The following is a 56,268-nucleotide window of genomic DNA, read 5'->3' on the forward strand; positions in this document are numbered from 1 at the left end:
TTCTTGTCGAGCGTGCCCCTGACAATGCTAGCATGACGGGCCTGATGTGCATTTAGCCATTTACCCATGGAGACTGTTCCGTTGGAGCGTGCCCCTGACAATGCTAGCATGACGGGCCTGATGTGCGTTTACACATGGAAACTGTTCTGGTCGAGCGTGCCCCTGACAGTGCTAGCATGACGGGCCTGAGGTGCATTTAGCCATTTACCCATGGAGACTGTTCCGTTGGAGCGTGCCCCTGACAATGCTAGCATGACGGGCCTGATGTGCGTTTACACATGGAAACTGTTCCGTTAGAGCGTGTCCCTGACAATGGTAGCATGACGGGCCTGATGTGCGTTTACACATGGAAACTGTTCTGGTCGAGCGTGTCCCTGACAATGTAAGCAGGACGGGCCTGATGTGCGTTTACACATGGAAACTGTTCCGTTGGAGCGTGTCCCTGACAATGGTAGCAAGACGGGCCTGATGTGCGTTTACACATGGAAACCTTTCCGTAAGAGCGTGCCACTGACAATGTAAGCAGGACGGGCCTGATGTGCGTTTACACATGGAAACTGTTCCGTTAGAGCGTGTCCCTGACAATGGTAGCAAGACGGGCCTGATGTGCGTTTACACATGGAAACTGTTCCGTTGGAGCGTGTCCCTGACAATGCTAGCATGACGGGCCTGATGTGCGTTTACACATAGTAACTTTTCCGTAAGAGCGTGCCACTGACAATGTAAGCAGGACGGGCCTGATGTGCGTTTACACATGGAGACTTTTCCGTTGGAGCATTCCCCTGACAATGCTAGCATGACGTGCCTGATGTGCGTTTACACACGGAGACTTTTCCGTTGGAGCGTGCCACTGATAATATGTAAGCAAGACGGGCCTGATATGCGTTTACACATGGAAACTGTTCCGTTGGAGCATTCCCCTGACAATGCTAGCATGACGTGCCTGATGTGCGTTTACACACGGAGACTTTTCCGTTGGAGCGTGCCACTGATAATATGTAAGCAAGACGGGCCTGATATGCGTTTACACATGGAAACTGTTCCGTTGGAGCGTGCCCCTGACAATACTAGCATGACGGACCTGATGTGCGTTTACACATGGAAACTTTTCCGTTAGAGCGTGTCCCTGACAATGGTAGCATGACGGGCCTGATGTGCGTTTACACATGGAAACTTTTCCGTTAGAGCGTGTCCCTGACAATGTAAGCAGGACGGGCCTGATGTGCGTTTACACATGGAAACTTTTCCGTTAGAGCGTGTCCCTGACAATGTAAGCAGGACGGGCCTGATGTGCGTTTACACATGGAAACTGTTCCGTTGGAGCATTCCTCTGACAATGTAAGCAGGACGGGCCTGGTGTGCGTTTACACACGGAAACTGTTCCGTTGGAGCATTCCTCTGACAATGTAAGCAGGACGGGCCTGGTGTGCGTTTACACACGGAGACTTTTCCGTTGGAGCATACCTCTGACAATGTAAGCAGGACGGGCCTGGTGTGATTTACACATGGAAACAGTTCCGTTGGAGCATACCTCTGACAATGTAAGCAGGACGGGCCTGGTGTGATTTACACATGGAAACTGTTCCGTTGGAGCATACCTCTGACAATGTAAGCAGGACGGGCCTGATGTGCGTTTACACATGGCAACTGTTATAATATGCCACTGACCATGTAGGCAGGACGGGCCTGATGTGCGGTTTACACATGAAAACTGTTCCGTTGAAGCGTGCCACTGACCATGTTAGCAGGACGGACCTGATGTCCGTTTACACATGGAAACTGTTCCGTTTACACACGGAAACTGTTCCGTTGAAGCGTGCCACTGACCATGTTAGCAGCTAGGACGGGCCTGATGTGCGTTTACACACGGAAGATGTTCCGTTGTAGCGTGCCACTGACCATCTTAGCAGGACGGACATGGTGGGCAATTACACATCGAAATTGTTCCGGATAATTTTGCAAATAAATAAAAGCACAATCATGGTTGAATTAGCGAATGTACTACCTGACAAGGTCGTTACAAGTTGCGATATAAAGTGCTTCAAATGGCGACTCAGGTCAATTGACTGGCAAAATCTTGGTTTCTTTTCAAGATAATCGTTTTATAAGATTTTAGCTAAAAGCAATCTTCTTAATATCGAGATACTCAGCAGACAGCTCAAGAGGTAGCTAGCTCTCGTGACTACGGGCGCAGAGAATTGTCCAAAACTCACCAAAAAACAAGTGTTGTCGATTCGATTTACGTACCAAGATCACTAAACTAACGTTTTGACAGTTAATTACCACACTGTATTTGTGAAGTGTTACAGAATGAATACTGGGGGCACCGACGATGGTGTTTTTGAAGAAAAAAAACAAGTGTTTGAAAAGATTCAAAATAGCTGATTCAAACTCCATCAGCACCACTGAGTGAACGCTAACACTCGTCAAAGAAGGAGCATAATTTGGCAATTATTTAAACCAGATAAGTTTGGGCATTGCTATATACGTTTGTGTAGTGTCATTGGAGACGTATGTGCCAAGCTTAATATGAATACATTGTAAAGGTTTAGAGTTACAGCCAATGTTAGGTTTATGCACGATGACGACGTCGCTGCCGCTGCCGACAAAGACCCCATGGTTATTACATTTACGCGTTTTTGCCCTACGAAACATACGAGCTAAAAATGGGTAAGCCTTAAGAAAGAGCGTCAACACTTTGGGGACCATCTTGTAAAATTATGAATCACCACATTTGTGGCATTATCTTGATGTAATTGAGTTAAAATATTTTCCTCACTTTCATCAAAGAAAAGTCCGTCTTCGCCACAGTAGTTTAATGTGAATTAATTCCTGCTTTGGTGTCATATGACCTGTAATTCTTAGTGACATTAAACCTAAAATATTTATTTTTTCTTCAGATTTTAAATGAGTCACTCCTACCAACGATCTAGCATATATATATATATACTGACTATAAATTACTGCAGTTGAACAATGTCTGAAAATCTCAAAATTCCTATATCTGTTAATAATATCAGAATTATTTTTTTACGTTAAATGTCGCCTTTTCAGGTCATTTGACACCAAAGCAGGAGCTCATTCCCATATTCGCAACCGTTATAGCTGTTTTTAAACCCAATGAATCTATCGATTGCATTCATTGCGTACAATATATTCAAATGAATCTTAGTACATTTGTTGTGTTGCCAGAGACAATTCGCACATGCACAGCAATGGCAATTACATAGGTTTTGATATAAATGGTAAGTTACGTACGTTACCTTTTCAACTGAAAAACAACAGACGAACGTTGGCGTTTGCCCTGAGAAGCTTTTGTTTAATCTTAGTCCTATTGACCATACTGTTACATTTAGATGCCCGCAGACTATATAACAATGTTAGTTAGTTGCTGATTAAGAATATATTAAAACAAGAGTATTGCAAGCGGATGCCAACGTACATATACGTCTACTGTTGTTTTCAGTCGAAAAGGGGAATAATCTGACAATTACTTCAGCCAGAATTATGGGCAACATGTGGGCCATGTTTCATGTGCATAGATTTTTGGAGAATAGCCGATTGGTTAAACGGTTTTGGCATGAAGACGCATGAAGACGTCGCCGACGCATCGGTGTAAAAGCTATCACAATACCTCGATTTTTGTATGGGCCCGAAGGGCGGTTAATAGTAAACGGGCCGTTGACCATCCGTCACTTTCCATCACTCCGTCCTTCCCCATGGTATGTGATTGCTAGGGTCCAAGAACCTCAAACTTGGCGTGCAGGTTGGTCATAACCAGCAGATGAACCTTAAATAATTAGAGGTCAGTGAGTCAAAGGTCAAGACCGTGATGACCTTGAGCTGGAAATCCGTTTACGATCAATAATTGAAGAACAATCGGTACAAAGGACCTTAAAATGGTAGACAGATTGGTCATTTCCAGTAAATGATCCCTATTTATATTGAGGTCGGTCGGTAAAGGTCAATGTGACATTCAGCTGAAAATCCGTTTCCGATCAATTTCTAAAGAACAATCGGTCCCAAGGACCTTAAACATGGCAGGCATGTTGGTCATGACCAGTAAATGCACCCTATTGATTTTGAACGTGGTGACATTGAGCTGAAAATCCATTTCCGATCAATAACCTTTAAAACGCTTAAGCCTAGAGCCTCAACCGCGGAAGGCAAGTCGGTCATTATCAGCAAATAGATCCTAATGATTTATAGGTCAGTCGGCCAAGGATGCGGTGACCTTGAGCTCAGAATCCGTGTCCGATCAAAGTCTTAAAATGCTTGGGCCCAGTGACCTCAAACTTGGTAGGCAGGTTGTTCATGGCCAACATTATGAACCCTAACTATTTTGAGGTCAGTAGGTCAAATGAAATGGTCAATAACTGTGATGAAAACTTGGGCAATCTCATTTTCGTAGGAAGTTTGAATACTACCAGCGGATGGCTATTGGTAATGGAACCAGGATAATTCCATTTACCAACACCATTTGCTTAAAAGTTGTCTAGTTCCAGTTATTTTGTTTCTTCAATCGTTTAACATAAAAGTTGATTTTTAATACCATTCGTTTTCTATTCTATTTTTCTTAAAAAAGTGAAGACTGGCAAACATTTCTCTATCATTGTTTATAGTGTTCGCATGCATACATGTTCAATAATGCCTAGCATTATTATTTAAAAGTGCAACAGACACGAGATGACGTCCACTTCATCTTGCAATGACTTATCTTTGTGTTCATACTTCGCTCTTTAAAGATGTTAGCGACTGCATGGGAAGGGCATCATAAAATTGAGAAATATATTTAAGCCCAAATACTAAAAGCGATCTGTCCAAATGTTTAATCTGTATTGAGGCTGGCTAGTAGGTCAAGGTCAAGGTCCATGTGACCTTGAGATGAAAATCCATTTCCGATAAATAACCTAATATAAGAACGCTTGGGCCTTGGGACTTCAAACGTTGTATGCAGGTTGGTCATGACCAGCAGATGAGCTCTAACGTTCCTAAGGTCAGTCTACCAAGGTTGTGGTGACTTCTGCTAAAAATTTGTGTTGGGTCCATAACTTAAGAACGCTTTGGCATAGGAACCTCAGACTTGATTGGCAGGTTGGCCATGACCAGGAAATGAACCCTAACAATTTTGAGGCCAGTAGGTCAAATGATATGGCCAATAACCGTGATGAAAACTAAGGCCAAGGAACCTAATATTTTGTAAGAAGTTTGTGAACACTACCAGGATTTTATTACTGTAAACATGATATACATATACCTACACCATTTGCTTAAAAGTTGTCTAGTTGTAGTCCTAATGTTTTTTTTTCCTTTAAAAATTAAATCCTGGCAAAACATCTCTCTAACATTATTTGTAAAGGTTTCACATTCATACATGTTCAATAATGACCAACATTTTCATGTATAAGTACAACAGACATGAGTTGCATGTATAAGTAAGAGAGACATGAGTTGACGTCCACTCCATCTTGCAATGACTTACCATCTCTTTGTGTTCATACTTTGCTCTTTAAAAATGCAAGCCACTTATGGGAAGGGCGTCATGAAATATACTTAAGGCATTCTATCCATAAGGGCCCAAACACTAATGACTATCTGTCCAATGAGGCCTTTCATGGGCAGTTGCAATATTCATTTGACAGTTCTTGTTCTCTTCAAAAACAAAAACATACAAACTATTAATGGCAAAAATACCCAACTTCTATCAGATTTTGTTATCATATTTATATTGAGTGATCTTTCAGGGACAAAATGTTGTAATAGTAGTTTGGAAAAAATATATATATATAGATTGTTTTTATACACTTGTAGTGGTTTCAGATGATAGCATTATTATAATGTTACTATAGGCATGTGCATAGGGGTTCCTTAGGTCTGAATACATAGATGTTTATTTCATTGGTTCACCCAACGATCTATTCACGTTGTGAAGATATGTGTTATCAAATATGTGTTTTAATGAGACTCTCAGGTTTTCCTCAGAACCCTTTATATAATGATAATTTTTTAAGGGAGTTCATCCCAAACATTCAAGTAGATTTGAAAATGAACTACTGGGTTATGGATGGGAAACCTTAATTAGCCATGCACATCACCATGGTCCTCTATGCTTGATGGTTTGATCCTCGCTCACAGCTTCATTAATGATTATTGATGATTATAAGTACTGGTTACTGAAGAATGGTTCTTAATCACATATATCTTGTACAAAGCAAATTGAAAAACAAAATATGTCTATTGTTGTAAAAACTGTCCCCGATGGGTCTGCGAATTTGTTGTATAATCACCTAAAACTACCTAAGCTCACTGGTCCTGCGAATAGTCTAGTGACTATAATATGTACAGCTCTCTAAAGTTGTTTTATTTTTTAAATATGTGTTTGATTCGTATATTCCGTTACTTTATGACAAATGTTAGATACATCATAAGACTCTTTTCTGTCATTTTCTATTTATTTTTTACTGATTCTTAGTATTTTCATTCTATTGCTAATTGCTTTAAAAATGTACTGTAGGCTTTAAACCTGTTATGGTGATTTGGGGACTTCCCCCAAGAACACTCTGGCTAATTAAAACATTGTAACATTGTATTCTGGTTTAGTATATATGCTTGTTTTCTACCATATTGACATCAAAAGTTACCACCGAAGATTTAAGGGGGGGAGGCCCAATATACACAACCCCACTCCCCCTCATATTTCAGCTACATGTAAAAATATATCTCAAGAACAATAACCTCCTGATTGATCACTTCGCAACATTTGTTCAGGAAGTTTCCATTGACCTACATGTATATCAGGATAGAACTTACAGTAGAGGGAAGTCATATAGTCTAATTGTTGTACGGTAATTTGTAATGAATGTGAAAACTAATCAGTGTGCTGTTGTATTGTAAATACAATTTTTATTTTCAAAGAACAGGTGCTCACAAAGCATTTGTCAGTCAACATAGAAAAATGATATTTACAAGCATCAACCTGTATGATACTGGTAGCTTTGTTGAAGTTTGTTCCAATGAGCTAAAATTAATTCATTGATATGGAACATACTTATTATGGTATACACATACATACGTACATTGATAATCATAGTAGAAAAACAAAACAGAACACATGATGTGACTGAGCTGTAAGCAACCATGGATGAGTTTAACAATAATAATAATAGCCAAAAACAAAATCTTAACCTGTACAGTAAAATACTTAAGGACTTCATTCTATTACATCTTTTGAATCTGTGTAGATATTTGTAAGCAATTTAACAACCATATCATCTACATGTTATGTTGGTGTACCAAATAAAGATATATCATAACCTTATCATCTACATGTTATGTTGATGTAACAAATAAAGATATATCATAACTAAATGTGGCTTCAATGCATAGGTTCTTCTTCTTTAAAGAAATGTCAGTAAAACACTTAAAAATCATTTAAACTTCAATGCTTAAAGCACTGACAGTTTAATGGCACGTTTTAAACAAATAACTTATTTTGAAACTGTGAGGACTTAAGGTTCCTTTTACATCAACAATATGCCAGGGAACAGCAAGAATGTTCCTTTAACTTTCACACCTGTAGCTGGAATTCTTCAGTCTTTCTTTCCTTCACTGTCAACTTTATCAAGTAATGCAGATCTGATGCCCACTTTCTGAAGTTCTTCAATTAAGTCTCCATTCTTGTGCATTTCCAGCATGACATCACAGCCACCAACAAATTCCCCACCTATAAACACTTGGGGTATGGTTGGCCAACTTGTGTAGTCTTTTATACCTGCAATAATGAAAAGAAAACAAGTTTTAACCTTATTTTCTTCTGAAACTATGATAAGATTTGGGAATAAAACAATTATACAAATGTATTAAATTAACTAAATGTAAATCAGGAATAAAAGGTAAAAAAAAAGTATTTTAAATCTTCTTTCACTAATGCTGAACTTGCTCAAGCAATTCCTATGAACTTGCTTTTACATGTGTAGTCTAACTCTGCGTTACATGTCATTCACTTACATCCATTGCAGCTACACAGGGGCAGGGATTTGACTTATGGTTTAATTAACTCTTGCTGCACACAGCTGCATGATGTTTAATTATCAAAATAATTTCAAAATTAAAATCTTGTGATTTAGAACTACTTACAGGTCTGCCATGATTGATAATAAAGCTAAGTAAGTTTTGGCTTTAATATCCCCAACTGAAAGGCAATGGGGATATATAGTAATGTAAGGCGTGTGTGAGTGTGTAAAATCTTCACAGTATTGACTTTAAACTTCATGTACAGATAAATCTATTTAAGTAGAGATACAGTGCACAAGAACCATAACTCTGTGTGCAATATTTTTTTAGTATTGCCCTTTGTTCATTTTTATACTTATTTTTGTCCAGAGAATAACTTGAAAAACCTTTGAGGTATTAACTTCAAACTTAATATACAGATAGATCTTGTTAAGGAGAAGTGCAGTAAACAGAAACCATAACTCTGGGTGCAGTATGTTTTTAGTAATTGCCCTTTTTATTTTCTATATTTATTTCTTGTCCAGAGAATAACTTGAATTGTCTTTTAAGTATTGACTTCAAACTTCATATACTGATAGATCTCTTTAATGAAAATGGATTGCTTAGTAACCATAACTCTTGGTGCAGAATTTTAAGTTACTGCCCTTTGTTAATTTTCGTACTTATTTTTTGTCCGAAGCATAACTCACTGTCTTAGGGATATTAACCTCAAACAGAAAGATCCCATTAAGGAGAAGTGCAGTACACAACGACCATAACTCTCAGTCTGGGAACAGTTTTTTTAGTTTTTTTAGTTAATGCCCTTTGTTTATTTTCATACTTATCTTTTGTACTGTATTTCAGACTTATGATGCAGCATGCTCTGAGGGATTGCCCTTTGTATGTTTTCAATGTTACCCTTTGTTGTAAGGTAAAGTTGATGCTGTTTTTATTTCTGCAGGGGATTTAACAGTCTATGACTGCTCTTGGAGAAATTGGTAATGGGGAATGACATAACACATCTTGCTATAGGCATGTGTATGGGGGTTCCTTAGGTCTGAATACATAGATGTTGATATTCATTGTTTCACACGAGGATCCATTCACATTCTGAAGATAATGTGTATTCAAACATGTATGCAGCAAGAGTTAAGCTTTGTCAAATCCCCAGTTCAGTGTTGTACAGCCAAAGCCTAAATAATATATGTACATCATCATTAAAAGAAGAAGCCTGGACTGTATATTAAAATGACTAGTAAGTGATGTAGGCTTTAAAAAGATAAATATATTAGGCTTTACGTCAGAAAGTTATTTTCTTCATAGGGTGACTGCATGATCAAGAACTAACCTTGGCGTAACTTTTCATCTTCCAGCACATCATGGTTATCGAAGGTGTTCACTCCATGAAAGTTGAGTATTTGAACAACTGCATTGCTAAATCCACACTTGGGCTGATCAGCAGTGCCCTTCATGAACACAACAACATTTTTGTCCTTGACAAGTCCGTCAATGAACTCTTTACTGCCAGTGTCAGTTGAATATCGGGCAAGAAAAGAGTGTAAAACCTTTCTGTTGTTTAAAAGAAACAATGTTCTGGTCGTAAGGCGACTCATATTGAATAATTATCGAAAAAAGCAGAACAGTTATGAAAGAAATTTCAGCACATGCTGTACTTCCGGTTTCTGTCAGCTTCGTAATAATATTTGTTGTAAATTTTGCAAAAATGCAGAAATGAACTTCCGTAAACAATTTTGATAGAAGTTTTGATAGTTTTATTCTATACACTTGTTTAATTACATTAAGTATTGTCTTGTTTTCTGATTTCCCAAAACATGACAGAACAATTGGAAGTAGCTGTAAAGGCTGGGAGGATCGACGTCGTGAATGGATTTCTTTCCACGTTGGCAGAAAACAAAAGTTAGATTGATAGAGTATTTTTCCCATTATCTGAAGATCTACAACGATGAGTGGTGAATACGTGTACACAAATTTCAAACTGACGAAAAAAAAAAATTGTCGCAGTTATTTTACACTGAATTTGTTTTTTAAATACCTGTAAAACTTGTAGTGTAGTGTGTGAAAGAACCAGCCACCTTGTCTGCACAGTACATGTATATGGTTTGAGCTAGACCCAGCAAGAATAGTGTTCTGGCATCATAGTTTTGAGCCCAATAGCCCACCCAATAATGCAACTTGTCTCTCAGGTTTAATATATTTACTGGTGTCAGAAGTAAAAGGCAAGAGTGTTTTGATCGGCCAGAAAGGTTACAAGGTTGTAATTGGGGGAGGGTCAATTAGTGTATTGTGTGAGGATAAGAACCAGCTGTCCAGTTAGCTCATTTAGTTAGGGTGGAGTGCATGTGTTTCATCCGTTGTGGGTTGAGCCTCAAACTTGGTCCCAGGTTTTCCTAAGTACATATGCCTCCCAGTCCCAGAGGTGTAGACCCTCCCCCTTGCCTTTTGAATGCTTCTTTATTTTCTACGTGAATCATGCAAAAAAATACTTTTCAATCATTTGACAGACACCTTTAGAATTATGTGTAAAAATAATAAATTCTGACATACCACTAATTACCTTGTTAATTCCCAAGTTTCCCTATAAATCCCCTGATTACCATATCAGAAAAGGTAATTTCAACCTCATGCTTCTGGGATAAGACTATGACTTGTCCAATTCATATTTTTTCTAAATATACTTGACTGTCCCTTTTAGCAATACATTATCCAGAAATAGCGGGAACATCGGCCATGTTAGAAATTTTAAGTTGCTATAATAAGGGTTATCTGGTTACAGTTCAGACATCATTGCCAAGAAAAAGTTAGGATGACTGGCAAGTGGCAAAAACAGTATTATCCAATTTACTTGTTTGTATGTTACAAACTTGAGCCAAATCATGTGTCTTGTGTATGAAAGAAGCCATTTTATTGCAAAATGTCTCTATCAAACTTTCAGGTGAAGAAAATGCTGCTTTACTGAAGTCAATTCTGACAACAGCCTGCTATGATGGGTCATCTTTATTGCATATTGCATCTAAGGTTTGTAGCTGAAAAATTGGACAATTGAACTGTTCTTTATTTTTTAAATGAAATGGTCCTTCTCAGGTATCATTTTTGCACTCAGTTAGATGTGCAGTGTAAGTTGCCCACAGACTGTTGGTCAAATCACTTAAACTGCTATCTAAAATGAATTAAGTTGGGGGAAAGGTTCTCAAAAAGCCCCCGTTTACCGTACCTGCATGTGTGTAGCTGTAAGGGATATTATGATACATCAAGGAAGTTAAAACACAGGTTACAGTGCATACAGGTTACTTAAAAAATTGTCATAATTTGTGCTGCAACACTAACAGTCATAACAGATACTTAAAGCCGTACTGCTAACAATTTAATATTATATTTTTTCTCAATTGCAGGAGGATCAGTTTGATATTGTTAGAGCTCTTCTATCGACTGGTGCAGACCCTACAGTGAAGGATTTAGATGGACATTTCCCATATCAGGTTTCAGTCAGTGAAAAAACACGCCATGTTTACCGAGAACTTCTACTTCAGGCTGCCTCACAATCCAAGTGTGTAAACAAATGTTGTTGCGGTTATTGGTTATTTTTGAAAGTCATTTAAAAATGTCAAATAAATAATAAAACATGGCTGCTATTGGTAGTGATTTGCATTTATTGATTCTTGAAAATTTATCCCAAAGAGCAGCTTTTGCACATTTTTTTTACAATTTCTGTTACATTTTCTTTTCTTTCAAAACAGATACTTTCCCACAAAGTTCACACCAAACATAATACTCACTCTTAGGTACTTAAATTTGTAAATAATATATAATAATTCTAGGCTTTGATAAATAAAAATAACATAACAAGTCAGAATGTGCGCAAGAAATACATGTATGTATCTTTATATTACGATAATGAATATAATATGCAAATTACAAGTGTTTGGTTTTTGTGTCACCTGAAAAGGCGACATATAGGTGTTACTTCTGTCTGTGGTGGCGGCGGCGGTGGCCTGTTTTCACTTGTCTGGGGCATATCTTGTAAACTATAAGTGGTACCAACTTGAAATTTCATATGTAGATAGATCTCATTGAGGGCAAGTGCAGAGCACAAGAACTGTTACTCTTGCTTCCATATTTTAGAGTAATTGCCCTTTGTTAATTTTCAAGCTTAAAGTTTTGTCTTGGGCATATCTTAAAGAATTTAAGAGTTATCAACTTGAAACTTCATAGCTAGGTAGATCTCATTGAAGGCAAGTGCAGTGCACAAGAACCGTCACTATTGCTTCCATATTTTTTTAGTTATTGCCCTTTGTTGGCATCAGCGTTCCGTTTTCACTTGTCCGGGGCATATCTCTTAAACTATTAGTGGTATCAACCTGAATTTCATATGTAGATAGATCTCACAGAGGGCAAGTGCAGTGCACAAGAACTGTAACTCTTGCTTTCATATTTTTAGAGTTATTGCCCTTTGTTAATTTTCATGCTTGAAGTTTTTTCCGGGGCTTATCTTGTAGAACTGGAAAAGGCGATTGATTAATGATGTCATGTTTTAATTCTTAGCATGTTTGTTTTTCAAAGAAAAAAAAGTCAACACACGTGTATTGTCAGAGCTTTCTCAGAGTCTTTAACACTTAATTGTTGTACTGAGTCTTTGGCAACGCAATTGATGCAATTTATATTGACATGAAATTAGGTACACATGTTAATAACAGCTATGCAAATAGCCTTTAACCTGTAGTCCAAACACTTTTCTTTATTTTATCTCTCTTGATCAACTAATTTCTGATGTGAATCTTCAAATTAATGTCGTGTTAAGTACTTTGGACAACAGGTTATTGAGTTAAGTGGATAGTTGGGATCTGCTTGTGGTGTTATTGATGTCAAATTTCATTTTCTGGAAAAATGAATGGTTTAAAAGTAGATCTATCACAACTATTAACTTTTTTTTAGAATACCTCAGTTGAAGCAGCTGATTGAGAGTGGGGTTGGCGTTAACTTCTCAGATGCTAAGGAGAGTGCCAACACCCCTCTACATTGGGCGGCAAGCTTTGCTGACATCAACACTGTCCGCTGTCTATGTGGTAATTAAACTATTTAAATACTTTTAACATGCTACATATTATGTTAACCCTAACATTCCACCATTTTAACATGTAAGAGTGTTCATACATTATCTCAAAAGCATCCTTTTTAGTGAAATTTAATTATTTTGGATTACAGGTTTGGAAAATCGCCAGTATATAAATTGTAACATTAATATTAATATTCCATCTAAGCTTATCATGAATATTCTTAAATATCTCTGTCATTTTCATGAATTTTATACATTTCTTAAATCCTTTATTTCGGTATTGCAGAGCATGGCGCTGATGTTCATGCTGTAAACATGGCTGGCTGTTCCCCGCTGCATGATGGAGTGGAAAGGGGAAACAGCGAGATTGTTCACTGCCTTCTTCAGTATGGGGCAGACCCTGCTCTACAGATCACTCAAGGGTATAGATAGTTTAACAGGGCCTAAAAAAAAAAAATTGTTTGGTTAGGGTTACATCCTTTTCAAAAATAGGTAGGGTAGGTAGGCTTTTTATTTTTTATTTTTTTTTATTTTTTATTAGGCTTTATATAAGAATGTTATTTTCATCATTGGAGAATGGTGTTAAAGTTATCTTCTGTATAAGCATTTAAGGTTTTAAACTACATATTGAAAAGCAATTAAAAATTATTATTATTTTTTTTTTTTTAGTTTTTCATTTTTTTTTCAAACTGACTATAAAAACGGTAGGGTCGGCGCCTATTCCGTAGGTAGGGTCGGGTAACCCGAACCAAATGTATTTTTTTTTAGGCCCTGAGGCTTTGTTATCAGTAATCCCAGAGTCTTCCACTTTTACCTGGCTTAATAAATTGCAATAAGCTGTTTTGTAAAATTCAGATTTTGAGCAATCATGGCTACATATACAAGTGCCTGGCTATGGGCTTGTACTAATTTCACTCACTGGTGGTGGATTGAATTAAAAATGCTTTCTTTCATGAAAGTTATGACCTTCTTGTCATTGCTCTTAGTTAACATAGTGGCTTAGTTTAAAGAAAAAAGGTATGGTCTGTACAGAAGGGGGTGTCTTGAAAACTACAGCATGGCAGTAGCGTATTTGCACTATTTTGACTTGTCTGTTTTTCTTTAAGAATATGAGGAATTGTAAAAGCTGTGGTGTGGGCATTATCATGCAAAAAAACTTAACCCTCGGCTTTAGCTTAAAAAAATAATTATTATTATTGACTTATGCCCCTTTGTCAACACACTTTTGCATCTGACTATGGTGATCTTGTATATTTCGTGTTTCAAGAAGGTGACCATTTACAATTCTGATGCATTTGTTTATTGAATAAAGATACAAAAAGTGCAGATTTGATCCCAACGAAGATGGCACATCCTTGCTTAAATAAATGTGTAAATGCATTTGAGGAATATACAAAATATTTTCAGGAAGTGTGCTGGTATGACATGCTATGAGTTGGGAGAGGGTAAACCTGAGGTGTTGGATGTGTTAAACAACCCGCCGCCCATACTAGATGTTGGCATTGAGGGTGTGAATAGGGAGAAAATGACACCATTGCCAGGTAATGCCTCGCTTTTTGGAAATAATAGTTGTCGAGTATCTTTGGGTTAAGCTTGTGTTTTTATTTGAGGACTTACAGAGTTATAATCTCCAAAGCTATTGTTTTGTTGGTGGCTGGGTTTTAATGGTCTGTAGCATCCTGTAAATGGTCTGAAGCATCCTGTAAACCACAAACTGTTGTATGCTTATTAACAAAGACAATTTTCAACACGTAGCAACTCCTTAAGTTTCATTTAAGATGTTATTCCAGTTATTATACCCTTTGAAAATTGATGTTAGGATGAAGTGCTCCCATTATGTCCAGAATGTATGTGTTTATGTGTCACAAAATTTCAAAGGTGTAAAGGTCTATTTTTAAGCAAGTCCTAGAGGTGTACAAACTGTAAATATTTTGTGTACCTAAAACCAGTGTACAATATGGTGATGTTTTAATGTGTTAAACACTCATTTTAAAAGATCATACTCTGTTATGGCAGTGCACTGAGAGAAAAAAGTTTTTCAATGGGATAAAAAAAATCTCAATAATAAAAACATAATAGTAAATAACTGTTAAAAGACACAGATTATTTCCATTATTTCAGAAGTAAGGCCACATCTTACACTTCCTAATGGGAGCATACCAAAGAATGGCAGTATACCGCTGCGTGACACTGCCAGTCCTGTCCCCACCCCACAACTCATGTCACCGGTCTTCAAGGTAACATTTTCATTTAAGGATTGAATGTTGTAGTACTACTGTTTGTTGTGTATAAAAACTGTTGACTAGTGCATGGTCTGTCAAGGCTTTCCTTGGGTTTGTGAAGGCAGAATGACGTCATGAATATCTGTGAATTGACCAATGTTTTCATTCACAGATGAAGTGCAATATTGAAAGTCTTCTTTATTCAATATTTATTTTTGCAAAATTTGTAAGTTGTTATCATTATACAATGTTGAAAACTAGGGTTAGGGTAAGGGTTAACACAGTTAAGCATCATACATATGTGCTGTTTCAACTGCGGTTGCATCAATGACATCAGTGACATCAGCAACATCACTCAATCGTTATACTGATGTCACATTTTTTTTACAGCAATTAAACATTATTTGACCAACCACCACGGCAGTTTTGTTATATCACAGGAATTCCTTTGCAATAATTCTGCCTGTCATCAAGTCAAATCCACTCCATATGTGGTGAAGTACTTGAAGGATTCCTGGTGCAGTTATTCTAACATGGAAATGACCTGTTTAACAATCTTAAAAGCAACAGGCTTTCATGGGAACAAGGAATATTATGCTTTCGCTTTCAGAGAAGTAAGGCTGTGGAGATGTCACTATCCGGGCCCCTGGAGGTTGTAACAGAAGAAAAACTGAGCCGCCTGTGGCCCCAGCCCCAGAGTATAGAGCAGCAGGAGGGGCCTCCCCTTGTCATAACTGGCCCCGCCTTTCCTGTAATGATCTCCATGGCTACAGGTTCTGGTGAGTGAATTGTATTTCTTTTGTTCATGGCAGTTTGCAAGCGAATTAACCATGCAATAGATTAAAAAGATATTCACATCAAACTTGGTGCACAGTATGCTAGGGATGATATGCACATATGGCAAGACTCATTACTCAGGCTTTAACAACAGTGAAGATATGCTATCGTTAAACCGAAAGAAAGTGAACAACCAGATGAGAATTATTTGGTGTTCCCTCTGAAGAGCACTTGTTTATACATGATTGTAATTCTTAAATCCTTCCATAACTTTATGAATTGCTGCCTTACCGTTTGCTTTGACTGGAGTTCTATTAACACTGTGCATTATAGTTGACATTCATGTGAAGTACGGCGTACATTATGCTTGTTGCAGCTCTCCGGGAAATCAAGAAGAAATGGCTGCTCTACAAGGACAAGTTTGCCATGTTGAATCTTGCACTACTGATAGAACCATTCACACCTCTCAGTGACCTGGATGAAACGCATGTTGTGTGCCATGTCAGCCAGAGGCTTTGTCCAGAAAAAGGAGGATACAAACTAACTGTTATGAAAAAACAGGTACACATGGGAAACACTGTCAATTTTTCTTGATTAAACATTTGATTTGTATTAAATTTGATTTCACTACTTAAACACAACATATCAAACAAGTTTGGTGCTGTTTATCAGTAAAATAAATGTCTTAAAAGTTTCCTTTTGTTCCTATTTCCTTAGTTATTGGGCAGACTAAGAATAGTATTGCAAATTTTCTCCCATTTCATTGAAGAACATTATAGGTAAACAGCACTTTAATGCAGCATCATTATCCCATTAATCTTCTTTATTTAGTTTTTATGTAATATTAAGAAATGGATTAAAGTCAATCAAAATAGAAGAATTATTTAAAATAGACCATTTAAATTTTGTATTTGCAGGTGAAAATATTATCCCATGACATCAACAGCCTGCATCATGCAATAGCCACTCTACTTCAGCTGCTAAGAATGTACCGTGACAACGAGAAAAAGAGAATATCTATACCTCAATTAAGGGTAATGCTTACATGGTAGTCATCAAATGTGATTATGATTCAAACACTTTCATCAATGCATACATTGCATTATTTTCATGATTTTTTAACTCTCTCATTTATGTATATAAAACAACAACTGCATTGTGAAATTAATATTTTATATCATTCTCATGAAATAGAACTTGTGTTTTTTTGCGTACCTCTAATTAGTACATACTCCATAACCTTTTTAAGATCTCCTCATTTGTTATTTTGTCCCTGCAAAGCATAGCAGACTCATAGTCTTAGAGATTACTTTGTCTGGCCACAGCAATGTTACACTTTCGTTTCCAATCAATTACTTCAACGACAAGTTTTAGAATGTTCAAACTTTGTATGCATTTTGGTCATGGTCAGTAGATGATTCCTTTTGTTTTTGGGTCAAAAGTCAAAGTGTATCCTGCATGTAAACGTGTGTTTATTAGCAAGTTTGTCTAAAATACCACAACAAGCGATTGTATTGCTTTAATGTTGATACTGGCATGAAAAATGTTTTGTTTGGCTATAACTAAAAAAACATTCTACAATATTCAGTAACAATATGATAATGTGCAGTTTTTCTCTCTTGGTACCTAGTCTTTTCATAACATACAGCCCCATTTAATACCCTAGGCAGTAATTTCGTACTCCTGAAACATATTTACCGGAATATATGTCATTTGATGTATGTCTGAAATTATAGAATAATTATGGATTTAATATGCATTTTTAAAAATGTTTGTTGTATTGTTACTAGTACTCTGTGTAATAATCATGTATATTCACTCCAGATTGATGATTGGCCAGATGTCCCATACAGAGGAGCTCTCCTGGATATTTCACAGGGCCGGGTTCCTAATGTGGTATGTTTGCTTTGTGAGAAATTTTGTGAGAATATTCAGGAGTCTTTGCCCCGTTATGAAGTTTTTAATTATCTTTCGCCTACATCAAAAGTTGCCTTTGTTTTCAATACTAGTTCACTAGAATTAGAATAAATTTTCCACCATTACTTGAAAACATCAAACAATGAAATATGTTATAATTATATTAAATTTATACATGACTCTGTATTCTGTGCCATTATATTTCTACCAAAAGGTTGTCTAAAATGAGTTTGATTTCTGTTCACAGGAGACATTTAAAGAAACAGTCAAACTACTGGCATCACTGAAAATAAATCAGGTATTGGTTTTTAAGATGTTGCCTGATAATGTTCATTGTTTTAAACTGTCACAGTCTAATAAACTACCTTTAATATATACTTCAAAATAACTTAATGTAGTAGTCATTTATATGCTGTAATTTTATTTTATTTTTACCTTTTTCACTTTTGGAAATATAGTAATGGTCATAGCCTTGCAGCCATTGTCGGCATTGTCAATGTGCAAAACCTTATACCTTGGGTATAACTAAAAAATGTTAAAGATTTTCATATGAAACTAATGATATACAATTTAAACATGGTCGTTAACTCTTGCAATAATAAATGTCTAGTTATGCCATTTGTTTGATTGAAAAACAACAACAGATGTCTGAAAATAGCTCATTGAGCTAATGTTTCTTGTTTACACATACCAGTACCTGACTTTAAATAAAGATTCTTGTATCTTGTAACAGATAAGCGATGACCTTGCTCCTGTGTTCTTGCTATGCTGTTGGTCTTTGATAGTTTTTTTTATTTTTATAGAGGAAAAACTACTTGTACGTATATATCATAAAATAATAATATATTTTATAATATAATTTTTCCTGTATAAAAATTGTGTAATTATCCCTCATTTGTGTTTCCAGATATATCTGTACATAAGATTTCGTCATTTAGAACAAGTGGTCTGGCAGATTTGCTATGGAGTAGAGTGAGTTGGATCTCTTGTTTGCTTGATTTTTTTTGGAGTAAGAATTATAGTGTCAAAGCTATAATCTTGGCCATATCTCAAGAGCTACTTAAGATATTCCAATGCTACTTGTAATACTGACTAAATTATTTGGTATTTTATAACTTTAAGTTGACAGACAAATTCTGATCTTTTTTTAAATCATTCTGTTTCTGAGCTGAACCCATTTTCATGTTTTCCTACTCTCTTCAAGTGAAACAACAAAAGCGGATGACTTTTAACGCAGCAAAACATTGTGATGTGTCCTGTGTTGGAAGTCGCCCCTAAAAATACAGTATAAATATGCTGAAGATATTTTCCTGTTATCCTGCTTTCAGTAAACTTACAGATCTGGATGGCTATGGAATTGAGTTGTGTTCGGTGCTGGAGGTAGCCCCTAGCCCTTACTGTGCAGTGTAATCTAGTTGTCCTTTTTTACTACTTTCAGTGAACTGACAGATCTGGATGACTTTTGTCATGAGTATGGGATTGAGCTGTGCCCAGTGCTCGAGGTAGCCCCCACCGTCCAGTATGAACACCTGAACTCCCTCTATCCGCTTTTTCAAGATTTCCTCACATGCTTTGGATATAACCAGTAAGACCTGACTAAACTAATGTAATATTCAAAAGCTTTTATAACATCTCTTTTCAAATGTGTTGTTGAATTGTTAAATTTAGAAATACATTGAAGTTCCATGATGTACTTTTATCAGTTATTTTCAAGAAGATCATATTATTTGAACAAAAATGTCATCCTGTTGTTCAGTAAACTTTACCTCCATTATAAAAGTACTGTTACAAATACTATTAGACTTTTCTAAATGCTTTTAATGAGTCCTTAATTTGTAAAATTAAGCTGTTAAATTCAAAAGACAAAACTAAGCCACATTATTTCCCCAGGTTTGTAAGTGTAGGACCAAGACTGAGCAGTTTTCTCCTTGACGTGGATGCAGAGGAGGAGCTAAGTCTGTCTGACTGTAGTACCTTGTTACCTGTGCGGTCAGACCAGACCCTGCAGCTTTGTGGTTATCCGCTACACGACCTGGACAAGCACCTCTTCGCACAAATTCCCCCGCACATTGTGTTTAATGAGTATGGTGTGCAGGTATGTGTTTGTAAGTGACATTGAAGGAGCCAGAAAGTGACTTAGATTTAGGACATAAAGGAGACAAAAATCATATATATCTTACCTGTCTCATGGCATTTTACTGTCTACTTATATACAAGTAGCTCACTGCTTTCAACAAGCCCTTTATTTTGGTTGTTAGCCTACATGACTTAGTATGGTAGATTCTCTTTTTGGCTATGAAATCATACATACATTAGAATCTATTTAACCAGAGTTTACACGATAAACTATAAGTCAGTATTACTTCTTGTACTCACATACCCCTTTGGAATACATTCATTTCATTTGAAATGGATTTCATCATCTGTAACATAAAATACTGGATGTTTACGGATACTTGGGATTTCCTACATGGATATAGTTCTCAATGTAGACAGTGTCGAAATTTTGGTATATTGTTAGTAAAACTTCTTATGTATTTGGTGTATAGTAATTGTTATTTATCCCCTTTCATTTCAGGCTACACACAACTACACAGAAGTTTGTAAACCCTTATCAACTAATGGGTACGTCTTCAAAATGACAGATTAAATTTAAAGTTGACAAATTTGACATCATTTTCTCAATAGGTCAGGCTGTTATACTTGAAAGTCTTTACTGTACATGCTTAAAGATGACCTTATTGTACAATAAAATACTGGCTCACAAAAATAGCATCAAATTAAAAAGACAAGTAGTAGGAATTATATTTATAAGACTTTAATAGTATCACATTATAGTGTACAGCATAAACCAGAACTATGTTAACTTTTTAAAGGGAAGTTAACATTTAAAATTACATGCATGTACATATTTTCAGGTTGAGTTTCATAGTTTGCCCGGGAACTGCAGCCTGGACCAGCCTGGCCGGATGCCCAGAGGCTGCAATCACGAATGTGTACAATGCCGTAAAGTGTGCGACTGCAGAGGGTGCTATTGGAGTCATTGTTTGTAACTGGTCCGGCAAAGGGCACTTAACCCACCTGCCATTCAGCTGGCCGGGATTTTTGATGGGGGCAGGACTTAGCTGGAATTCAGACTGTCACTATGTAGGTCAAAATAGTTTTTTTTTCTGTTTTTCTTCCCTTTTGTGGCATCATTTAACTTGAATTAGTTTTGTAAGCCTAGTATGTCTTGTTGAAAACTGCCAAAATTTAGGGCAATTCAATCTTCTGATTCTTCTTCTTTTTTTTATTTTGAAGTGGAGTTATTGTCTAATTCCAATGATTGGTTTTATTGAAGGAATATTGCCTTGGCAACCTGGAAGACCTGTTAAATGAGCATGTGTTTGAAGCAGAGGGTGGGGTGGTTGGTCACGCCATTGTGGAGCTGGGACGGGCAGAGACATATTTGCTCAGGTGTGCCAGATGCCAGACAGGTGAATATACAACATATAAAACAACATGGATTTTTTTCTTGATTCTTAATATGATTTTAGGTAAATAGATTAAAAAACTGCAGAAATTATTAGTTTTTATCAATCCAAATATGAAATAGTGATGAAAGTTGAAAAAAATATTGTTGTTATGTAATTCATGTATGTTACCAAATTAAAAAAAAAATACCATGGCATTACAGGAGAGGAGTGTTCAGACCTGCCTGCTGACAATGGTTCCTTGTTGTATCAATTCTTACTCCACCCTGACAGCTCGCTCATAGAAAACCTTAACCCAGATATGCTTCAGGTATGACTTTGTAGTGTATCAATTCTTACTTCACCCTGATAGCTCGCTCATAGAAAACCTTAACCCAGATATGCTTCAGGTAGGACTTTGTAGTGTATTAACTCGAGTTTCACCCAGATAGTTTGCTCATAGAAAACCTTAACCCATTTAAGCTTCAGGTATAACATTGTTGTGCATCATTTGTTTTTTCATCCCGACAGCTTGCTCATAGTAAACTATTCAGATATGCTTCAGACATGACGTTGTAGTCTATCAGTTCTAATTGGACTCAAGACAGCTCTCTCATAGAAAACTTCAACCCAGTTATGCTTCAGATACCACTTTGTAGTATATCAGTTTTTACTTCACCCCACACAGCTCCCAAATAAAAGCTGCAATTCAGATAAATGCTTCAGCTTTGAGTTTGTTTAATCATGCAAAGACTAACCCATATATGCACCATGAGTAGGGTACTGTTGATAAGGTACTGTAGATAGGGTACTGTAGATAGGTAATGTAGATAGGGTACTGTAGATAAGGTACTGTAGATAGGGTACTGTAGATAGGATTCTGTAGATAGGGTACTGTAGATGGGTACTGTAGATAGGGTACTGTAGATAGGGTACTGTAGATAGGGTTCTGTAGATAGGGTTCTGTACATAGGGTACTGTAGATAGGGCACTGTAGATAGGGCACTGTAGATAGGGTTCTGTTGATAGGGTACTGTAGATAGGGTACTGTAGATAGGGTTCTGTTGATAGGGTACTGTAGATAGGGTTCTGTAGATAGGGTACTGTAGATAGGGTTCTGTAGATAGGGTACTTTAGATAGGGAACTGTAGATAGGGTTCTGTATATAGGGTACTTTAGATAGGGTTTTGTATATAGGGTACTGTAGATAGGGTACTGTAGATAGGGTACTGTAGATAGGGTTCTGTATATAGGGTACTGTAGATAGGGTTCTGTAGATAGGGTTCTGTAGATAGGGTACTGTACATAGGGTTCTGTAGATAAGGTACTGTAGATAGGGTTCTGTAGATAGGGTACTGTAGATAGGGTTCTGTATATAGGGTACTGTAGATAGGGTACTGTAGATAGGGTTCTGTATATAGGGTACTGTAGATAGGGTTCTGTAGATAGGGTTCTGTAGATAGGGTACTGTAGATAGGGTTCTGTAGATAGGGTTCTGTAGATAGGGTACTGTAGATAGGGTTCTGTAGATAGGGTTCTGTAGATAGGGTTCTGTAGATAGGGTACTGTAGATAGGGTTCTGTAGATAGGGTTCTGTAGATAGGGTTCTGTAGATAGGGTACTGTAGATAGGGTACTGTAGATAGGGTACTGTAGATAGGGTTCTGTTGATAGGGTACTGTAGATAGGGTACTGTAGATAGGGTTCTGTACATAGGGTACTGTAGATAGGGTACTGTAGATAGGGTTCTGTTGATAGGGTTCTGTTGATAGGGTACTGTAGATAGGGTACTGTAGATAGGGTTCTGTAGATAGGGTACTGTACATAGGGTTCTGTACATAGGGTTCTGTAGATAGGGTACTGAAGATAGGGTACTGTAGATAGGGTACTGTAGATAGGGTTCTGTTGATAGGGTTCTGTTGATAGGGTTCTGTTGATAGGGTACTGTAGATAGGGTTCTGTAGATAGGGTTCTGTAGATAGGGTTCTGTAGATAGGGTACTGTAGATAGGGTACTGTAGATAGGGTGATAGGGTTCTATAGAGAGGGTAATGTAGATAGGGTAATGTAGATAGGGTACTATAAACTTAAAGTGCAAACTACTCTTGGATAAGAGATATTCCATAACCAACATCGCATTTATGTAGGAGATACTTGTAAATTTGTCATCTGAGTTTAATGTTATAATAAATTATTTCTCCTTAAAATATTAATTCTGTATTAAGAGTTTAGCACCAAATATTAAACAATGGTATCAATGTAGTCTTACTTATTGAACTTTTGTCTAGAAAAAATTCATTTACGATCCTCGGAATCATCAATAGGATGCTATGTTGTGCCTTTAAATAAGAAAAAGACCTTCAGTGACAGAAGTTTTAGAACTATTGGCCCTAAGCTTTGGAATGAACTGCCTCTGAGCCTTAGACAATGTGATTCAGTAAACATATTCAAGAAACATTTGAAAACTCATCTTTTCAGAGACTATTATGCATTGTTTTAAAATGTATACCCATGAAATATATTGATGAGCTGTTGTCTGTTTACACGATGGTGAACACCCATCATGTTGTAAATAATTTATATAATATTCATTGAACTATGTATGTTGTGTACTGTGTGCTAATATTCGTGATTTTTTTTTTATTGATTACTGGTTATTTAATTCTTGTGTCTGTATTGCTGTATTGCTTTTATTATCTTATAATTCATTATTGTACAACGCCATTGAATATGTTTTTATATGTAGAAATAGGGGTTTAAGCAAATAAATAAGTTTCAAGTTTCAATGTAGTCAGGAACAATTGAATCTTCACTTGGTATTTCAGAAAGTGACAAGGCATGTACGGAAATGTCAGACAGAGCTGAAGACAGCGGAGCTACATTGTGCCCAGGGTGCCAGTGTCCTCACAGAGCTTCAACATACCTGTGACCTAATGCTCCTGGCCTGCAAGTATGTTAACATTGTCCTGGCATGCAATTATGTTAACAGTTTGACCTCATGACTCTTCCAGGCAAATAATTTTCCATTGAAATTTCCTGTTTTTTTCCATGTAAGTATGTTAATATTGTAACTTCATGCTCCTTGCATTTAAGTATCTTAACATTATGGATTCATGCTCCATGCATTGAAGTGTGTTAATATTGTCACTTTATGGTCCTTCCATGCAAGTGTGTAAACATTTTCGTCATGGTTTTGGCACACAAGTATATTAACATTGTGACCACATCCTTCTTGCATGAAAGTATGTTAACATTGTGACTTTATGCTCCTGGCATGCAAGTATGTTAACATTGACCTCGTATTTCTGACATGTGTCATGCAAGTATCTTTAAAGTATTAGCATTAATATGGCTCCTTGCATGCACACATGTTAACATAATGACGTCATACTCCTTGCATGCGGTGTGTTAACACTGTGACTTTATTCTCCTTGCATGCAAGTACGTAAACATTCAGCTCATATTTCTGACATGCAAGTATGTTGACATTGTAGCCTTATGCTCCTTGCATGCAAGTTTATAAACTCTGTGACTTAATGCTCCTTGTGTGCAAGTTTATAAACTCTGTGACTTAATGCTCCTTGTGTGCAAGTTTATAAACTCTGTGACTTAATGCTCCTTGTGTGCAAGTTTATAAACTCTGTGACTTAATGCTCCTTGCATGCAAGTTTATAAACTCTGTGACTTAATGCTCCTTGTGTGCAAGTTTATTAAGTCTGTGACTTAATGCTCCTTGCAAGCACGTTTATAAACTCTGTAGATTAATGGTCCTTGCATGCAAGTTTATTAACTCTGTGACTTAATGCTCCTTGCATGCAAATTTATAAACTCTGTGACTTAATGGTCCTTGCATGCAAATTTATGAACTCTGTGACTTAATGCTCCTTGCATGCAAATTTATGAACTCTGTGACTTAATGGTACTTGCATGCAAATTTATGAACTCTGACTTAATGGTACTTGCATGCAAGTTTATGAACTCTGTGACTTAATGGTACTTGCATGCAAGTTTATTAACTCTGTGACTTAATGGTCCTTTGCACATGAGAATATTAACACTGTTATCTCATTCTGCTTGCATGAAAGTATGTTTACATTGAACAAACATTGTGCCCTTATTTTCTCATTTACCTTATTGTTCTTTTGCCTATTACATTGTTGGCTGCTCCGTTTCAAAAAATGAAGTTTAATAAACATTCACAAATTGTACTAAGTTAAACATTTGAGGGTTTTATGTAACGAGTATGTACATGTATACTGTTCATGCATATTTTGTACTTTCAGGATAGGTCGAGCGCTGGTTGTGTCTGGCAAGAATCCTGGGGGTCAGGCAGGTTGTGATGTGGTCAACTTTGGTGTGGCCAACCTCTCTCCAACTGTTAAGACTGACTTGGCTAACAGGTAACACGTTTTAGATATTTGTTCTCTTATTTACACAAGAATCTCCTTTGACAAACCAGTCAGTGGGCCGATTATTCAGAAATATATCTTTAAGATTATCATCTTCACTATATAGTTTTAAGTTGTTTGATTTGTTGTTGATTAGGCGACAAGAGTAATAACAACCCTTCCCTAGTCATAAATTTAGTGACAACTAACAAAAAAGCAATAGCAAATGTATGTGCTATGTTTTATAGTATTCATCAAATGTACATGGCCACTTAATATAAAATTAAAATGCAGAATATAGTACCAGTAGTAACATTTTCAGTTAAAACTTTGCCTTATGTATTGTTTAACAGGATTTGATCCAAATATTTAAAGAATACGTTTTTGAGACATATCTCATCATATTTCAGGCTGTTAGAACTGCTAGATGTGTATGAAACTCTCTGGAAGGGCCGATACTTGGAACCAGGCCTCAAGTTCTATCTTACAGGCTTCCAGTCTGTCCTCAAACAGTTTATACCGGAGGGAGATCCCAGGGCAGGGGGAGATAAATCATAGTATTAGTGTGGTAATACTTTGTGTTAATAGTGTTGTGTGACCAAAAAAGGTGTGCTATGTCAGTATGTTGACTCTTAGACTTGCAGGATTTTGAAACAGACTGGATATTTTCTAAAAAGAATATTTGAAAATGTTTTGATTGATTTAAATTCTTTAATTTAAGTGGGTTATATACCAAAGCATATCGTATGTGTATTTTAATGTAAAAAATCATGAGGGATATTTTATTTTGTTTATGGCTTAGTTTTACATAGTTTTAGAAACTCTGTATAAAATCATTTATTTATTTTTGGGTATTCTTTTATTGGTGTTTATTCTTTAAATGTCAATTGTTAAAGACAGGTTATATTGAGAACAAGTTTAACATGTGGACATTCTGCAAGAAAAAACAAATTACTGGACGAAGAATCTCATTTGGAAACGAATAAAAATAAATCGTTGAAAAAAAAACTGGTAAAAAATCTTAATCTATGGTTTACCGGTAAATATAATCACAATAATTTCTGCTTAAGTAGCGATTTTATTTCCATGGCATTTGGCAAAGTGCAATATGATCAAATATTTTTGTTAATAATTATGAGCTCTAAATTATGTGTCGACATGACAGTATGGGAATTACCTGGGTGTCTGGTAGTCAGTTTGACCTGGGTCGTCAAGACAGTCTGGGAATTACCTGGGTGTCTGGTAGTCAGTTTGACCTGGGTCGTCATGACAGTCTGGGAATTACCTGGGTGTCTGGTAGTCAGTTTGACCTGGGTCGTCATGACAGTCTGGGAATTACCTGGGTGTCTGGTAGTCAGTTTGACCTGGGTCGTCATGACAGTCTGAGAATTACCTGGGTGTCTGGTAGTCAGTTTGACCTGGGTCGTCATGACAGTCTGGGAATTACCTGGGTGTCTGGTAGTCAGTTTGACCTGGGTCGTCATGACAGTCTGGGAATTACCTGGGTGTCTGGTAGTCAGTTTGACCTGGGTAGTCATGACTGTCTGGGAATTACCTGGGTGTCTGGTAGTCAGTTTGACCTGGGTCGTCATGACAGTCTGGGAATTACCTGGGTGTCTGGTAGTCAGTTTGACCTGGGTCGTCATGACAGTCTGAGAATTACCTGGGTGTCTGGTAGTCAGTTTGACCTGGGTCGTCATGACTGTCTGGGAATTACCTGGGTGTCTGGTAGTCAGTTTGACCTGGGTCCTTCAGAATCATAGTTATTCTTTGTAAAATGCATTATAGACTAACAGATTCGGTGTGTTTTATGCAATGGAATAGAATTGTAAACTATTTTGTATTTCTTTATGGATATACCTTTTACATACAAGTTTGGCAGTATGAATGATCTGAAAAATTCCCAACAGACTACCATAATGCTACAAGAAAGTTACTTTGGTTGTAACTAATATGGGTGTATGTTCTGTAGGATGTCTTATTATTATTGCTAAAAAGTGTTGTAGAAAGTTTGTTGATTCGACTCTTATATTGCAACAATCTCTGATTTGTTAAATTGTCATGCTAGCCTTCATTAAGATATAGATCAACATGTAAACCGTTGGTGCAGTCCACAACTATTTGAAATTCTCAACAGGCTTTTTGTCCAAGTTTTAAAGAAATAACTATTTTTTTTGTATTTTTTCTTACAATGTTACTTGCTGAATGGATTGGTATATGCAAATTATGAATTTAGATATTGGCCATCATGTCACTATGTTTTCAATGTTGATGGCCAAAGGCAATATGCTGATTTGCTATGCAATTTTCATTGGTATAAGACTAGAAATGGCTTTTACAACCTTCAACATGTTATGTGGTGTTAAATTAATGAATTTTCTTGTATACAAAAATATTATATACAATGATTAGCGCATATCCCGTAAAGCATAATATTTTTACTTTTAAAGCATAATTGATATGTGTAAAAGCGATGGTGTAAAATTTGCAATATTGCAACATGTAAATGCATGCAAAATTTTAGTGTTACACTGCCACACAGCACTTACTTAAAGTACATCTTTATGTCTATTACAACATAATGTGGTATCTATGAGAAGGTGATTTGCTGGAATATGTATGTTTAGGTGAAATAACTTTAGCATGGTGCTAATGCTTTTTTTATATTGAACAATATTGTACATTGAGGGTTACTTACTTTTTACTTTTTTTGTATGCAATGGTAGTTAACTAGTTATGTATATATATATATATATTTTATATGTTAGGGATGCGATAAAATTGCAGAATGTATATTTTGTGTTGTGTTCATATCTAAGACAGTGTAACATTATGAGATGATTGGTCTCATTAACGATAAATAACGATAAACCTAAAACTACTTACTGAATAATGCATTTATGGAAAATATTAATTACCGGTTACAAAATTGTAACCATGTATTTAATAGCAGAAAGCGCAAAAATATGAAATGATTGGTGAATGCTAAAAGATTTAAGATGGTTCACTATAGTCTCATAAGGTAGAAATACCGTATGTTATGTGTATTTCTTCCAAATTCAACTCGGAATCCTTCATAAGAACCATTGTTTTCGACATTCATTCATCCTTTTTTGAATATTAAAACTAAGTTATTAATAGTGGTAAATCCTATTTGGGAGTAAAAGTGTATCTTTAAAATGAAACCTGTTGCCGGAAACAATACAAACATTGTCGTAGGAAGGCCCAGAACTCTGGACTAGAAACATTTGAAAATCTGAATTGTAAAAATCATGCACTAGTTTCAGTGGATATGTTTTAATCGTTTAAAAATTGACAAGTTCATGACAACAAAACTGAAAGTAAAAACTATCTTGCAGATGCTATCAATGTTTACACATCACAAGAATAATGCCCTCAGTTTCTCCCAATTTCACCGGAAACCGATTTGTTAATGTAAAATTTAAACCACCACTGGGAACTTCTGAACATTCATCAGTCTTCTGTGTGATTTTGCTGTTGTCATTTCCTGAACTATTGTTTCCGGATGTATTTGAGGTCAAATTATGAAAGCACTGTCTACTGCACATATCTGTTGTGCTTAGAATACTTTGCTGTTCTAAAGTTTGATCTGACTTGGTTTCCTCCTCTTTATCATCCTGCTTAATAACTTTATGTCCATGTGTACTAGCATTATCTCCAACATTATCCTCTATGGCATCATTTACATGCAAGTCTTTACACACTGATGAACACTGATCAGGTAGTTTTGTATCACAGGGAGAGTCTAATGACAAAATGTCAGTTTTACATTTGTATTCAGGAATGATAAAAACTGAGTCCAATCTCTCAGATGTATTCTCAAATGAACAGTGTGTGGCAACAAGCACTGTGGGATCAGGAGAAAAGCCCTGTATAGGATGTGTTTCAGGGCAGGTTTGTTGAGAGGCGCAAAGCTCAGCCACAGTGTCCATCAAAGCTTCACTTGTCAGAAGAACCATCCTTCCACCTGGCTTCAATACTCTGTAACAGATATAAACATTTAACTAATTATAAAGGCTATCATAATCACACAGAAAATATGTTCAACTTGCTCTCAACAGGATGTATGCTCTAAACCCTGGCATCAATATCACTGTGTCTGTTGAAACAAGAGCCCAAAGATCAAATGCCACTGCATGTTTGTTGTTGATTCATTTGAACAAGGGACATAACTGGCCTTAATATATACATCAGTTCTTCCTGTTGCAAAACCTGTTTTAATTCAAACACAAACCTGCACATTTCTTTAAGCATGCAACAATAGAAGAGCTGAATATCTCCATCCACTGCATGGTTCTGCCCGAATGGAGCATCAGTCACCACGGCGTCCACTGTCCCAGCCCCTAGGCCCGTTCTGGTGGCCTCTCCCTGGATCAAGTGGACAAACCCGCCAAGTCCAGCATATTGGACATTCTCACTGGCAAGCTGTAGTTGTGGTGCGCTTTTGTCCATGCCAAAGAATAAGGCATCCTAAAAATGTTATGTCCTGTACATTAAATGAGGAAAACAGTTAAGTCTGTCTATTCCAATGGACAGAGGTTTTGAAAGAAGAAATGAATGAAGATTTAAAGTGGAGGGAAATTGAAAATGACACTGGAATGTGTACAATAATATTATTTGTAAATAACACCGAAATAAACACCAGAAATATGCCATTAAATTTTACAATTAATCATACAGATAATTCAGATAATTTGCATTTTTTTAAATGACCTCAGATAGTTCAGATGGTTTTACTATATACATGTACATTGGTGTCTGTGAAAAGCTGAATGGAAAACCAGGAGTAGGTAAGTCCAACAGAATGGACCTTCAAGTATAATAGTCACCACAATGGACCCCCCCCCCCCCCACTAATTTTACATGCACTGCAAAGTGAAAAACTACGAGAAAAAAAATGTATGTTGTATTATTTGAACTCTGTAATGTTCTTCTGCATGAGCATGTTAATTACCTTCTGGCACATGGCTCCCTCCACAAGAATTGTAGCAGCCCCACACATTGGATCCATAACTACCTCCCCGCCAGCCAGTCCACACAGACGAACCATGATCCAGGCAACAGTGCACCTAAAAGTATAAGATACACAGATATGTGAAAACAAACTGCAAGAACTTTTATCTATAATTTAGTTTGGGCCATTTATTTCACATATATATCAATAATCAGTAATCAATACTGTATTAAACAAGAGCACCGTCTCTGGGTGCTGAACGCTCATCTGATTTTATCCTTTTATGGTTGATTTCTTTCATATTGTGCATTTGATAGTGAACAGTTATTCCAAAGTTTGAAAGTGATAGCTTTGATAGTTTTCATGTAAGTGACCTAAATGCAAAACTTAACCAACGCCTCTAACAACGACAATCAAGTGATGACAATAGCTCTTCTTTTTTTTTAAAAATCAGACGAGCTAAAAATCAACTATCAATACCCATTCAAATAATACAAAAAAAAAATGGGGGTTACCTATGGCCATGATTATGAACCGTGTCAAGCCTGAGATCAGACTCAAGTGGCAAAACTGAAAATCTTCATTTCATTGTATCTTTCTTTCAAGTTGAGTTTTGATGATGAAATTGCTAAATTTTATTACTATTTGATTATACAGTTATTCACATTAGATTCAAGATGATTCTTTGTATTTAAATTTCATAAGAGTGCTTTTCTGAGTTTGAGTCTACACTCAGACTTAAAACTGTCCGTAACATGGGCCCTGGCATCAACAATTCACATTATGAACAATTGCATAATAAAATGACTATAGCTTAGTTATAACTGTTGTAGGTCACCTTAAACCACAATGACGTATGTAGACCCTCTGGGACAATGGCTTATCAGTCAGTGGGATTCCTACTGTGAGGTACTGGTCATTCATGTGGATGTTCACTTCATACTTGGGATTGTGAAGATTTGTCTTCCAGCCCACTGTTTTGCTGATAAGCACAGCCATTTGCATGGATGTTCTCTGAAATTAAACAAAATTACTTGTTGATAAAAGTTTAAACTTTACCTTTACAGAAAAGTTTCAACTTTACAGAATAGTTTGCCACCTTTCTAAGAAAGAAGGCAAGTTGAACTAATCAGAACTATCTGTACATTATTTATTGTAAATGTTAGAAAGTTGCAAATTTAATAGAGTTTACTAATCATTAGATTATGAATTACATCAATGCTTTAAAAAGGATGAACAAGGCCTTAACTTTATTTTTTTTTCATACAAATAGCAGTACTAATTTAAGGCACTGGTATTTCACCTGCAAGTCCAGTTTACACTTTGGTTTCCCTGCAAGTTTACAGGACACTCTGAATGTTGTTCCATCACTTTCAACTTTTCTCCTCTTTTTCTGAGGACAACTATCAAGGGCATCCTGCTTCACATCAGGCCTGACTTGTTCAAGTTTTGCCAATGTATCCAGGGCTTGCCTCCAGTCGTCTCTGTTTCCTAGATGGCTGTGTAACAGTGTTAAAAGCCCTCTTTTGTCTGAAAAATACATCACTGATCGTAATATTCTGTGAATAGAACTGAAACAACAGATATGATTTTTTTTTCATTTTGTTTAAGTACCACCCACTTCCCCTGCAATAATGACTTGGAAATAATCTTTGCAATAATTTACCATAATTACCTTCGTAACATTTTTTAAAATTCTTATATGACTTTCAGTCTTAACTTTTCAACACAATTTGTGAATGAATAATTTTTAGATCAATATATATATATATAGAACATAATTATGATCTTTATCCGAATACACAAATAAGCTTGTTATTGGGACATTATCTTGCAACATTGTGATAGTCTTAATTTGCCTAGTCACCACATGGCTTGTATAATCTTGGTAACAGTCAAAAGGGTATCTTTCTTGCTGATGACATGAAATAACTTATTTTACAACCGTTCAAAGCAAAACCAACCTGTTAGTTATAAGAACAAAAATTACATATTCCTTCATAAGTACATAAATTCTTTTCAAATGATAAACATGAATATAAATATAAATGTATTATGGCATTACCAGGAATTCAAATTCATGTAATTGTTTATCAGATACCTATCTAAAATCCAATCGCAAGACAAGTTCACCTTTCTTGTCCACAGGTACATGGGTGACTTCCACAAACACTCTTTCTGCAGTTTTCAATGTCAGAAGAGTTTTCTGTATCTTCTTCAGTTGGTCAACTGGGTCATTTATGGTGAAAAAAGTTTTTCCCTCTGTAACAGTTGGCTGCAACTGAAATTAAATCAGCATTGTGTAATAACGAGTTCTACACAAAAAATAATACTTAGAGTGTCTAGTCAAAGCTTATTAGTCCCTCTTTGCAAATAATTCCCATGGTTTCTCATCTTCAGACAAATTAATGTTATCAAAAGTTGTATCTGAAAAAAACAAACTGATTTTCAAATAAATTTGAAATTGTAACTTAAAAATATATATTGCACTGTCTGATACTTAAACTAGTTAGCTTTGAACTTTTTAAAACCCTATTTATAGCAAACATATTGAAACATTAAAATTTAAAACATTTAAACAAAGTTTTCAAATTTTTACATTGTATTTACATTCTATAAGGGCTGGTAATGAGTTCTCAAGGGCCAGTTACTCCGAATTCTCTGAAGACAAAAAGCCACAACTAGTTTTATGAACAACAAGTGCAAGGAAACCTTTTTATAGGTCCAGCAAAGATCACCAATATATTTATAGATAAACAGTTAAACTAGAATTGTGCCCAAAAGACATGGATGTTTCATGTATTTGTCTTATGAATGTTGGTATGAAAGTAAATTATGATATAGTAAGTGCAATGGAAATTACTAATGAACACCCAAAACATATTTGGTTTTAACTTTCCTTAAATCATCAGTAGAGCAAAAAAGGTGGCTACAATTCTTGTCAAAATGTATGCAGCACAACCCACTTCCTTTGATTAAGATCAGCTGCAAAATATGTCTGAACACCAAGTTTGAAGCAAAACCTTAAAAAAAGGTGTATGAAGAGTTCATCACACAATATTTTTCCACTATACACACTATTTTAAAATGATCATTTTCACATGATCATCTGTAAAATCCTCCTTATGCCAAAATGGTGTAGGAGATTGACATACCAAGATTTTATCATGACACTATTATGACAAAAAATCAAACAGGCCCTAATTCTGGTGAATGACATTGGGCCATAATTCTGGTGGATGACAAAGGGCCATAATTCTGGTGTGGGTCATAATTCTGGTGGATGACAAAAAGCCATAATTCTGGTGGACAAAAAGGGGCATACATATAAATCGTTTCAATGACAAAATGTTTGCAGGAAAAATGTTTGCTTAAATGAATATTTGTTTTTTTTGGTGTTAAGTGCTTGTATATTTAAAAAAATACTTGATTAAAAATTTCGAATATTTAAGCTGCCTTAAATACTAATACTAAAGTTGCTAAGTTTACAACTTACAAAATCTTTATTCTTATTTGTTTTTATTGAACACAGTAATAAAATAATAACCCAAAACAATTTGGTAACAGTTTTATGCTTGTTAATTATCAATTTGCTTTTAAAAGAGTCAGGGAAATAGGCAACTGCCCAGTATACTATGCATACACTGATACAACTTTATATACTACACACAAACATGTGCGTACATTACTTTGACTTAGACTCTTACACGCCAGCGGCAGATATAATTATGGCGAAAGTAGCTGCTCAGGCAGTTCAATACCGTACCTTTAAGTTTTCTAAAAACAATTCTTTTAGCTCTTCAGTGAAGAATTTCTCTGTACCTCTGCCAATCGTGCTATAAAATTTCATTGTTTGAAAATGGACTAATTGTAAAGAAGGGAAGTAACTGTGTAAGAATATTTCATAAAGTAATGTAAGGCCTTATACTACCTACTCACAGGGTTAGATAATGTCACCTATTATCTGGCTATTTTAACACCGGGCTGCGTCATCTTAAATTTTCACCTTATACTGGTACACAAAGTTGAGTAAATGAATAATAATAATAATAATAATAATAATAATAATAATAATAATAATAATAATAATAATAATAATAATAATAATATATAAATCATATTAATCATATGAATCAGCAGGACACTCAGATCTGAGATCAGATGGACAGCAAAGGCCAATAAAGATAAATATCAATACACATACCAGTACATTATTTTTTTCGTTTAATTAATTAACGAGAATAATAAAATATATTTATAAACTGTAATGAAAATGAATGATGAGATCATAACAAAGATTAAAATGGCTAGTAAATGTAGAACAGAAAAGTCAAAAGCATGCGGTTAAACACTAATGAACTATTTTAAATTGCACATATACGTTCAGACAAAGTACCACTAAACACATTTATAGGTAAACAATACGATATTATCACTTCGATCAAATCGTATAGGGTACAAAACAGTACTGTAGTATAAGTAAGAAAAGGGCACCAATTACGTAAATATGACTAAGTACTTTCTAAATTGTATTATTTATAGCCATGTGGCAAAACCCCATACATGCATCTAACCAAGCTCTATTCTAAACATTAAAGAAGGCAACAACAAACATCAAATTATGAACTAGAGGAACAAAGCACCCCTTTCCGTCAGTGGAGTTTACTTTGAAAATACTGACAGTTACTTTCATCTCTTAAATGTGGGTGAATGAAGTTTTGGGGCAGTGGTAAGGAATGAGTCGCTGCCGTAACTATCTGCTGTTAACTTTGCTACGTTAGCAATATTCTTCTATCTAGAATTTAAAGGATGTTGTTTTATACTTACTATATCATGTAAATAAGTAGACCCATGATTATTTATTATTTTGTGTGCCTGTAATGCTATCCTTCTGAACCTTCTTAGTTATAGAGTGGGTAGCTTTGATCTTTGGAGAATAGTGTCATCTAAGGAATAGTCATCATACATAAAGCGGAGCGCTCTTTGTTGTATTTTTCAACACAGAAATACCAGTGAGAGGACAAAAGTTTTTTAAACATGACACGATAATAGAAATTAATTTTATCAAGTTTGCACATATGATTTCCAATCCTTTTAAGCACATTCAATTGTCTTGAGGAATTCTTGCAGATATTATCTAAGTGACTGGAATTAGAGTTGAAAGTCGAATGAAGCCCGAAGCGCTTTAACCTTATCTTCACATATAATTGGACCACCGTTCACTCAAAAAGAAAGATTGTTCCGTTTTGTCCTTATGCAAATAGCTATAACTTGGATTCTATCAGTATTGACTTTCATCTGATACTCAGAGAATCACTGGATCAAAGACTTGCTGTCACATTTATATCATTGTGGCAGCTTAATGGGATATTGACATCGGTATAATTATAAAGGTCAGTATATAGTGGACAAATTGAAAACAGTATTAATAAAAATGTTAAAAGAATCGATCCAAGAATAAATTCTTGAGGAATGCTTTGAATAACTTCTTTGAAAGCACTCACTTTATCACCAAGTTTCACATTTTGTATACTGTTGATTAAGTAATTGCTAGCCAGATTAAAAGCCTGACCGGAGACGCCGTATGTACTAAGTAAATAAATAGTTGACCAAGCTTGTAAGCGGATTGACAACATTTGGCTTGGAAATTCTGCTTATTTAGCAGATATGCAATTCTGACCATTTTCTTTCTGGCGCGTTATTTCACAGGTTAAAATGACCGAATGTTAACTATAGTTCACCTAACCAGGCTTTATAAAACAAAAGGGACGTAAATGACCTTGTCTTTGAAGCTTTTTGTATAGCAGTAACCTTTGAAACATTTTTATACTATAAACATTTGAATGGGAATACTGTTATGCAGTTTTTTTGAAGTGATGTCTTACCCGATATTGCTATGGTATGTCTTAATATTTTTTTCTAACTTCTCTGTTGATATTAATGTTATGATATAGATAGAATATTGGGGTATTACTTTAATTTTGTAATAAAAAGTATCATAACTTTGAGACCAACCTGCTTCCCTTGATTAAACAAGAGGCCCAAGATGGCCATATATCGCTCATCTAATTGGAATAAGGATTCTTAAGTTATTGATCGTACACTATTCTAAACGCCGCTCGTACAAACGCTCCAAACGCCGGCGAAACTTTTTTAATCGAGCGTAAACAAACTTATGCATATGTTGAACAAAAGTACAACGGGCCATTACTATTACTTTAATGAAGTTGGAGTTACATGAATATAACAAAGGAGCACATTGTTACGGTGAATTAGTTAATGAACTTTGAAATTGATATCTTCAATGATTGTAAAGCAAAAAAATAATTTTAAAAACATTTCAGTGAATGAATAAAATAAATCAATAAATATTTTGATAAAATGGACATATAAGGGTAACATTTTGAATTTGGGTCAGTGGTTTCTGAAGGGAAGATTTTCAAAGTTTTACGACGTATAGTGGCAACTAGCTCCAAGCATGGTAAACAATACCTGACGACAATTTCTGTGAAATTATTCTGAAATCGGGCAAATAGTCTCTGAATAAAGGTTTTCCATGTATACATATAGTGAAAAGAACCACTCTGTCGGTCATGTGCTATGTGCTTTTTGGGGAGGAGGAATTTGATAGATGGTCGCCTAAGGAACATTTCTGTGAAATGATATTGATTCTGTGGAGAAAGTTTTACCTTTCGGTTGCATAAACAACCAGAGTTCTTCTTGGAACCAGTTTTATTGAAGTTAACTGGAAGAGGACCAGCAAAGGAACATTCCTTTTGAAGCAAGATTGAAATTGTCCAGTGGTTTAGGAGGAGAAGTTGTTTGGAGGAAAATGTTGACGACGTACGACGGACAACTAACAACTACGGGCGACGGATAATAATCACCCTATAACAATAGATCATGCTGACCACATAAGCAATAAACAGCAATACGTGTGCTTATTTCATGCACAACTCTGTGCACAGTAAAACACACAACTATCTTTTTCCCCCAAATTACTTCCTTACTTACTTAACAAACAAATATGCTTTATAAAAACATTCAAGAAAGTGAGCGACGAGCTGAATTTAATTGATGGCAATATATATTTACCCTTTTTTGTAACCATAACTCCAGAAAATTATCTTCTTTTTCAAATTCTGCTTTCCCTGATATTAATTTCTTCGCAAAAATTAAACAATGGTTTTAGTAAAGCATCTTATGCGGAAGTATGCGGAATCAAGGCACAGGCCTACCACATAACGCGTGCGGGAGCTCTATGCAGGACATACACTGTATATACTTCACCGTTAACTATATGCTTTATAGCATTTACACACAAAACACGCATATTTTTATATAAACGTGGCTACCCCCCCCCCCCCCCCACCCCGCAGCTGTAATCTTTCTAAACACTTGACTTTGTCTTCCATACCCGATACCTTGTATGATACATGTCGATATAGACATTATTGTATGATCAAATACTCTCAACTTGTTTTATACAGTTTGTACCGTGTTCTTTTTTAAAAAGCAGAATGTACGACCACCTTCACAGTTAAATGATTGTTCTAAACCTTGTCTTTATGAAATGTTTTTTTACTCGCGATGAACAACTTATTTTAAACCTAATTTGACTTGTAATTTTAACATTGGTTATGTATATTTATTATAGTATTCAGCATTATCTTTGTAACGTGCTGCTTATATAAAACCAAAAAATGCAGTGCGTTCAGAATGTAGTTTGATTCAAATATAAACTGCGTTTTATGAAACGATTTTAGACTTTAGATAAAACAGCCGCGTTATCGAACTAGGAGGTTCAAGTTCTATCATTCTTATTGATATAATGCCCTTATCTATCTTCAGATTACTTAAATATATGGTCTCGTATAGCTGCTTACCCAATAAAGTTTTGTAAATATTCACTTCCTTATAAAGATTGTGGCTCTTTTGTTTATAAAAAGTTGATAAGTTATTTTTCAATCAATGCTTAAAGAAGATACGAATCTTATTTTGAGCTCATTTAGATAAATTAACGTTGGTGTAAACATGTTTTGAATTGCAGGACTAGTTCATATTGACCACCTTTAGTCTCACCAGGGAAATGGATGTGAAAGTTTTAGTATTTATACTGTTATCGTTTTCATTCTTCAAATACTGTCACCCTAACAAAGATGATTCCTACTGCTCAAAAATGAGCACGTGCGCTGAGTGTACATCCAAGGGTTCGTGGCTTTTGGGCATGAAATGCCGCTGGTGTCCCCTGGAAAAGACCTGTCATGCTGTTGGATCAAGAATTAATCAATGCACCATAGAACAAAATATCAAGGATCCTTCAATGTGTTACCATGTTGTGCCAAAATCAGATTACAGTCACGATAAAGCAGTGATGTATGCGAACTTGTCCGCAGCAGCATATTCGAATGACCCTCAAATGTGTATAGAAGCAATGATTCCAAACAGAGATATCGTCGTGTGGGACGTGATTGGCGCAAAGTGTGATGGACCGCTTGCCAACTATGACGACTGCTCAGCATTGATCGCCATTGACAAGAGTACACACCAAATCTTTGTTGTGTTTTCTGGTAGCCATGCAAGTACAAAACAAGTTGTCGATATTATCTCACAGACCCTTTTACCAAGCAGGTTCAAGAATATTGGCAAAGTGCACCGCTACTTCAAAAACACGTTTGATAAACTATATCCATGTATAAAAGACAGTGTAGACGAACTCTTAAAAGGTGGAGATTTCGAGAATGCTGAACTCGTATTGACAGGTCACTCGTTAGGCGGAGCGCTGGCTTCATTGACATCAGTTGCATTTGCCATGGAAACGTCCCAAATATCGAAGAGTAGTATTTCGTTATACACATTCGGTCAACCTAGAGTTGGAAACAAAATATATTCTTATAATTTTGACCAAAAGGTTACCGACAGTTGGCGAGTGGTCAGTAAACTTGATGTATTTTCAGTTCTTCCGCCACAATTGCAGTTTAAAAGATATTTAGACATGTTGTCCCGCAAAAAAACTGCTCATTAATTTGATGAAGGAAGTACGGAATTTCCCTAACATACCTTACCATCATCATACTCAAGTGTACTACCCAAATGGAAATATGGACAAAGATTCGTATGTAAAGTGCAAGGGGAACGAATTTGATGAACAATGTCGTATGCCAATAACAGATTATCTCATCGATTTCGAAAACCTAATTGAGAATCACAGATACTATTTTGGAATTAACGTACCAGCTCACTGCAATGAAAACATCCTCTCCAAAACCAAACGTTCAGTTAAATGGAAATTTCCTGACTATAGATGCAAAAGGATTCCGGTGAATAGACCCAGCAACCAAGTAGCCGGGACAGGTTTGAAGTGTTAATTTTAACCGTTTTTTGGGATAATTAGTTTGTTTCTTGTATTTATAACCTTATTTTTACAAATGTAAAATAACAACCAACCATTTGCAACATATCATTTGATATATATTATCGAATAGTAATAGTAAGCATAAACACGCTTTTGCAATTCATCATTGCTTCGTTCTCCTTTGCAGATATTATACGCGTGAATGAATCAATCTGTACCTTTGAGAAAGATTTTTGTGGCTGGACCCGAGGAACTGAAGGTAATTTGATCAACTGGCTGAGATGGAAAGGGCATACAGATGACAAAAGGAGAACTGGGCCAACCGCAGATCGCAATAATGACAAATCTGGTTAGTACCTAAATATAACGATTCGATTGTATGGTGGCTTTTACCTTGGTAAACAAAGTTCGATGTGTTATATTGTAGTCACCGTACTGTTCGGTCGAACCAATTTAGCCAAGCTTAAATCTTACAAAGATAATGTGCATAAACGAAACGACTTGCAAATCAAGATGTTCTATGATGGCGTCCAAGATGGCCATTACCATATCAAATATATCAAATATATATATACTTTCATAATTATTCCATCAAGAGAACTATATTCTAGTTTTCTTTATAGCTTAAGGGGTTGAGTAAACTAGTTACTTATTTGTAGAGGTAATGTTCCGAAATTTTATACACACTGCAACCAATTGCGTTGCTATTAGTTCAAAGTCGAGGATCTCAAATACGATATTTGGTAATATATAGGCATTTGATCGCATTGCCGGCATGCAACATGCAAGCTTTTAATGAAGATTTGCAATACTGACATTGGGCCAGATAAACGTTTTTATACCCCCCAAAACAAAGTTTGGGGGGGGGGTATACTGGAATCGGGTTGTCCGTCTGTCCGTCTGTCTGTCTGTCTGTCTGTCCGTCTGTCCGTCTGTCCGTCCGTTTTTTTTTTGTCCGGGATTCATCTTTGTCGTTATTGAACAAATCATTTTCAAACTTTCAGATATTAATGGCCATGATGTAAACTTGCGCCTCTGTGAAATTGGTACGGGTCACATGACCCTGACCAGAGTTATCTCCCCTTGATGTGTTAAAGTAGGCAAAATAAGCCCTGTCCGGGATTCATCTTTGTTATTATTCAACAAATCTTTATCAAACTTTCAGAAATTAATGGCCATGTTGTAAACTTTCGCCTCTGTGAATTTGGTACAGGTCACATGACCCTGACTGGAGTTATCTCCCCTTGATGTGTTAAAGTAGGCAAAATAAGCCCTGTCCGGGATTCATCTTTGTTATTATTCAACAAATCTTTATCAAACTTTCAGAAATTAATGGCCATGTTGTAAACTTTCGCCTCTGTGAATTTGGTACAGGTCACATGACCCTGACTGGAGTTATCTCCCCTTGTAGGCAAAATTAGCTTTGTCCGGCCTAACTCCAGGGCAAACAACCTAGACATGGAGGGGTGGGGGGTATTCGTTAGCCTATGGCTTACAGTTCTAGTTTTTTTTCCAATGGTCGCCTTTTGCCAATATATTGGAGAGTCTCTTTAACTACAGGAACGAAATTGAAAGCGAATTGTAGGCTGCTTACGGAGTGACGCTTAAAAGGCGCACACTATAGGATGATAAATGTTTGTAATTTTATTGCAAGTTCATGTTTAAATCATTTGACCTTAAAATGATCAAACAAAAAAAAAACTATGATTTATTTGCGTACAGAAGAAAAAACACATATTCGCGATATTTTGGCGCATTTTAACCGGTGAATTTGAGGCCAAGTAACTATTAAAGATAAAGAGTTTTTGCATCCTTCTAAATTTTGCGCCTTAAAAACTTTTTGAAACCAATTTATTTCTAATTTAGGTTATTTCATTTACGTCGACGCCACAAGAAACACTGGAAGGAAGGCGATATTAAGATCCCCGAACTTTCCCATCAGAACGTACTGCTTTGAAATGTTTTATCATATGTACGGGGTCTCATCGGTTCTCCGCTCCCCTCAACACACTGGGACGCTGCATGTACGGGCGCATTTAGGAAACTCGAAGAAGGGAAAGGATATTTTCACACGATCGGGGAATCAAGGAAAAGAGTGGCTACGCATGGCGTGCACCATTAAGGCTGAACTTATGAACAGCACGTTTTATGTAAGTACATGACTGTCTTACTATAGTTATATGTTCAAACTGGATGTTTTGAGGATCAGTTACTTGATCATTGTACGTGGAATAGTATTTGAATGATTCTTTTTGTCGTGTATGTCAGAATAAAATATTGATTTATCAAATGCGCAACGCAAAGAAAACAACCTTCATTTCCTTGATCAATTAAAATCATGTTTGTTATATTAATCTTATTTTTATCTTATTTTTACTTATTAAGCTGACGTTGATGGCTGAAGTGGGTGAAAGTTATCTCAGCGATGTTGCAGTTGACGACGTGAGCGTGACGCCTGGACGTTGATGGCTGAAGTGGGTGAAAGTTATCTCAGCGATGTTGCCGTTGACGACGTGAGCGTGACGCCTGGACGTTGATGGCTGAAGTGGGTGAAAGTTATCTCAGCGATGTTGCCGTTGACGACGTGAGCGTGACGCCTGGACGTTGATGGCTGAGTTGGGTGAAAGTTATATCAGCGATGTTGCCGTTGACGACGTGAGCGTGACGCCTGGACGTTGATGGCTGAAGTGGGTGAAAGTTATCTCAGCGATATTGCCGTTGATGACGTGAGCGTGACGCCTGGACGTTGTCTAGCAGAGGAGTGTCACCCTTAAAACGGCCCCTAGCTATATCCATTGAAGGGAATATACCCTGAAGCAGTTGGTTTAAACATATGTGTGTCATGAACATATACAAATGACAACATATATTTCATATAAAATATTTAACTGTTGAAGTAAAACTTGATTTAGCTCATGTCTAAGGTAGATAATACGATTGGGCACCAGCAGAACCAAAATTGTAAAGAACTATTGCTTTGTTTCATTATATTTGGAAATAATACCAAAGGCGACCAATCGGATCATTCCTTTTTCCATATTGACGGTTTTAAATACTTTAAGTACAAAATAATCTCTATTTAAACCATCCGCATATATTCAAAATAAATAATATATCGTATACCCTCCCTTAGATTATTTGATTTCAAGGGCAACACCCTTCGACCATAAATAAATTATTTTTTGAGTATTGAATATGTGTGTATATACTGATCTTCCAACATGTTTGATTTGCATGAACTTTTTATTAACATTATTATTTTGTAGCGCGAGTATCACATGGTTCTGAGTAGCCATTTTTATCAAGTGATATTCATACTATCCAGAGTTATTCACTTCGGGAAATAGAACACAGGGGGACGCATACTGAATAGCCAAAAAACCTTGCTTGACTTTGTTACAGTGGCCATACTAAAATAAGTGATAACGAACTTTTTAAAAGCATTTCGCGCTTCCTTTTCGTATTGAGGAGCCTTATGCAAATGGAATGTATGGAATGGTATTGAAACAAAACTGAATTCCATTTTGCTTTTTGGCTTGTTCATCTGGCATTCTGACTTGTACATCTTGCTTTATTGCATCTTTTGTTATTTGAGCAGCTGCCGAGTTATCTTCTTAAGAGTTATACTGTATTGGTCATGTTGTGTGATGCTATCTTAATTCAGGTAAATTTCAAAGTTATAGCCATTTTTGTATTTTAATTCGCATATTTTGGTTTGATTGACTGGCAATCTATCTAAAATCCAATCGCAAGACAAAGTTCACCTTTCTTGTCCACAGGTACATGGGTGACTTCCACAAACACTAGTTTTCAATGTCAGAAGTTTCAGTTTCAATGAGTTTTATAAAAAAAACACTATTAGCTGTAAATTGGAAAAAATGCAACTTAAAACTCATTCGACTGACTGATACTGAAAGTCATGTTTTAACTGTTTATGTTTAAAACTCTCTTTATAGCAAACATAATAAGTATTGAAACTCCAAAATTTAGTAGATTTTTAAACAAAGTATTTAATTTTTTACGTAGTGAGTTCTCAAAGGCCAGTTATTTAAAATTCTGTGACGTCAAAAAGCCACAACAATTTTTATGAACAAGAAGTGCCAGGAAACCTTTTTAGGTCCAGTAAAGACCACTTATAAAGATAAATAATTGGATGGCCCACAATCATGTATTTGTCACATGAATGTTGTTTTGAAAGTTAGTTATGCTATAGTAAGTCCAATGGAAATTATAAATGAACACGCAAAATATAAATGTTTTACTATCTTTAATATCATGAGAAGTGAAAAACAGGGAGCTACAATTATCAGGTCAAAATGTATGCAGCAAAACCCATAAGGATGATTAAGATCATCTTCAAAATATATCTGAACACCAAGTTTAAAGCAAACCTTCCAAACCGTGTATGTTTAATAAACACACAATATCTTTTCTCTATAATCACTATTTTATAAAAAAAACTTCAGAAAGGATTTAATTTTGGTCAAAATGAACACAGCATACAATCATTCTTTAATGACCATTCTCACATGATCATCTGTAAAAATTGTATCAAATCCTCCTAACGCCATACTGTTGTAGGAGCTTGACTTACCAATATTTTTTCATGACACTCTATTTAGTCTATTATAACGATAATAAATACACAAGGGCCCTAGTTCTGGTAAATGACAAAGGGCCCTAATTCTTGTGGATGGCGTTTGAATTTCATCAAATACATTTGACATAATGAATAATTCATTATATTTCATTACACCATGTTTTAATTGTTGAAATGAATTACATTTAAACAGCCCTTTTTCCGAACACCGTTTATCCGAAATTATCACTATTTCGAGTCTATTTTTTTCGGTCCCAATTTATTTCTTCTTTCTTTAATTAAATTTTAAATCAATAATCCGAAATAGCTATTTCGTAGAAAAGTTACGGTTCCGATTTGATATTTCACACCTATTTATCAATTCTTATTTCGAACTACATCATCTATTTTTTTTAACCATAGGGAATACTGTGATATGAGCATACATGTGCTGTCATTTTGTTATATATTGACTAAAGATAGATTTGCACGAAATCAGTCTAAGGCAAACTAATATGGATGATATGGATGAAGAGAAAAACAAAGACATGGATTGAATGAAAAAAGGGCATTTATTCAAAATGCCATTAAAGTGTTCAAAAATATGATATACATGTAGTACATGTGCTGTTATTTTGTTTTAAATGTATAATATTGTTTTAATAAAACAAGTATAAAAAAAGTATATTAACAAACTATTTGTCATATTTTAAACAATAATTCAACAAACATGTATACTGAACGATCATCATGACCAAATGTAACATGTTGGTAACGCATAATCTTCACGACTTGATATTTACGTCACCAATAATTCGGGAAAGCTATCATTTCCCTTAAAATTGTTTATCCAATATATCGTTATTCCGAAAGTTTTGTCTGGGTCCTAACAACTTCGGATGAACGGTGTTTAAATGTATTATTAAATGATATGATGACAGTGTAATCATACGGTACTATGCATACAGTACACGAACAGTACGTCATTGAAATATAGAAACTGACTTTAACTCTAAGTGAAAAAGAAACGAACTCTCCAGCGGCAGACATAATAATGACGAAAGTAGCTACTTAGACGGTTCTATACAGCACCTTTACGTTATCTGAAAACAACTCTTTTAGCTCTTCAGTGAAGAATTTCTCTGTACCTCTGCCAATCGTGCTGTAAAAATTCATTGTTCACAAATGGTGTAATTGTAAATAAGGGTAGTAACTGTGTTGGAAAGTTTGAAAGTTTTATAAGTCAAGGCATTCGGAACTCCTCGGCTATTTTTATCGAAAACAAACTCGGATGTATTTGGACGATTTACATACTCAAAAATTGTAAAAAATTGCAGCCCTCAACAAAATGTGTAAGTCCGCTGCACGTAGATCGCCTAGTAATTCAATTTTGCAGTTAACCTTAATGACTTAACTCATGGTAATCTTAAGTATGTTTGCAATAATACACTTTAATCTCAATCATTTAAACGTAGATCAACAAATATAAGCTAAACAACTCCATTAAATTAATGATAGGATTCAAACTTTTACGAACTACCTTTACAGGTGTACTGGCATACATCCGAGATTATTTTCGATAAAAATGGCAGAGGAGTTCCGATTGTAGTCAAGGCTCATTTTAAGCATCTGACAAAAATGCAACAAGCAATATGAACATTAAAACATGTTTAAAATAAAGTAAATATGGTAATGATAATGGGTTAGGTGGACTATACAAGAAAAATGTTCAAAGATGGAGAATGAGACATATTACTGTGATTAATTTGTGTGTAAAATTATATCATGTGAACAAGGAACAGGGCATAACAATTAATCAAAACAAAGAAATTATGTTTTTAAACAGAATACAGATAATCTTAACAAAGTTAAATTTATTTGTACTATTCATAAGCTGTTCAAATTTTAAAATTTAGGATTATTGTAATAATAAGCGTCAATACATTTTTTTCTATCTGAATTGAAAAATAAACATTGAAAGATATAGTGAAATTAATCACCTATTACATCGTGGTAAACATTGCATGAATTGCATGTTTTACTAATTCTTTCTATAGTAAAAAATCTTCCTTTTTTCAGTAGGCAGTTTATGATTAACAGTTCGAAATTAACACAATATATTAGCAAGGTTAGGGGATAATACATGAAAATAATTTTCAATGGAAAAATCCTTTTTAAAGATGCAATAATTTAGACATTTACTTGATTGATCTATTGTGCTTAACCAGTTTTGGATAAACTGGTCACGGAGGCGATGTTTAACAAGGTTTTTGAAAGCAACTGGAGAACTAACATGTTAATCTTACCAAAAGCTTGACAACCCAAGGCTATTTAAAGTAGTATGTACAAAATGAATCCTGCTGAAATTTGAAACATCGTCAGCATATATATTAATCAAAGTTTTATACAAAATATTTGAGATTTTCGAATATTTAGAAATAACAGCATTACACCAATTAGTAAGAATTTGACATTTAATACGTACAGAAAGTTGGTAAAATTCCAAATTCCCTATAAACCAAACTAAAAGTAGACTGCTTTAGGTCGAGGATAAGTTTACAAAACTTTAACTGGAAGCGATAAAATTCTAGGTTTTCAATTCCCCACACATCTGATCCATAAAAATAATAGGGGCTATCATTGAGTCAAAAAGATAGTCAGTAATAATTTACGAGCTTTGATAACAGCTGAAACATAGCCTTTCTAGCTTCATTGCTAAGATATTTTTGTGCCATTAAAATTTTCATTATTAGAGGATTTAACTCCAAGATATGAGAAATTATCAACAAATTCAACATTATTACCATCAAAATGAAAATGTGGCATATTTCTTAGTCCTCCTTTGTTCTTCCAAAATATAATATCTTTGTTTTAGCCCTTTTTATTTGATAACCCCATCTCTGGCAGTATTTAGACATAGCGTTCAAAGCGGATTGCAATTCATCCGCATTTTCAACCAGAATAGCTGTTTCGTCTGCATATAATATTAAAAATACCTTTAAAAATACAGACACATAATCGACACTAAGGTATTTTTCAACATCACCACAGGCTGTTTGTAAACCATTATACTAAGTCGCCATAAATTCACTTAAATCATTCAAAACTAACGAGAACAGCACAGGAAACAAGTTTTCAACTTGACGGACACCGGACTGACTGGTAAAAATTCATACAATTTTTTATTTGTTTTAACACAAGATCTAGCTGTATCATATATATATTGTAAATAATTATTAAAGCATTTGTCATCAATATTATAGCTCAACAACTTTTGTTGAAGAGCAACTCTACTGACAGAGTCAAACAATTTGCGGTAGTTAATAAAAGAACAATACAATTTCTTGCTTTTAGCTAAATACATACCAATAAGCATTTTTAAAGAGAATATATGATCATCAGTGCTATAGTTTTTCCGAAATCCTGCTTGTTCCTCACATAAAATGTTATAATTTTCAAGAAATGCATTCAGACGTGCATTCAATAATGATGTAAAAAATACCGAAATAACTCAAAATTGTAATACCTCTATAATTATCAGGGTCCTTAATATCACCTTTATTTTTGAACAAGGGCAATATAATGCCATTACTTCATATATCAGGAAAAATACCAAGAATGTCAAGAATTACATTAAAAAGCTTGCAAAACAATGGCAACATAAATTCATGAACATTTTTTAAAATATTTATTGAGTATATCATCAAATAATGAAGATGATTAATTATTTTTTAACAATGCAATAACTTTTTTATCTCATCTACTGACACAGTAGCGTTGAGTTCACTATTTGTATTTGAAATATTTTGCAAATCTAGTTGAATAAAATCATCATTTACATTTACGACCTTTTCATTTAATTTAATAAAATGTTCAAAAACAGCTCACTAGATATTTTGTTAAAATTTTTGATTTCTCAGAATAATATTTATTTAACAGATTCCATTGAGCTTTAGGGTCTGATTTCTTTAACCGTTTAAGTTTCATAACATACTCACCTGTGAACGAATTTAATTTATTATTTATTTCCTTTTTGTACTTCCTACAACTAGATTACATTTCTTCTTGATAATATCTGGATCTGTTCCTTCTAAAATTGTTTTTGCTTGACAATTTTTACTTCTTAAATTGCTACAATTTTCATCAAACCATGGTTTATTACTACCTATTAACATTCTTTGTTTATTAGTAGTGCAGATTTATTCTCTTTGATGAGATCACACTCATTTGCAGCCCTCAACAAAAGATTGCTGACTTTATTGGTAACTTTATTTATTACATCATCATTATAATTTTTACTGTCATACAAATGATGAATTTCAATAGAGAGATCATTAATAATGGTTTGATCAAAACTGTCTTTAAAGCTGTCTGCCAAATTATTATCCCATGTAGGCTTGTTCAAAACAATACATTCATCAACAACAGACTCTTTCTCAAAATCATTGTGTACAATGTTTTCTCTTAGCATGATGCATGCTTCAATGACACAGTGAACATCTGATAAAGGTGGATCAAAATCTAAAACATCAAAATGTCTTAGTTTAGGAATATTAATTCCAGACAATACAGTATAATCTATAACATTGCCACTAGTACAGGTGGGTGTACCAATGTATGCATCAGAAACACATCTACCAATTACAAAATGCAAATCAACAAAGTTGCATAGCTCAACAATTCTGTAACCATAATTATTCAAAATCTTATCCTCAGATGAATGCTCTAATGGAAAACCAAGTTCAAGAAGATTATCTTTACAAATAGCTTGTTTTGTAACATGATCAAAGTTCTAATTGGCAATGTAATTATAAAAGTAAACAAACTATGGTAAACATCCACACCTAGCTTTAAAATCCCCACAAATACCAATAATAATAACTTACAATCATCAAATTGTTCATTAAAGCCTTAAAGGTTTCTTTCCAAATCATCAAAAATATCAATGGAACTATATGATGAACACTCCGGGGAAATGTATACTATACCAAAAATGCAATTATCATATATTAATTTAATCCACATAACATTTTCAGTTGGTTTTAATAAGTACTCCGACACCAACAGATTTACGGATTTTTTTCTCTATTTATGCTTTTAAAAGTATAGTTCTCAAAAATAACTGTATCATATACATCAAATTATGTTTCAGCTAGACAGCACACGTCATATCTCTTTACAAAATCGATTAAGTATGGATCATAAACCTTTGGTATTAAGCCACATACATTGACAAAGGAAAGTTTAACAGTACAAGAATTATTACAAAGTAAACAATACACATGGTCATGATTTAGATGCGTATTTCGACAATGAATGCCATGACTAGAAACTGTGTCGGATTCACTGGCGTCATCACCACCCGAGTCTCCCTAGATCAGGTCCTGCAACCAAAGTTGGTTAAGGTCGACGTCCAATCCGATATGGACAAGATATGGTAAGTGATAACGACATGCTCATCATTGTAGGTACAGTTGAAGTTGCCATCATTTGTAAAGACCTTTGATGTGTCGGGATTTGTTTTTACCAGCTCACGCAACTTCATCCTCAATGGTGTGAGATCACCGGTAATAAAAACCTCACTCAGAAAAGAGCTATTTTACGTTGTATCTTTGTGCTCAAAATTGTTCATGTGCCCTTAACTATACACATGAAAGTCATAAATGAAATTTTATAGAAATAACAAAGAATAAAAAGGATAACGTAATTAAAAACAGTTCAGCTCGGCAGCCGGGCTCAGTCATGCGTTCAGTCGCTCACGCAAGCGAACTAGCCTTTTTTGGGTTCTTTTATTTTACGACGCCATCAGAAAATGCATCCATCGGCGTCTGACCCAGGAAGAGTCTAGTTAGAAGTTGGCCATAGTTCACACACCGGACACAACATTCGTTAGAACAACTCTTCTTCTTTAGCGTGATCCAGTGTTTAGCACTGTCATATGCGACTCCTGTTTAATACCCCTCTAGAAAGACGGTAGCTTTTTTTTTATAAATACTGAGGTGGGGGATCAATCCTGCGACACCTGCAATGATGATCAAGGTAATTACCACTTAACCACAGATTGGTGTTATATCCTGTTATATTGTCAACCGAATAGCACACGTAAGCTATAGTTAAATATACCTTAATATACCTAATTAAGGACAACTGACACATAAACTAACCAAAGCAGAGAATATAGCTTTAAATATCTTGTGATGATGTTTTGCATGAAAGCTATTGAGTTCGAAGGCTATAGACTTAGCACACATAGACTTAGCACACACAGTTGGTTACAATAACAAATTGTTACTATACATTAACGCTATCGTTTGTATTCTGATAAAGTTCAGTAAGACATCACAGCAGTCAAATTTCACATTCACATTCGTATAATACAGCCTCTACTTTAGGTTCTTCAAGACAGCCCAAGAAAGGCCGAAAGTTGAAATAATGTCAATTCTCACTGAATATGTATCTATATCATAAAGGTTTTAGGGACGTTAGAAATATTTTAATTTCAGTTCGCTAAAAAGGACTTTTTTTTAAAGAATAAGGATAAATTAACAAAATACATTTATCAGTGTTCATTACTTGACAAAACTTAACAGAGATGTGGTTACCACAATAGTAAGTGAAACTGCGGTAACCATATATCTTCCCTGTAAGGAAAAGAATGAATGGAACGACACGCGAAGATAAGATTGCCATAGATATGTTTATGATGTCGAGGAGCAGAACACCAACTTTTGTAAACCGTGTTACTACGTGAGAAGGGTTACTCAATTCAATTCGAAGCTTTTTGATTCTGAATGTTAAATGCCTCGGAAGGTATGTCTTTTGTATGATTCATAGTCATATGTTTACGTTAAAACATGTTAAAAAAGTGTTTCAAGTATTTTTAGTTCCACTTTTACAAGTTTAGCACAACAGTGCCGACGCCAAATTTATGACAATACATAAGAGTCCTAACATAGCGAACGTCGTGCAGCTTTTACCAGGTGAAACATTATTTTTCCATCTTTTTGACTTTCAGTCCTTTTTTGAAAAACAACCCCTCATTTTGGTTAAAAAAAGGTTTATTTAGGTTTTTTCATGTATAACGCAATACTTACGCACAACAACGTACGGTTTAAGTGTTTTCCTTGTCTTTTCAAACTTAGAGTTCTTCGAGTTCAAGCCCTTGTCACAGACAGCCTTACGATATCTTTTGTTGTATGATTTCCGCAGGGCTACAACAGAGTGGACTGACATACGTTTTGGAGAGATTGACTTGAAAGTTGCATAGTTTTGTTTACATATACAATAAATGTTTTACAACTGCCGTGATAAAACAGATAAAGGATGTAGAAGTCAAAGTAGTAGGATAAACCTACAGCAGTCATAGAAAGGACCAAATATGAGAAGTGACATTCACAGGACTATCGTGGATTTAACGTAAGACAATTGTAGGATTATCGTTGGATATTCTTATAAGAATTGTTGCCTCTTATGACCCATAAATCGTACGCAATTCGTATTTGTATCGCAACACAGTCGTATGGCATGGCACGACAAACCTACGAAATGTACCTGATGCAGAGAATTACCAACGAGGCTGAAATGTTTTTTCTAAAGGCTTAAGCTTTAGCTCAAGTCTTTTGTAATAGACTACAAAAGTCACCTGAGTCCATGTGGAGTTCAACATCATACTCGAAAGTACCAGATTTCAATGAAAAATAGACTGTGAAACATACCTGGAATACTGTTTGTTGTAAGAGTTCTTGTTAGAGTATGAACAATTTTACGTATATAAGTAGTTAAACACACCTATCAAACGCGAATTCGTAAGAGAGAACTTCTATAAACTGGAACAGTCCTTGCAATTTTGGGTTTGACCTCGATGTAGCAATATGGCATAAAAGTTCTATAAAAACACACCACAGGGAGATAATTCAGATAAACAATACACAATTGATTCAGTGCGGTTCTTTTCTTATGCCTGCACTGTTCTAGCAGTGAACTTAGTTAAATGGTCGAACTATACCAAGTAGCATTTCATGTTATACCTCAGATTTTGCAAACTCGTTTTGGCGTTCATACTTCAACTTCTTGGGTAACGGGGTATGTAATTGCGCAGAAGTTGAAATATATCCACCCCTGCGTATGCAAGTCATAAGCTTGTGTAATGATTCTTATTTCCATATAGTACTGTAACGGATAATCGGTCTATGTACATTTGTAAATAAGTTCTTATACTCTCTTTGTTTAAGCTTTGATCGGAATTGAAGGATTATTTTGTATACAACAATTGCGCTCACATTCTCTTAAAATTGTTGATTGTCACAACTCACTAGTATACAAGTTTAGTTTCTTGCTTTGGTGTACGCTTTATTTTGTTGCTAAGGGGATACACCATATCGATATGGTGGGTTAGCTATTTCTGTGAGTTGGTGACGAGTGAGTGAGTGAGTCAGTGAGCGGGCGGGCAGGTTTTGTCAGTAGGTTGGATGAGTAGACGGATAGTCGTGAGAGCGAGCGAGCGAGTGCCATGCTGTCATTCATATGATCTTTTTTTGAATATCACATAGAATAAATCATCGCTCAAGCCATTCAGCACTATCAGTGTTTTGATTTTTTTTTTATGTGTTCCATCATCTTACGTCCTTTCTACGACTGTTATAATGATTTTATTAAAACCATGGACAAAATAACTGTAACTAATGACAGTTTTTTGTTTCTTGGAGATAATGATATGTAACAGGTAGATATGTGTAAAAACCTCTTGAAAATCTGTGATATTCGTTACCTGAAAAACATATATATAGTTAAGGAACCTATATGTTTTAAATCGAAACCTAGTCTTATTGATGATATTTTAACCAACATGTATGATAAATGGTACAGTTTTTTTAATTGTGGTGTTAGCGATTGTCATAACATGGTTTGTTTTCAGTTGAACTCAGATGTTTCTCGTCGTTAATATCGAACTTTTACTTTTTTACCTATCGGCTTTTTATAATGATTTATCTAATTAAGAGTTTAATGAAGTTGTGTATCAAGATAGTGTAAATCATGCAGCATCGGACTTTGGCTCAGAAAATACTTATTGTAACGAAACACATGCACCTTTAAAAACCAAGATGCCCAGCTCCTTTAATGAATTCAGAGTTAAAGACACTGGTATATAAAAAGAAAATGGTTTTTAATAAATTTAAGGAAGATAAAAGATACAGAAACTGGCATAATTATAGGAAAATTCGTAATATGGTAAACAAACAATTAAGCTTTTCTTCACAAATAAAGGAACTATATGTAATAAAACAATGGAAGGGAAAGACAGAAATATGAGTTTTAAACCAATAAATGTTAATTTTGTTTTGAAAAAGTTAAATAGAAAATGGCAAGAAAGCCACATGTTACGATACTATTTCGGTTAAATGTTAAAATAATCCAGTCCGGTTATAGCAAATCCACTGTCTCATCTTATAAATAGATCATTTAATGACTGTAAGATAGTATGAAAATTGCGTAAGTTGTACCTATCCATAAGAAAAAAGTATCTTAGATAAGGGAAACTACCGCCCTGTAAGCCTTCTTCCCATAGCATCAAAGACCCTTGAGAGAGCCATTTATACCCAGCTGCTAGAACATTTGGACAGCATATTTAATCCAATGTTAGCTGCCTTTTGATCGGATCAAGGGTGCAGTACTACACTTCTTAAAATTGCCGAAAACTGGAGACAGGCTTTAGACCAGGACTGCTATCTGGCAGCAGTGCTCATGGACCTCTCTCAAAGGCCTTTGTTTGCTTACCACATAACCTAAATAAATATCCAGAAATGTTAACATTATGGTTTGTCTGATTCAGCCCTTAAAATTGTAAACATCTGTCTGAACGGAAACAGTGTGTCGAAATTGGTGATTGGTTTGGTGAAAGTCATATGAAAGCAAACCCCGAAAAGTTTTAGGCAATTGCCCTTGGCAAGGAGATTCATAAAATAGACATCTCTTTTAATCTTGATGGCGTAAACATTACTTGTGATGAAGTCAAGTTATTAGGTGTAACCTTTTATTTTATGTTAAACTTCAACACTCACATAGCTAATATATGTAAAATGTTGCAAGACAACTGAATGTCATTAAAAGAATCGTCAAAAGTATAAAAATATTTAATATGTATTTTTCATTTATCATGTCTAATCGAAATTATTGTCTGTTAACTTGGTACTTCACAGGAGAAGTTAATATAAAGAAAAAATGAAAAATTACAGGAAAAAAACACGTTTCTGGGTTCCCGTCTTAGAATGATGCGAACTTTAGTTCTGGAAACTTCCAAAATTTTAAATAAACAAGGACCCAGTTATTTACACGATCTTATTACCTCTAAAGATTCAAAATATAATTTTAGGTACAGTAACTGTGTAGAACTTCCCTGACACACTCAGAGAGTGTTCGTCATACAATCAGTTCAAGTCCCTGATCAGCAGCTAGAATGGACCAAAGTGTCACTGCTCTGCGATTGCCGGATAAGTGGGCCCACGTGCTGGCTTACAAGTAAGTTATCTAGTTATGTTACGCTATTTTATTGTTCTATTCTCTGTTACAGGTTTATTTGCCTTCTTTTTTATTTTCATTTCGAGTGTATGCATTCATTTATTTAACCTTGCTTGCATGTTTCAGTGTTTGCAAATGTCTTTTATTTTGTTATGTGTCTGTTGCTCGTTTTATTACCATAGCTGCCATGTATTTGTAAATGAATGAAGCAGGGGATGGGCCTCTGACTGCCCATGCTGCTTGATTTTTTGAGTGTTTTGTTCTAATTTGCAGAGTCTTTTGTGACCTTGTGAGGTAGTTGCTGATCAGCTCTTTCGAAATCTGATTTGGGGGGAATATAATTTGTAGTATTATCTTATCGGTTGCACTTTTGTGCTTTTAATCTTTTTCATTGTTTTATTTCTTTCTTTTAGCAGTTTAAGGCCAAGGCCAAGATCAGCAGCTTCCACAAAAGTGTTTAATGTTTGTATTCATAAGCTTGTATGCCTGTATTGTATTCATCTTAGCATATACTATTGATTGCTTGAGTTCTTTCTCACAAATTCTGTGATATATATGTACCAACTGTGCTTTTGATAGTAAATATGATTGTTATCTTTAGTCCCGCATTTGCTCAGGTGGTGCCTTTAAGAGGTAAATATCTATGTTTTTCAATTTTATTTGATTCTGTATTACCATACTAATAATGTATATACTTTAAATATGTGCTATGTCTGTTATCATGTAATACAATTACAAGTCGGCTATAAAAGCTTTTCAGAGCTTGTGTAATACTTTGCGACTTTATGTATGAATATTACTTGACTTGACTGAACTAGGACTCAACGACATGAGCCCACAACAGCATTTTCCGCCGCAAAATTACCTGATTTTTGTACGACACACCAACGACTGTCCTACGATTTTCCCAATTTTTCTGTAATAGACCTGTTGTATATGTGTTGTTTGTTGTATGTGACAAGGGCTTATCTGGTTAACCAAATAAATGCAATGCAATGAAATTAAGTATCATTTCGTTGTTTGATTT

General features: G+C 35.3%; 4 protein-coding genes across 6 annotated transcripts; 2 read left to right on the plus strand and 2 right to left on the minus strand.

Moving 5' to 3' along the window:
- Positions 1-6,875: 6,875 nt before the first annotated feature.
- Positions 6,876-9,691, minus strand: LOC128209057 (glutaredoxin-related protein 5, mitochondrial-like). Its single transcript, XM_052912885.1, has 2 exons — positions 9,341-9,691; positions 6,876-7,771 (listed from the first exon to the last, which is right to left on the minus strand). The coding sequence occupies exons 1-2, from the start codon at positions 9,603-9,605 to the stop codon at positions 7,590-7,592; spliced, it is 447 nt and encodes a 148-aa protein (XP_052768845.1). The 5' UTR covers positions 9,606-9,691; the 3' UTR covers positions 6,876-7,589.
- A 32-nt stretch (positions 9,692-9,723) lies between these two features.
- LOC128209056 (uncharacterized) lies at positions 9,724-28,610 on the plus strand. Of its 2 annotated transcripts, none has more exons than XM_052912883.1 (22): positions 9,724-9,909; positions 10,946-11,028; positions 11,403-11,557; positions 12,943-13,073; positions 13,350-13,485; positions 14,471-14,604; positions 15,185-15,300; positions 15,896-16,064; positions 16,439-16,623; positions 16,980-17,096; positions 17,887-17,958; positions 18,227-18,277; positions 18,887-18,951; positions 19,418-19,564; positions 19,870-20,074; positions 20,558-20,604; positions 20,898-21,126; positions 21,320-21,455; positions 21,656-21,762; positions 24,255-24,379; positions 25,713-25,829; positions 26,228-28,610. In XM_052912883.1, exons 1-22 carry the CDS (start codon positions 9,825-9,827, stop codon positions 26,373-26,375), a joined length of 2,760 nt encoding a protein of 919 aa, XP_052768843.1. In that variant the 5' UTR covers positions 9,724-9,824; the 3' UTR covers positions 26,376-28,610. The 2 variants fall into 2 exon arrangements, with proteins under 2 accessions (XP_052768843.1, XP_052768844.1); XM_052912884.1 differs by having other exon boundaries at positions 9,850-9,962.
- A 154-nt stretch (positions 28,611-28,764) lies between these two features.
- Positions 28,765-34,649, minus strand: LOC128209527 (THUMP domain-containing protein 2-like). Its single transcript, XM_052913580.1, has 7 exons — positions 34,559-34,649; positions 32,926-33,073; positions 32,096-32,322; positions 31,631-31,806; positions 30,793-30,907; positions 30,073-30,308; positions 28,765-29,819 (listed from the first exon to the last, which is right to left on the minus strand). The coding sequence occupies exons 1-7, from the start codon at positions 34,640-34,642 to the stop codon at positions 29,183-29,185; spliced, it is 1,623 nt and encodes a 540-aa protein (XP_052769540.1). The 5' UTR covers positions 34,643-34,649; the 3' UTR covers positions 28,765-29,182.
- Positions 34,650-38,771: 4,122 nt separating this feature from the next.
- Positions 38,772-42,775, plus strand: LOC128209882 (MAM and LDL-receptor class A domain-containing protein 1-like). 2 transcript variants are annotated; one of them, XM_052914141.1, is made up of 4 exons: positions 38,772-40,146; positions 40,335-40,496; positions 42,014-42,297; positions 42,533-42,775. In XM_052914141.1, the coding sequence occupies exons 1-4, from the start codon at positions 39,822-39,824 to the stop codon at positions 42,611-42,613; spliced, it is 852 nt and encodes a 283-aa protein (XP_052770101.1). In that variant the 5' UTR covers positions 38,772-39,821; the 3' UTR covers positions 42,614-42,775. Both variants share the same exon structure in this region; 1 of them encodes a protein (XP_052770101.1).
- The last annotated feature ends 13,493 nt before the right edge of the window (positions 42,776-56,268 follow it).

This window comes from Mya arenaria, chromosome 11 (genome assembly GCF_026914265.1).
Source record: "Mya arenaria isolate MELC-2E11 chromosome 11, ASM2691426v1".
Lineage (NCBI taxonomy): Eukaryota > Metazoa > Mollusca > Bivalvia > Myida > Myidae > Mya > Mya arenaria.

What these genes read in the sequence shown, in the direction of transcription:
- LOC128209057 (XM_052912885.1), bottom strand. Translation starts at nt 9,605, where the DNA reads ATGAGTCGCCTTACGACCAGAACATTGTTTCTTTTAAACAACAGAAAG. An exon ending in AGATGAAAAGTTACGCCAAG is followed by an intron (nt 7,772 to 9,340) that starts GTTAGTTCTTGA and finishes TCATTATTGCAG; the next exon opens with GTATAAAAGACTACACAAGT.
- LOC128209527 (XM_052913580.1), bottom strand. Translation starts at nt 34,642, where the DNA reads ATGAAATTTTATAGCACGATTGGCAGAGGTACAGAGAAATTCTTCACT. An exon ending in TGTTTTTAGAAAACTTAAAG is followed by an intron (nt 33,074 to 34,558) that starts GTACGGTATTGA and finishes ATTTAATTTCAG; the next exon opens with TTGCAGCCAACTGTTACAGA. An exon ending in TGTACCTGTGGACAAGAAAG is followed by an intron (nt 32,323 to 32,925) that starts GTGAACTTGTCT and finishes TGTATTTTTCAG; the next exon opens with ACAAAAGAGGGCTTTTAACA.
- LOC128209056 (XM_052912883.1), top strand. Translation starts at nt 9,825, where the DNA reads ATGACAGAACAATTGGAAGTAGCTGTAAAGGCTGGGAGGATCGACGTC. An exon ending in TAACTGTTATGAAAAAACAG is followed by an intron (nt 16,624 to 16,979) that starts GTACACATGGGA and finishes TTGTATTTGCAG; the next exon opens with GTGAAAATATTATCCCATGA. An exon ending in GGAATTCAGACTGTCACTAT is followed by an intron (nt 21,127 to 21,319) that starts GTAGGTCAAAAT and finishes GTTTTATTGAAG; the next exon opens with GAATATTGCCTTGGCAACCT.
- LOC128209882 (XM_052914141.1), top strand. Translation starts at nt 39,822, where the DNA reads ATGAAGGAAGTACGGAATTTCCCTAACATACCTTACCATCATCATACT. An exon ending in CAACCAAGTAGCCGGGACAG is followed by an intron (nt 40,147 to 40,334) that starts GTTTGAAGTGTT and finishes TCTCCTTTGCAG; the next exon opens with ATATTATACGCGTGAATGAA. An exon ending in TCGCAATAATGACAAATCTG is followed by an intron (nt 40,497 to 42,013) that starts GTTAGTACCTAA and finishes TTTCTAATTTAG; the next exon opens with GTTATTTCATTTACGTCGAC.